The sequence below is a fragment of the Patagioenas fasciata genome, chromosome 3 (genome assembly GCF_037038585.1).
Source record: "Patagioenas fasciata isolate bPatFas1 chromosome 3, bPatFas1.hap1, whole genome shotgun sequence".
NCBI classification, from domain to species: Eukaryota; Metazoa; Chordata; class Aves; order Columbiformes; family Columbidae; genus Patagioenas; species Patagioenas fasciata.
The window spans coordinates 80,069,620-80,132,493 of NC_092522.1; the positions used below are offsets into that span (position 1 = coordinate 80,069,620).

General features: G+C 40.8%; 2 protein-coding genes across 4 annotated transcripts; both read left to right on the forward strand.

Annotated features, from left to right (window-relative positions):
- The first annotated feature begins 5,118 nt into the window (after window positions 1-5,118).
- On the forward strand, window positions 5,119-19,904 carry POPDC3 (popeye domain cAMP effector 3). 2 transcript variants are annotated; one of them, XM_065835088.2, is made up of 4 exons: window positions 5,119-5,252; window positions 14,991-15,719; window positions 17,552-17,660; window positions 18,632-19,904. In XM_065835088.2, the coding sequence occupies exons 2-4, from the start codon at window positions 15,229-15,231 to the stop codon at window positions 18,950-18,952; spliced, it is 921 nt and encodes a 306-aa protein (XP_065691160.1). In that variant the 5' UTR covers window positions 5,119-5,252; window positions 14,991-15,228; the 3' UTR covers window positions 18,953-19,904. The 2 variants fall into 2 exon arrangements, with proteins under 2 accessions (XP_065691160.1, XP_065691161.1); XM_065835089.2 differs by lacking the exon at window positions 5,119-5,252 and adding an exon at window positions 5,853-5,989.
- Window positions 19,905-31,366: 11,462 nt separating this feature from the next.
- On the forward strand, window positions 31,367-59,625 carry POPDC1 (popeye domain cAMP effector 1). 2 transcript variants are annotated; one of them, XM_065835086.2, is made up of 9 exons: window positions 31,367-31,573; window positions 36,964-37,197; window positions 39,465-39,589; window positions 44,641-44,828; window positions 45,777-45,885; window positions 47,805-47,972; window positions 51,714-51,855; window positions 56,892-56,995; window positions 59,279-59,625. In XM_065835086.2, exons 2-8 carry the CDS (start codon window positions 36,975-36,977, stop codon window positions 56,957-56,959), a joined length of 1,023 nt encoding a protein of 340 aa, XP_065691158.1. In that variant the 5' UTR covers window positions 31,367-31,573; window positions 36,964-36,974; the 3' UTR covers window positions 56,960-56,995; window positions 59,279-59,625. The 2 variants fall into 2 exon arrangements, with proteins under 2 accessions (XP_065691158.1, XP_065691157.1); XM_065835085.2 differs by lacking the exon at window positions 56,892-56,995 and having other exon boundaries at window positions 31,371-31,573.
- The last annotated feature ends 3,249 nt before the right edge of the window (window positions 59,626-62,874 follow it).

Below are 62,874 nucleotides of genomic sequence, written 5' to 3' on the forward strand. Positions count from 1 at the left end.
CAGTGAAGCATCTCATCTCACAGAGCCACGTTTCAGCCGCATCCCTCCCCTGTGCAGGCAACCCATCTTTTACCTAACAGTCTTGTGGTTAAAGCACCCATCTGAGAAGCTGGAATTCTAGAACAATTCAAATCTACATCTCTTTTTTAGTTCCATACAAGCTTTTACCATGCTATATTTGCCAGCTTCTGAACACCTAGAGATACTCAGCATCAGCAGGGTATATCTGAATGAGGCAGAGATGCTGTGGGGCAGTGGTTTTGGTACAAAGTCCAGCTTTAGTGCTAGTTTCCAGATTTGTTTTAGCACTTAGCCTTAAACTGTATTTCACCACAAAGTGCAAACAGTCTTGAGAAAAATCACAGAATGGTTGGGGTTGGAAGGGACCTCTGGAAATCATCTACCAACCCACCTGCTAAAGCAGGTTCACCTAGAGCAGATCACACAGGAATGCATCCAGGCAGGTTTTGTATGTTTCCAGAGAAGGAGACTCCACAACCTCTCCGGGCAGCCTGTTCCAGTGCTCTGGCACCCTCCAAGTAAAGAAGTTTCTCCTCATATTCAGAGGGAACCTTCTATGCTTTATCCTGTGCCCGCTGCCCTCCATTCTATTGCTGAGCACCACTGGAAGGAGTCTGGTCCCATCCCCTTGACACTCACCCTTGAGATATTTATAGGCATTGATAAGATCCCCTTTCAGCTTTCTCTTCTCCAGGTTGAACAGACCCAGCTCTCTCAGTCTTCCACCATAAGAAAGATGTTCTAGACTCCTAATCATCTTCATAGCCCTAATTCAGGTCTTCCCCCTCCCACGCTGAGTTCCCCAAGCACTGGGCTTTCAACTCATGTAGTTTTTCTAGACCTCTTCTTAGCCCACAGAAATCTTGGACTTTCCTCCGGTTCCTACATCAGACAACAGCTGAACTTTCTGCAGGACTCACACCTTTGAGGATGAGAGAAGCAGGCTCTGAGCCCGTCCTTGGCTCTGCCCTGATCAGGCAGGAACTGAGCTGAGCAATGGCTGTGGCAAGTGCCCTGAGCAGAGCGACTCCGGCCTCGTACAGAAAGCACAGAGGGAGGCCCTCTACAAACCTGAAGCTGGGAAAGCGCTCACTGAGTGAATTTAAACACCTCCATCAGCAGCCGCCACAGACTGGGATTCACGTGCTTCTGTTGCAGCTAAACCCCACATTGGGGATTTCTTCTACCTCTTCTAGATGCTTCTGCCTGAAATGAGCTGAGGTTCAGAAGAGATGGTTTCAAGAAGGAAAAATCCCCTTCCCTGTGCTCAGGCTACTTCAGGATGTGAAGTCACTTGGTTGGGCAACTATATCCCCCACACACTTGCTATGGAAATCCAGGTGGAGAAGCAGCTAGGGCTCTCCAACTTAACTGCAGCTGAGGATACTCAATCCCAAGTCTATTATCTGAAAGTCTTTAAAAGTGAAAAGATAAAAATTTGAATGCATTAGTTAGCATTTTACTTGACTGATGCACAAAAAAAGTGCCTTTTGCCTAAATTAAAACTATTTTATCTGTACCTGACAGGGAATGCTGTTAATTGAATGACATTTTTTAAAAGGTTTCCAATTTGAATTTTGCTCAGTTCTGCAGGCTGCATATGCGCTGAACTATAGGATTATATTGTTATGACACAACTTGGTTGATGTTTTTCTTGTAAAAGATAGCAATAAAAACTAGTTTGCTACCTGAAAGCAACCCTGATTCTTCTTACTTCGATTGTACCCAGAAATAAAGAGAGAAGGGGTTTCTGTAGGAGAACCCAGCTACACAAAAGTCTGCTAAAACCTTTTCCAAAGTACGTAAGGAGTTTAATTCTCATTCCAAAATGACTAAGAGCTCCTACACAAGAGCCCTCTTGTGACTACCTGGGAAGTACAATATTATGCCCACAGAGGAAAAGCACATCATTCCTTAAAGAGATAATTCATCATGTCACCTGCTACCATATCCCCCTGCTTCATAACTTATTTTTATTGACCAAGGACAATGCAGGGAAAGAAAAAATTCAGTAGAGATTTATTAGACATTTTAAAAGTCTAAGAAAATATAAAAAATCTCCCCCTTAAACACAGTTATTGATAACTTCTTCTTCTAGGGTACAGCATGATGTAAGAAACACCATTACTTCAGAGGTAATGGAGAAGGCAACCAGTTGATGTTGTAAGTAAATCCCCCCCTTAGGCAGTTGCTGAGGAAATAGATGGGACTGTTTTCTGGACAGTGAAATCACACACTGAGCTTATTTCTTCCTCTGTCTGGGGGAAATTGCTGGCATACCCAAGGGGAGGTCTGGTGCCAGCACTCTGGGGGGACTTTTGGGTAACTCAGGTAACCCTCAGGTAGCTCAGGTAACTCTGCCTTGACTGCAGCAGCACTAAGAGCTGCATCTGGAGGCAGGGCTGTTGAGAAGCCAACAGCAACACAATCTGCACATTTTATGGCACTGTCAGACTTCTCATAGGATGGATTGTGGCCAGAGACAAGTGCATCTAAGATACTCCCATGAATCTAATAGAAGGTATGAGAAGAGAGCTGTTTACAACCAGACAGAAACTCACGCCATCCTGTTCCGTGGCTGAACAGTGGGACTGACCCAACGACACCAGTTCAGGTGTTCAAGTTCCTGTCCACCTCAACTGGAACAAATCTGGCACCTTCTGCCACCCCTTTCTAGCTGGGCCTTGCTAGCTCCTTGTCCAGGTGCCCTCCCACCCTGGGAACACAAAGCACAGAGCATTTGCCCCTCAACCCAGTGCTGCAAAGTCTTCTACAGCTTTTCAGGTTGGAGTTTTGAGACTCACTGCAGGCTCTCTTGTAAGCCTACCTTGAGGTATGACCTTTATATCTTGCCATATTGCTGCAAAGAATAATACTGGTTATAATTTGGTTCTACATTTGTTATATTATTTGACGTTTTAAAAATAGGCATTTTATATAAATACCACAAGCAGTTTTAAATATATCAAAGAGCAGCCTGATGGCTCGAGCAGCTGATTCAAAGCACGCTGGGCAGTGCTAGTCTCTCCTCAGAGCATGGTGGCTTGGACATTGTATTATTGTCTCTCTTGGATCTCTCATCCAGGCCTCATTTTCAAGGCTAGATCAAGAAAGTAATTTGCAGCCTCAGTCTTATTGTGCTAGAGAACATTTGATCTGAAGTTGATTGAATGAAAATAAAAATTATTACAGTAGAACTGTTCCTTGGTAACTTGTATGTCTGTGGAGAATTTCAATGACTTGACTGTTGCTTCCAACTAAGTACAACTTAAAAAGTGACTTACAGCTATGTCATCAAATTATACTGATTTTCTTGCTTCTTTTATGATGATTAGGAGGAACACGTTTTAACTGCTCTAATACTGGTTTATTAGAACAACGTAATCTCAGCAGACAAGTCGATCAAATCAAAAACTTCAGCAATCATTCCTTCATTTTGTATTACCCCATCCCTTTGCAATCATCCCAGTGAAGAGTAAGTATAATGGGTGAATTTATGCGCAATGCAACTGTGAATGACCCTGGGTAAGTGGTTGGGTGCCTTCAACCTCACCTCCGTACAAAGAACAACAACAAAAAAGACAATAAATCAGTACTTCCTCAAGTTTGTTAGTACAGAAATCTCTCAGAGGATACTGCTAAAATTAAACAAGTTGTAAAATATCATATGCAAAGGATGTCTGAAATATATTTGGAGCAACACTGCAAAAACCTTCAAATGTTTAATTAACTACAGCTACCTTAATACATACTTATTAGATTTATAAAAAAACTTCTCTCAAAAATATTAAATATAAAAATAAATATTCCACAATCAGATAATGAAGTTTTGAATATATGTAACTCAGGATAGCTTTGAGTTAAACTGCTCTGGCTCTTTGTTTTCTCAGGTTTTAGGAGAATTGATTATTCTAAAAGTTCAAATATCTTTCCTGGCAAATATGGAGCTAAAAATGTTAAAAAAAAAAAATCAAGAACTCCCTTGGGAAAGCAAGTTCACAAAGGTCTTATGAAAAGCCCTAATTCCTCTACTTAGAGCATGACAGGTTGCTCTGTCCTCTTATTTCTGGAGAAGTTCACGTGCGCATTGCCTTGCTGTACAATGGACGTGTCAGCCTAGTGCGGGACCTTGGAGCTGGCCACTGGCAAGCACACAAGGTTATCCACATTTACTATTTAAAATATATTATTGCTCATGCTTCAGTTCTTGAGAAATAGTCTCTGTAGTAGGAGTCGCATGTTTAATACTCCGTGAATCTTTTATGTATCAAAAACTTTTAAATCTGTCTCCTTCCATCAACAAATTCTCTCTCTCCAGGACACAAAGTGATCACCAGAACAAATGCATGGCTTGTACACTGAATGGGTTATGTATTGACACTGTATCAACACTTCTAACTATGTTTTGGTGAGGCATATTCTTGTTTTGAAATTAATTAACTAAAGACTGTGCATAAATAGGTGCACCAGTCATGTAATGAAGGAAACCCTGAAGGCATCCATCTCCCTTCCGAAGAAACATGCTACTGGGGTGAGTAGGTGAAAGAGAAGTAAAATGCATTTTTATTTATTCCAAACTAATGGTTCCAGACAATTTAACCCGAGACAACAGTACGAAAGGAGACGCCTTTCCCTGTGTGTCTCCAAAGCCGCGGGGTTTGCGTGCAAGTCCCAGCCGAGCACCCGCGCTGCAGCCGCGGCGGGTTTTAAGGTGCGCAAGTTTAGCGAGCGGCACCGCCGCGGGCTCTGCCGTCCCTGAAGGGTCTCCGCAGCCACCGGCGCCGCCTCCGCCTTCCCCCGCCCGCCCCTTCGACGCCTTCAGCACCCACCGGCAGCCCGGAGCGGCGGGATCGGCTGCCGGGCAGGGGGGAGTGCGGCCGCCACCGCAGGAGGGGCACGGCAGGACGGGCGGCAGCTCCCGCCTCCTCGACTCTCCCGGTCTCGGCCGGTGCGGCTCGCCTCCGCTCGCCTGGGGTACCCCCGCCACCCGCAGCCCCCCGGGGCCGGCGGGAGGCGCCTGCGCGCTGCGGCCGCTCGGTGCCGGCCCCGGAGCTGGCGCCGCCCGCAGCCTCCCGCCGGCTTCTGCCTATTTTAGTCACAACGGCCGTTCGGTGGCCGCGGTGGGATGTCGTGCCGGCAGTGCCGGGAGCGGCGAGGAGCGGCACCTTGAGCCCGTCCCGTACGGGCGGCCGGGAAACTTTTCCGAGGGCGCGGGCAGAGGCACGGGGCAGGTAAGGGCCGCGGGCAGGGCGGGAGCCGAGCCGGGGCGGGCTGATCCCGGCGCTTCCTCCGCCCGCCCCCCGCCGGCGCTGTCCAGTCAGACAGCGCGCGGAGCGTCGCCCCGTTCTGCCCGGGGCCGGGGACGGAGGGGAAGCCGGGGACCGAAGGGGAGCCGGGGACCGAGGGGGAGCCCGGGCCGCGTCCCGCGCCGCTGCGCTCCGGGGACACCCGCCTGGGGCCCGGGGCGGCTGCGAGGACTGGCCGTCGGGGGAGGGCTGCTGTCCCGAGCGCTCGGCGGTGTCCTGGCGGTGTGTGCCGCGGGGTAGCCGCGGGCTGGCCGGGGCCCTCCCTGCCCCGGGAGGAGTGCGCTCCGCCCCAGCACGCCCCGCCGGTGCGATCCGGCAGCGGTAACCGGAGCCCCCGAGTTCAGCCTCGGCTGGAAGTTAGAGAGCTGTAGCATGTCCCCTTTATAAAGGAGCGGGGCAGGCTGCCATGACCCTCCCCGCCCGAGGGCTCTGTCAGGAGTGAGAGTCTTCGTCATGTCTCTCGGGTTTAGGGTTTATTTCTAAGCAAAGCGTGGTTTGTGGTTTCTGGTTTCTCCTCGGGTGCAGCTGCAGCCCACTCACAAGAGCTGATTCGAGAGGTATCCAGCTTTCATAAAACCAGCCCTGGGGGCCGGGGATTTCTTCCACTGACTAGGGATTTGCTCGGTGGGCTGCCGTTACTTGACTCTTCTCATCAACAAATGGTAAGAGCAGATGAACCCTGAAATTAAGATCTGGTTTTGCATTTGCAGTTGTTTCTTTCCAAAGAGGAAATGAATGACACAAAATGCTTCTTTTCCCCAAACTATAATATTTTTTTCCAAACATGTTTTTCCAAGCTATAATATTTCACCACATTTTCTTCAGCTGTTCTGTAAAGCTCTGTGTGTGTTTAGGTTGTCAATCACTTTATGGGCAAACATTTTATATAGCTGATCTCTTGTAATATTGAATCATGGACCACCTGGTAGTGTTATAAAGATGTCACTGATGAAATCTGGCTTCCAGAACTTGGTCTTATTGCCACCCTGTTGATTAATGGGAATATGATCGTATATATGCAAGTAAAAATGTCTTCACTGACCACAGCAAAACAAGAAATAATTTCCACATCTGTAGAACTTGCTGTTCAGGCTTTCCACAAAGTTCTGTGTGGTGCCAAATAATAAAGTAGCTTAAAATGTCAAGTTTTTAAGAAATGCTTTGCTTGCTGAATAGTAACTACACTGCAAGTCCTGTAGGGAGGAGAATAGGTGTTGAAACATAAGGAAATGTGATACAGGTAATTGTGAAGGCAAAGTTTGTGGCAGGAAAACTTTTTATAGTGGAAATTCAGAACAGAAAGTTTATTAAGGATTCAATAACAGCATTGTTGGCTGAAGCAACTTTTCATCATTTTATTAGGTGCACAGGCTCTTCAGAGATGAGATTTCATTTGTATCATTTTAGTGTGTTTCACTGCCTTCTGAAAATGAAGTTCGATCAGTGTCTCCAGGTGCTGATACAGTACCTGTAACCAGGCATGCCGCTGCTGCCCAAACACAAATCAGGTATTGTGCAGTGAACAAAGCCTCAGTTTGTGATTGTATTATGTGATGAAACTAAAAGTATTCCAGCTCTCGTAGAAAACTAATGAAAGTGGTGCTAAACCAGTGCTATGTGTATGGTTCTGCCTGGCTCTGCTTTGTACGTAAAGCTGTGTGACGCTCCTTCTAGCAAAGCAGAGAGTGGACCTGTACTTCTAACCTCAAACATTCCACTGAAGATAAATAATTTCAGCAGCTCCATTAGGGCATCCTCTCTGCCTTTCATTGTGTTTCACTCTGGTTTGGAGCTCACAGGGTACATAAATGTGGCATTTCGTGACTCAGCGTGCTGTTTGGTTGAACACATGGCTCATGAGACTACTTCTCCATAATCCAGTTGTACATGCCAGGGTAGTGTGATGAACCAAGCCTCTGTGTTTGTTTCTTTTTTTGGAAAATAAAGTTCACATCAGGTGGTTGGTTTCACAGGAATACTTTCCTGTCCAAAGGAAATACTACACAGTACCAATGCATTTAAGCTGAATTTTGCAGGGTTCAGCTTTAGTTCATTAACACAGTTTTAAAGCACTTGTGAAATATGCATTGTAGCTGCTTTCTCTGTTATTAATTTGAAAGTTAAACTGTAGAAAAGTTTGAACTTGCACTTCACTTTGCAATTTTTATTATAAAACACAATAAAACTTAACCCAGCATTATTTCGCCAATGCTGTTCAATATACAAGAACCTTGCTCAAATTTACCCAAGTACTAGCAATGCATAGTTAGTTTTAAAAATGTCTGACTGTCCTTCCATATTAATGTTTCCTAGGAGAAAAAGACCTTAAAAAAATGAGGGAGAGGATTATTTGTCTTAGTTTGACAGGAATGCCACATGTACTTATGGTTCATCAGTTCTGATTGAAATTGGAAGAAAATCTGTATCCTATCAGATACTGTCTAGATGATAAAATGGATAGCATCTTCCATATTGGCTTTGCAACCACAGAGGATTGCATTGTATATTTTACAGTGATAAATGAGCAATCGTTCAAGTACTGTAAGCTGTGTATAGTAAGCTGGTCTTTAAATATTTAAAGACTAAATACAGCTTTAAAGACTAAATACAGCTTCACTGTATGCAGTGCTTCTAATGAACCTTAAACTATTCTGTATTGCTGTTGGTTTTCTTTCGCTCTTGATGACCCCTGCTCTCCCCTCACCCAGTTTTTTTCCACTTCTTAAAAATACATAAATAGAATCAGACCTTCCCAGCTGCAGCCAAACAAACTCAATGACTGGAAAGCCCCATGAAAAGACTCCCATTAAAGTGTTCTGCTTTGGAGAAAACATTTCTGCATAGGCTGCAGCAGGGAGGCAGGAGTCAGGCCCAGCCTGGTGAGGAGGACAACCAGTCATCAGCCTCGTGGCATTGGTGGGTTTGTCTGGACCATTGGCTTCAACATAGAGACGGCATTGGGGTGTCTCCAGGGTTAGGCAGCCTGGAGGGGGTTCTTGGTTAAACAACCTTGCACATGGGAGCCTAAATTCTGCCTGACCAGAGCTGGATTTTGTGTCCAAAAAAGTCTAGCTTCACAGCTGGTTATTTTTCAAGGCTTGCCTGAAGGCAGTGAAGCACCACAGATGGTTGGATGTGCCCCAGCTGCTTGTGTTGTAGCTCTGAGCATTCCCAGAAGGATTGCTCTTCAAGAAGGTGTCGCTTCACTCAGGTGCTCTGGGGGCAGGGGTCCAGTTCAGGAGCTGCAGCCTGTGTGGCCCAGAGGCACCAGAAGCGGGCTACTGGAAGGACTAGGACCCCAAGGGGGTACTGGAAGGACTGGGAAAGGTGTACTTTGATGGCTTTTCTGAGGGTCTGAGATGCTTTACCTTCCAAGTGACAGCCTGCGCTCAGAGCACTGATCCAGGGGGTGAGGCGTAGCAATGAGACATCAGTGAGACACCAGATGCCTTCCTCAGCCCACAAGAGTGCAAATCCCTTTTCCTGCTCCCATGAGGGTGCCCAGAGTGACTCATTTTGGCTCATGTGGGCAGGTCACTTGCTGCCCTTCTTGTTGAAGCTGTGATGTTGCGCAGAAGGGAGACTGAGGGAGGACGAACTGTGCTGCAGTCACTCTTCATTCTGTGATGGGGATGCTTGCCCAGGCAGCAGGATCCTGAGACTTGGCTGGCAGGGTGGCATATATGTTTAATGTTAAAGCATTCATTGGTAAAACATCCCTTTCGTTTAAAAATATGGACAGGAAAGATGATGACTCCATATGGATGAAGGTTTCTGCTGGAAGGTCTATATGAGGAATAAGTTGAGAGACATACCTATATTCAGGGTTTTCTGTTTTCTAAAGTAGCTAAGTCTAGGTATCTAAGATAGGCTTCTGGATTTCACTGGAAAAAACAGGTATGTAACTTTCTAGGTATATAAAACTTGTTTTTATTAAGTAACTTCAGACAAAAGTCCAGAAGACATTGTTGTGATCATCTAATCTAACTTCCTAGAGAATTAAAAAAAAAAATCATATTAAATCAATTCATTTTTTAATAATAGCTTATCCAGATTTATTTTAGGTACCAGGCAGCATCCTAACTTCCTTAATTTCCAGCAAAGGAAATCTTTAAAGCTGTCCCATTAGTTAATTACCTTTGCTATATATGCTTTTGTGTCTTTGTATATATGTAGTTTTACAGTGACTGATTATCTTGGTACTTTTGTCTTTTGGATTGCGTAGTCCTTTTTGGACCCATCCTCCTCACATTTTTACTTCCTGAATAGATGTTATGGGCTGTGATGAAGATACTTTTGCCTTCTCTGTATTGCACAGGCTGTATTTTTGGGGGAAAACAGTGTTATCCAGTATTAGAATTACTGTTGTCTAGGATATAATCCCAAGAAGTTTAAGGTAAGCTAGGATATGAGTTTCTGTTGTTAGTTACTGTCCTAATTGCTGTATGTATGCTTTGAGCCTGGAATAGGTTCAAGGACACTTTGTCACTGAAGATAACTTGTTTATCTGCCTGTACTTGCCTATAGGCACGTGGCCATACCTGTCTGTAGGTGCAGAGCTCCTCCATGCACTGTGTCAGTTAGACACTGCATTGCAATTAAGAGTTTGCTTGTCTCGGTCCCTTTGGGTATCTAACCTCAAGTGAAGAACTGCAGAAGGAAAGTAGCCTGGGGAAAGCGTGCTACAGAAACAACAGCTGAGAGCAGTAGGTGTCAGTAGGGGGGCAGAGAAAGGAGATGTGGGGCAATGGAAGGAAGGGGTACATTAATCAATGTATGCAATTGCACTGCATGTTAAAGGAAACAGTTGCTAAAATGAAGGAGCAGACCAGATGTAACTTGACAGCCTAGAGAAAGTGTTCAGAGTTTGCCCCTCTGGAAGCATGGGGGCACCAAGGGACCCTTGGCTGGAGGGACTGCTTGATTCCTGGCGCAGCTGCTGGAGCAGCTTCGCTGACTGCAGCCGTACGCTACCTCATGTATGAGCATCTGCACTGTAGATGGCTAAAGCCAGTGAGACAAATCTTGCTAAATCCAGCCTAATCTCATATTGTATATGAAAGCGTATATGTTATGAAGGAAAACCTTCCCTTTTGCTTCCAAACCTGTAGCAGGCAATGCAGTTCATCCGGGCTGGTTACATGATCAGCATGTATGGCTCTACAGCTTGTAAACATGTTCAGGGCCGAAGTGCTGAGGGCTTTCTGGCTAAATACTTGACATAAAACAACTACAGAATGGAGTATTCAAACTCGGAATAGCTGTACTTTTGGCTTAATTAAAAAGACCACAGAGAGAACTGCCGGTGGCCTCGGGGCTTTTTAGGGTTTATTTTCTGCAGAAATTATTATGATCCAGACGCAGTAACTAATACTCAAAGCTTCTCAGAGTTGAATTCCCTTCATCAGTGATGAAAATGGGGTAAAGTACCCATCTCTCAAGCAAATTAAAAACCTATGTAGTTGGTAATTCTTTACGGCAATACTACAATATATGGGGGAAAAGCCCATTTGGAAAGGTTGTACTATGTGCATTTAAATTACAACATAAATTAATCCTGTTTTGACTGGTTTAGTATACTGCTTATATGAAGTTTTAAGTTGCTGGAGGGTATTTATTTTGGTGAGTATAACTGAAATACTCCATTTACTGCTTTGAAGCTCCAGTAAACTCATGGATTTTAACACTTTCTGATGACAGCTTAGTCTTTCTGTCAGTGCTGTTGCTTGTTTTAAAGAAGTCCATGCCACTATACATTGCTCACATCTCCAGTCTGGATTGATTTTTTCCCAGCACTTGATCTGCTCCTGCTGGAGAGTGTGGGACGTGTGGTGGAGCAAAACACACAGAAGTGCTGCAGTGATTCAACCTGTGTCGACAGGGCATGTCTCCTTCCCGAGCTGGGAGGAGACCTCTTCCATTCTTCACTTGGGATCAAGGTTTAGTGGAGGACTTGGCAGTGTAAGATTTGTGGTTTGACTCGATGATCCTGAAATTCTTTTCCAGTCTAAATGATTCAATGATTCTGTGCGCCGTTGTGTTATTCTGAATATGATAGTCACATAGGAGAGGCTGTGCTTTTGTGTAGTGCTCCATCTTCTCTTTCAGCAGGGGACAGAGTAGAAAGTATTCAACATTTACTTGGTGAAGATACAGTTCTTCAGGCTTATGATCCAAGATATCTGCTTTAAATGTAGTTTCCCACTGAAGCTTGCCTGATTACCACCATCAAATGAAACTGTAGCAGTAAGTGTTCACCACAGACAGGGCAACTGAAGCGCAACATCAAACGAGGCGATGTCAGTTGCGTGCTCCCTGAACTGGTAGTTAGAACACTGATGCATCTCAGTGAAAGGATGGTATCCCCTCTGGGTGTGTACAAACTTGGCAATGCTGTGCTACTGTGGATGCTTTGTAGACAGGTCCTCTGTGGAGGATGACTCAGAGTTGGTACCACAGCTGTTTGGCTTTTTGGTTTGGGGGATTTTTCACGCCCCACTCGTGCTTGCAGTAGGTGAATGGTTTAATTAGAGTGACTGTTCTGAAGCCCTCAAGTTTAAATTTTGTACTTGTAGGAACTATGAAGAAAAATGTGAAAAGTGTTATCTAGTGCTAAATACCAACTAAATTATAATAAATTTTACTATACTTAAGCACATACATCCTACTTGTCTGTGTTCTCATAGAATCATAAAATGTCCTGAGTTGGAAGGGACCCGCAAGGATCATCGAGTCCAACTCGTCTTCCTGCATATGACAACCCCAGAGTTCACACCACCTGTCTGAGGGTGTTGTCCAGTCGCTTCTTGAACACTGTCACACTTGGGGCCTTGACACCTCCCTGCGGAACCCGTTCCAGTGCTCCACCACCATTCTATTTAATACTTCATTAAACAAAATAAACTACCAACAAAATTAATCTCCCAAATCATAGAATAATTTCTTAATTCAAAAGAGGTGAATTCTTTCTTTTTGCCTGCAGTTCACTGGCAGCAAGCATGCCCTGGGAAAACAGCTTCATTTAGCAGTAGGCTTCGTCAGCATTTCCAGAGGGTTATTTTTTTTCTGCATTCTTTATGTAGCTCAGGAGCATGTCATGTTGGTGAGGCTGTATCTTGTGCCAGTGCTGGCCTCCCTCCTTCATCCTTCCTCTTGCCTGGATGGAGGCAGGCCCTCTCCAGCCTGACGATGCTGTACCACAGTGCTGTACCATTAAAGTTCTCATTGTACAGAACTACTGAAATAAGTGGGAATTTTGCATGCAGTCTGTTTTGCATACTGTCTTTTTGGAAAACAGATCCCATTCCAAAAAGAAACAGTTACAAATACAGGATAGTTTTTCCAGGGCTTTGGTTTTGTGTAAGATGACCCTCTATCTGTGTCCTAGTGGTGTACTGTTCTTTCAAAATTATTTTGACCCATTTGGTCATGAATAGGTGTTTTAAAGCAATGCTATGAGTTGTAGTGTGGGCTGACTGTGAATGCTACAAGCAAATTGGAAATTGAACATAAATTTTGTGGAATTATTGCAACATTATGTCAAATTACTGCAATGTGTGGCTTTACATGACAAAAAGACATTGATAATGGAAAGTAGATTACAGTATGGATCCACAGTGTTTTGTTTGTGGCATGCGTATAGCTTCCCATGTAACTTCTCAGTCATGGTTCAATTCAAACCACTGAATTGTTTTGTAGAAATTAGGTTCTTATGAGAACGGCTCAGAGCAAAATGTTGGCAGTAGAGTAAAAGTATTAACAGTAAACCATAGTCACTGTTAGCAGTTAATCTATTTCAAAAAAACAAACAATCAAACAAAAAACTTCTGGTGCTGATTTTTGACTGCAGTGGAAATGCTGACTGGATTCAGAACACAAGGTCTGGAAACTGCACGTTCCAGTTTTATTTTCTTTCCGTTCAGAAATCTTACCCCTTGGTCACAGAAGTACCTCTTGAAATTCCTCATGCTCTTGCCATGTGCAGGCAACTTCCTGATAGCTGGTGCAGTTCTCATCTCCCATTCTCCAAGGGTTAAATTCTGAATCCTGGGGGGAATCCTGTATCAGAGAAGAGTATTTGGGTAAAGTGGCAAGAAGCAAAGCTCATAGCTACAAAGTATTTTGTTCTTATAATGTTAGTTCTACCACTGTAGGAGGATATTAAGCACTTTCAGATTTGAAAGGGTCCTTGCTCTTTAGCTGTGATATTTTTATGGGTCATTGACTTCCCTACTACCATTCCCAGAGAGGGAGAGCTCTCCTCCTAACCTTTTCTTCTGAACAATGCCACTTGGTTGTACAGGATTTTATGTCTTCATTTAGCATTAGTATTTTTGAATCATGGAATTAGTGTTGGGGTTTGAATAAACTTAAAAGTAGTAAAGCTGTAGCAGCTAGGAAATATGACACGACTTTGCTTTATTAATTTTTTAGGCCTGTCACTGTTAAAAAAAATAATTAAAAAAACCCCAACAAAACACAGCAGCAAAACCCCCCACTACAAGCCCTGCTGAATGGTGTTGGATGTTTCACTGCACCAGCAGTACTTCTAAAGTATTGACTTCTGTGGCTCTTGGGTGGGGGGGGAAAGAAACTACCTTTGATGTTCTAGAGAATCTAATGATTTAGATGGTAGATGTTTCTTAGCTTCCTTGCTGTTTTACTGGGAATAGAAACAGTTAAAGATTTTGATGAGTTTCAGTCCTGATTACACTACTGATAGACTCTGGCTTTCCGATTTCTACTACGTCTAATCTTATATTAAAACATGTATTTTTACTTCAAAAGACAGACATAGAAAGCTGTTCTTTCATGCTTTGCAGTTGTCTATTTTGCTTCTTATTTAATTCTTAGGAATAGATTATAATTTGGAAACAAATAGCGTGTTTAACATTTTACAGTGTTGAACAATAAAATTATGAGGGTTGTGGCATGAAATTATACAAGGTGGAACTTCAAATGTTATAAAATTGATTTGTAAATGCCCTTTGAAAAGTATTTTGCAGAACTACTTAGTCTTCTAATAACGTAATCTGTATAAGTCTGCCTTGAAGCTTTGTAGTCTTCTTTATACATGACAGCTTATTGCCTGTCATCCTTGGAGTAGGAAAGTCCATCTCTCATGATACTTGGGTTTCCCTTATTGTGGAGTTTGAGGATGTAGTTTGTAGTCTCTGGGGACACAGCAGCCTTGCTCAACTCCTTAATGGTAACAGAAACACAAAGCGGAGAAAATAAAGTGACTTGACAGAAATCCAGAGTGACATGGGGGAGTTGAACAAGGGACAAGAGTTCACTGTCTCTACTTGTTCAAGAGGTAGGTAGAGCGTTAAGTGAGACTTGCAGATGGCAGGTTCATGACCAACAAATGCAGCTACTTTCTCAAAAGTTAGGCTGTGGAAAGACTTGTCACAGGATGCTGTGGACGCGATGTCCAGGTTTACAGGGATTCAGCAACAATTCAACAGTCACTACAGGGTTCATAGATACAGGAACATGATATTCAATTGAATGAATATTAAGGTTTGATCCTGGAATCACAGAGCTACAACGGGAATTGGGTGAGTGTAATGCAGTCTGTGGTTTTAGACAATAAAAGCTTTCATAGAGTTTAATTGATGAAAATAATTTTATAAGTATTTCATCTTTTCTCCAACTGTCCAGGCCAGGTGAAACTGCAGATGACATGGCCAAAGTCAAGACAATACATGAACTGATGAGAGACAGCATGAGCCTCCTACTTGCTGGAAATCCAAAGTGCAAAGTTGCTACCAAAAGAGACCCTGATATTATGTGATCATTGAGCAGAGTTTGCAAGAATGGAAAAGCAAAGGACCCCACTAGCTGTGTCACATAAATAAAAATTTCCAAGATTCAGTTGGATTGAAAAGTTGTTCCAACCATGGGAGAAAATGCAAGTTTTTGGGAAAGTTTGATATATGCACATCCTACCTGTGCCACCTGGAAGCAAGAGGCAGAGGGATCTATCTACCACCTAGCCAGTATTCTTTTTGTTGTTGGCTTCATGGGTGGAAGTGGATTCTTTGGTCTACTCTATGTCTTCAGCTTGCTTGGATTGGGTTTTCTCTGCTCTTCTGTTTGGGCTTGGCTGGATGTCTGTGCCGCTGATATATTCTCCTGGAATTTTATACTGTTTGCTATATGCTTCGTCCAGTTCATTTATGTTACCTACCAAGTTCGGAGTGTTTCCTTTGACAGAGAATTCCAGGAACTCTACAGTGCACTCTTCCAGCCTCTGGGAATCTCATTGACTGTCTACAGGAAGATTGTCTTGTGCTGCGATGCAGAAGTAGTTACCCTGGAGAAGGAACACTGTTACGCCATGCAGGGCAAAACGCCTATTGATAAACTGGCCTTGCTTGTGTCAGGCAGGTTTGTATTGGTTTGCTCAGACTTTCTGCAAATATCTTTATTTTTTGCTCCTTCTTGAAGATGAAAGCAAAATGAAAAAGCCTGATTTGTGTATTGTTTGTTCGTTTTCCAGTACAATAGATTAAATATTAATGCAAGTAATATAAATATTAATAGGCTAAATACACTTGTCTAGGACAGCACTAGCATAAAAGCACTAAGCACAAAATCTCTAATAGCAGAAAGAAAAGGATTTTAAGTCATTCTTTTCCAGACCATTGTATCATAGCACTTAACAGGTTAGGAACAAATGTGTGCTTCAGTCTCCAGGCTATGGCTTGCTATCTATCTACTGCCTAGCTGATGAGTGCAGCATCTTTCTTATTTTTCTTTGCTAGTATCATCTGAAATGGGACTTAAAGGTAGTTATGAAATAGAATTAATATACTGAGATAAACTCTGATAGACATCTTGATTTTGATACAGATTGTATTTGGTTTCTTTTGGGGAGTTGTGAGAAGGAAGGGAGTAAGGGAGAGCAGAAGGCCTAAGAGTGACCTTCCATTACAAGGGAACATAGTTGAGCTCTATCAAGATTTGCAGAACTGAGTCGATAGTTACTGCATACTGTGGCACTTAGTCAGACCTTGAGGCAATAAATCTACCTGCTTATACTCCCTGCTGACTGGAGATCCTTATGGCATCTTTGCTGATGCTTTCCTGAGGAGAAATAGTGGCTTTCGTGCTGTAGACAAAGTGGTATGCAGTACTGGACCACCACAAGAGTAGATGGGATACCCAGAGGTAGTGGCCATGGTCTGTCTTTGATGGGACACTTTGTAGGTGCATTTTGACAGCCTGCTGCATGGACAGATGGAATTTGTAGGGTGCCTGAAACACAGCTAATTTAAGACTACTTGCAATGAACATTATGGATTTTGGGTAGTTGGCCTTAGTGACCCCCTGGTTCAGAGCATTTTTGGGAGCTGTCTAGAAAGTACCATGTGGAGGTTGCTTCTAGTCGTAGTCATAATAATAAGCAGTTAATAATAATGGAGAGAGTTCCTGCTACCCTCCTTCCTGCAGCATAGGGCTGCTGCTTCTGATTTCCTAAGAAGCATTAATCTCGATGCAGAGCAGATGTAAAAAGCGGATTCCTACAGCTTGCTTTTTTTTCTTTTAGCTCAGGAGGTTCAAGCATGTATTTGCTTCTTGTGTGTCTTCAAACTTAAATATTATTTGAAAAGTAGAAAGAAAATCTTTCTTTGGCATCTGCAAATTTTGGCCAGAGCATTCACAGAGAGATCCTGTACCTCTGTGCTGTTCTCCTGGCTCCAGAGATAGTCCTCTGGCCATGTAATTCCGGTTAAACATTGAGAGAGCCTTACCTAATACATGCCATGGGGAAATCCTGCTTTCCACTCCCTGCTTTTGCTGCCTTCTTACCTCTAAAATGTGTATTTGCCAAACCAGAAGTATATCCTGTGGCTTTCAAGTGAAGGAGGCACACGATGTCGTGTGCATTGGTCTTTCACCCCTTCAGTGCACACTGGCCTTCACATGAGAGAACTTCCACGTTGCTGCACAGACCTTCCCCAGAGAGAATAATATGACATGAGTCAGCCCTGGAAAGGTTTCCGTTTCAGTTACACGATTGTCTTGTCTTCTCTTTAAAACAGCCTGATCAAGTTGTGTCCAAAAATATAATTAGGATACTGTCGGCCAGTGATTGCTTTTTCATCCTCTCAAAGCTATATTTAAACTCCTCACATAGTAGAAATAACACATTCTTGTTGGCAGTTATTGCTGCTGTACAGGTAGTACTAACAAATTAACACATCTTATCTTGGTAGGATCAGAGTGACAGTCGATGGGGAGTTTCTGCATTATATATTTCCTCTTCAGTTTCTGGATTCTCCTGAATGGGATTCTCTGAGGCCCACAGAAGAGGGAATTTTCCAGGTAAAATTGGAACTTGTTTGTTTGTTGTTGTGTTGTTTTTGTTGTGGTTTTGGGTTTTTTTTCCAATACTACAGAAAACTGTTGAAGTACTAATTGGCTGAGAAATAAGTTCATTTAGTTGTGGGGTTTTTTTGTGAAATTATACAAACAAGAGGCATCCCATTAATTTGTGAGGGGGGAATTCCTTTTTACCTGCTGGACTGGTTATGCTGTTCATATCTTCTTTCTGTTCACACCTTGTCATTAAAATGAACGGGGTTTTTCTTAAAGCTAATCCAGGAGGTGCACTCGATTTACATTCTTTGGCTGAGAAACCAGGTTTGCAGGAGGTGGGTGGAAGTTCGTGCTGAAGGGGCTTCCCTGCAGGTGAATGGGAGAGCAGGGAAGAGGCTGGGAGTGCTGTGGAGAGGCATGCCCATGGTCCAGCTTGGCACAGGGGGGACAGCATGGGACATGGTGTCCATTGGAGCTGCCCCCTGTGACCCATGAGCTTGTTAGGGAACAGACTGCATTCGCTTCCTTAACACACCTCAGTCACTTGACTGACACGCTAGCTCCTGCCTGTTGGGATCTGATGTCTTGTGTCACAAGGGCAAATGGCATTTGTTGAGAGCTTTCTTTAGACCTGCCATTCCAGCTGGGGCTGCTGAAGGTGAAGCAGGGAGCGCGGGGCTGACTGAGGCCCTCCATCCACCTGCGTCCTGGCTGAGGCTGCTGTTCAGCGTCAGTGTTGGCATATTATCACTGAGGCTGACAAGATACAACCTTGCAGTCGATTCCCAGCCACTCTTCTCACTTGTCTTTGGCATACCTCGCAGAGCTCTGACTGTATTAAATGGATTTAATTGCAGTAGGTGCAAAGATGCATTGTGGACACAGCCAGCCTGTCTGCCTGCTGAGAGAGCGGGAGTGCTTTCTGAGCAAGGGGAACAGCAGCAATATCACTGCTAATTTTAATTTTTGTCCTATAGGTAACGCTTACAGCAGAGACAGATTGTCGGTACGTGGCCTGGAGGAGAAAGAAGCTGTATCTGCTGTTCGCTAAACACCGTTTCATCTCCCGCCTGTTCTCAATTTTAATTGGGAGCGACATTGCTGAAAAACTGTATGCCTTGAATGACAGAGTGCAGGCAGGGAAAGGCTTTAGATATGATATCCGGTTACCGAACTTCTACCACGTCTCACTGCCAGAGACCCCTCCAGTGCAGCCCTCCCACCACCTCCAGAGAGGGTCCCCCCGCCGCAAGCCCCCTGGGGTCACAAACTGTGGCTCCTTCAGTGCACAGACCTAGGGGCAGAACTCTGCTGCAGCCTTTCCCCAAAGTGATGGAGAGAAGTGCAAAGCAGTGAAGCTGAAGAGCAGAAAAGTAAAGCAGAATGAGACCTAGTCAAGCCAAATTTGACTGACAAGTGCCATTTACTTTTGTTGAAGTAGCTTGAATTCTTCCTCTCCCTGTAGAGCCAGCAGGTTGGCTTCTGCATTTTGACTGTTTGTGCAATATGTTTAGTTTCTGTTGATTCTTTTGTTGATCTTCAATCCACCTTACTTTTGGAGGAAAACAAATCATAGCAGGCTGAAGTTTTATTGTAATTGCGGTGGCCTCTGTGTTGTGTTTTTTAAAAAAACAAACCCACTGTATTTGTGATTATACTTTCTTGAAATTATTTGCCATAATGAAGTATAGTCAGTATTGTCAATGAAAACAAGTAAGTTGTCTTCAAAATATAGCAACTTGCTTTTAACATTCGTATTTATGCCACATGAAAATTGTCTTAGGTAACATGAAGAATATTGCAGAAAAAGGCTAAGGGACCGATTGTATTAGTTTTGTTTTTTAAAGAAATGAAAGATTTTGAAAAGCACAGCAAGATTCTTTAAAAAAAAAAAAACCAAACAAAACAATAAATTTCCATCCGTAAGTGATTGGTTTCTCTCCAGCTGTCCTAAAGAGGTATTATGTGAAAACAAACATAAATGTAATTGCTGGCATTAGAAAAGTAAAGCAGTTGTAACTGCTGCAAATATAGCTTAGGGAAATGATTGTGTAGTGTTTCTGATAGAATGTGATGCTATAGGACCTAGGCTTCCACAATGTCAGTGCCATTCATGACATGTATAATAAATACTGTTATTCAACTGCCAAACCATTGGAGTTTGTTTTACAATATTCTTTTTAGCCAGGTTTGTTGGGAAGTAACTACTTAAGAAACAGCTGCAGCAATAAATACATTTTTTATCTGAAACATCATTGTTTAGCTTCCAGAGTTACTTCTCTGTGCCTACGAAATTCTTGATTTAAAAGGTGTTCTCTCCCTAATTCTGTGGTTCTTTAATGGTGTAAGGGAGCACCAGCTCATGCTTTGGTAGGAGAGAGTTGGTTTTGACCCTTGAGGTCACTGCCTTTGAGAAGTGTCTGAATGTCTTTGCTAACTCACCTTCCTACTGCTATGCCTGATGCCTGCCAGGAATCAAAAAATAAGAAGCATTACTATTTTATGAGACTGGATTGGTGCTTGATAGATCTGGAGGTAGATCACATTTTTAATATTTTAAAATTGCTGGACTGTTTGGTAGGACAACCGTTGTGTGTTTGTGTATGTGCGGGCATACGTATGAGTTTTGATCTTGGGAGTTGTTGCTGGAGCAATTAAAATAATTATACAACCTCGTGCTTGAAAGATAACCGTACAGGATGGATAACAAAGGTATTAGAAATAATATGAAACAACACCTGTTTGAAGGACCTGCAGTGTAGAACAGATAACATTGCACAAGTTTTGCTTTTAGCTTTATATCCCTTTCTTGGAGAGGAAGATCTGCCAAACTTAAGTAGCATAGAATGTGATGTGATAATCCCTAAATCCTGCTAATAACCCTTCCACACAATATATTCTGTGTGTATTATGTGTTGTGTCAAGTCCCTGAGTCACAAAACTATTTTGTCTTGGTTGAAAGAGAATTGAAAAAATGTGAATGGGGATTTCATTGGCGACTATTAAATACCAGGCCAGGAAATCATTAAGGCACAAAGTGCCAGAGGCAGACAGCATGTAGTAAGGACATACAGCTGTGTGTGCCCTCTTCCTATACTTTTCACGGCTAAGGGACAGGGCGGCAGGCTACCTCACCCCATGGGATGACTCAGCACAGGTATTCTCATGTAACTTCAGCGCTGTCATTAGTATCATGTCTTACTTGTCGGCGATGCCTGGATACCTGAGGCAGGTAAGAAGTGTGTCGTCTCTTGTGGATGTGGTCACTTGGGCTGTGCCTTGCGTCCCCTGCTCTGTTTCACCCAGCCAAGCTGTTCCTGCCAACCATGCCACGTCCTGAAAACCTTACACTGTTTTTTAACAGGTGAATCAAAAATAGCCCCCCCAGTCTCTCATTCTGGTAAAATTTATCACTCAATAAAATGTGTTTATATTTAACGTTTTATGTGTTAACAGTCTACAAATTTTAAAAGATTATATCCTAGAAACATAAAAAGATAGTACTCCAGACTTAGATGTAATATAAAGCATCAATTAATGCTCTCCTCAGTTTTCTTGAATATATGGGCTTGTCCCATATATATCTATAAGAAAGCTTGCCTTATGGTCAATATTTAATAAACTAGAATAATCATCTTCACGTTCAAAGTAAGACCAAGGAGTTTTGCCCACCCAATTTCTGTATCAAGCTTATATATTTTATTTAAACTATAGCTTGCTGCTTAGAAAGGTACTTGCTCTGAAGTGATGGGTGCTTCATGATATACTTAGGTAATTTTTTCTTCTTCATGACTGATGTGTGCCTTAGTTTCAGTCTGGTTTCCAATCATAATCGTCTTTGATGCTTTTCTCTGCTGGAATCAGTTACTATCTGAGATATCTGCTACGCCGTGTCTGAGTCAATATCTGAACATACTCTTAGCTAATCTTGTTTAGCTTTTGCTACTGTGTTTTTGGGGCTTTGAGTCACTTTTAAAAATTTATTTCCAGTTTTCCAGCATCTGTTTGAGTCATGACTAGCAGAACATTTCATCCATAGAATTCAGGGTGTATATATCTACAATAATATAAATCCACACAAAAGAACTGGAAGTGAGACAGCAAGCCTCAGCCACCCCTTTTTTAAATCATGACAGCACTTCTAAAATGTATGGTAAAATATGCTCTGGTATGTGACTCATAAATGAATGTTTTGGGAGAGCTGTGTAATCTACCTAACATGTACTCAGACTGATGTCAGTGAAGTAATACAATCTTTTATATCATATACACCCAGTCATTACAGAGTTTGGCTTGCTTAGCTTGGAGAAGAGCAAGCTCTGGGGAGACCTTACTGTGGCCTTTCAGTATCTAAAGGGGGCTGTAGGAAAGATGGGGACAGACTTTTTAGCAGGACCTGTTGGGATAGGACAAGGGGTAATGGTTTCAAACTAAAGAAGGGGAGATTTGGAATAGATATAAGAGAGAAATTTTTTACAATGAGGGTGGTAAAAACTGGCAGATTGCCCAGAGAGGCCCCATCCCTGGAGACATTGAAGGCCAGGCTGGATGCGGCTCTGAGCAACCCGATCTAGTTGAACATGTCCCTGCTCATTGCAGCGGGGTTGGATTAGATGACCTTTGAAGGCCCCTTCCAGCCCAAACTGTTCTGTGATTCTATGATTATTTATAGGTTAGTAAACATTTAGAGCTAGATGCTTCGACTTGAGCATCATACAATTTATGCCTATGTTATTACTTGGGCTCCATAATTGGTTTAAGTGAGTAGATACTTGAGTCTGTGCTGCTTTGTGAATTGAGGACACTATCAGTAGATCCTTTGCTTGATCTGCAGTGATTCCCCTTTATAGAATTGTTAAAAATGTAAAATGTGAGTAATTTTCTATGGGGTTATGTCTGCATTTGTATATTGTTAAAGGTAAGAGTGACAGAATCTGGTGCACATGATGATTTCCTCAGTCATCGGCATCAGTTGATCTTCCAGAGTTTTTATAATTATGAACATTGTGCTGGAATCGCCTTTAGAGCCTGCAGAAGGGTCCAGATTTACTGCACAAGTTAAAAAAAATACATGGTCTAGGACAGTACAAAGAAAAAAAGAAAAAATAGCACCAGTCAAATTCTTATAGGTTTTATCCAGGAGGGGTTTATTTTAAATTTGGCTTGTAGCAAATTAATTTATTGGATGCAGCAATGTATTGTGAGATCTTCAAAGCAAGTCTTACTTACTTAGGGGTCCCGGTGGCAAGCTGCCTGCAGTCCTTTGGCAGAGCAATGCCTGTCTGATAAATGCCTGAAATAAACATGGGACTCACCCTGCAGTTCTTTCATTAGGTAGCACTTGGTTGACTAATAGCAGTATAAGTACAGGTAACAGATTATGAACGATGTTTTAACTCCATCATACAACCCTACTCAAAACTACAGAATATTCAGAGAGAATGTATCAAAATGCACTATTACAACACTATGCAAGGCAAATTGTAAGTGTTTAACAAAAAAGATTATTTTATGCTGTTGCCTGTGATAGTAGAGGCAGAACTTAGTGACTGAGGAGGGCCAACCCAGTCCTAAATTTTCAATAATGAATTGCCCTGCAACAAACCAGCAAATGTGATAGTGATCAAAGTAATCTCAGTAACAGAAAGAATGGTGGAAAACTATACATATAGATATATGACCTTTGCTAGGATAAAGCTGGGAAAGCTGAATACATGCTTGGATGAAATTGTGTAGGTTTTGCCACACCACAAGAAAGGTATATGCTTGCAGTAATTAAATAATATGTTGGTGCTATGTTTCCAGAAAAAAAAAAGTACTCTACAGATTTTGCTTATTGGAAATTATAAATATGAGACATGTTTAGACTCAATATGCATGAAAAATTAAAATATAATGTTGTAATGCTCATATATACAGGTCTTGCAAACCATGTGTTAAAAATGAAACAAATCTGTAGCTATTTACATAGAAGAAAACTATTTAAATAGAAAAGGAAAAAGTTAATATCTGTTTGCTGAATTCAGACATTAACAGATTAAATATTGCTCTTTCTATTACTCTAATAATTGAACGCATATTCTTCTGCCCCAAAGCGTTAGCATAACAGATATTTTTTACAGTACAACAAAACAAGTACCTTATTCAGCTGATTTGTTAGTCCCTCCTGAAAATACTTACTTCAATTACATTAATATGCATGAAAATGTAATAGGTTCAGGGGTCCCAAGGGAAAGCACGCATTTTTTTTCTGTTTGACTAATTCATGTTAAGTTTCCTTTCTTGTAGATTTTTGTGCCCCTTCGGTTTCTGCTTACCCTAATCCTACTTGTATGTTAATCAAAAGTGTTAATTGAACTTAGCATGTAAATCAAGCCACCTCCTCCTGATGAACCAAACCATGCAGGTGGAGCTTCACTGATAGGAATGCATAGGATAAAGGCAGCGCAAACACGGTCATGTACGAGCCCCAGGACCATGCCCCAAACCATGGCTTGCAAAGCCCTGCTCTGGGGGAGCTGTGCAGGTGATGCTGCCAGCAAAGGGTTTGTATCCAAATCATCATTCTACAAGCCACAAATATTGTTAAGTTTTGTCATTGACTGAGAAGAAGTTGGGACACTCCTAAAAGCTTGTGGAGGCAAAAGGATTTTATAGCAGTTGTTCTTCTGCTGTGGGTTCCCAGGCAATTTTATTCAGTTGTCAGTTCCACCACCACAACTCCTAATTTAAGGGATCTGTGGTGTGTTGTGGGGACAGGACTATTTCCCTACTTCAGTGGGGTTTTGATGATAAACGATGATGAAAGACAGAGGATTAATAACTTGGATACTCAAGTCATATAAATAAACAACTGCAATAAAATTGTGGTAAATAACCATTTTGGCAGTGAATCTCATGTTTTCCATTGCATCCACTAGCAACTCTGCACCCAAGCTTGTCTTGGGCTGAGAAAGACACTGAAGCAAAAACATCCCATTTCATGGATAAATTGTATAGAAGTGGGCAGCACCATCATCTTCTGTAGCAACTGCACATCATAGGCGAGTGTTAAAGCCTCTCAGATCTGTGACAGGAGATGTGGCAGGTCCCTGTCCCAGGCAGGGATTTTGGCTGGATGACCCTGAGTACCTGGCAGCCTGCGAAGCGGGGACTTGGGAGGGGGGTGAGGCACACATCTCTGTTTAGCATTTCCCACATGTAGGTTTTGGTGGCTCCTAAGAAGTGTACAGGGCAATCTAGATAACCAATGCTGGGTTTGGACTTCCAGACACCAACTGTAGGGCATAGCTCCAAGGCTGAAGTGCTGGCAGGTAGGCTATGGGATGGGTTTAAAATATGTTAGGTATGACTCTAAATGTTCCCATATACATTTTCTTACACCAGAGTAAATGCAAAACAACTTACCGCGTAGCAAATGTGAGACAAGCCAGTTCACATCTGCTAGGATACACAAGGATGAGTGTCAGCAGTTACTGCAAAATAGCTGGAAATCCTTAATATGCTTTCTTCCTTTAACTCATTCATGTTAAAATCCTTAAAACTTTTAGTTAATCCAGTTGTAGCAGGTATTCTATTTTACTAAGAGATTTAGCTTAGATAAAATATTTTGAATACTTATTCTGAATATGAAGCAAAACTGTCCTGTTTTCCTTTAAAGAAAGGTTGGATCCTCTCAGATGACCTTTTTAAGCAGATCTCCCTAGTGAGGTGAATGGGAGTGCTTCTTAAAAACCAGTCATACAGCACCTCACTCTGGTTTTTACTGGATCTCCATTTTCTTGTTCGGTTACGGCTTTTCAAAAACATAGTGTCCTTTCAGTATATATGTTCATACTTTAAAGAACTACAGAGTAATTATTAGTAGGAAAAAATACAATAAATATTGACATTCTGAAATCAGATATGGAACATAAAACATTTTTATACTGTTTTTGATTTTACAAATTATTAGTACTTTTCTCTTTACCAGTCATTGCTATTTTAGTTCTGAAACTGGTTTATACAGTGGTATACGTACTTACACCAATCCTACGTGCAAAAGCAATAATCATAAATATATATATATATATCTCTGTATGTTTATTGTAGTTTGTGTCCCTGTTTTTAACTGTATCTAGTAGGGAGTTCTGTTGCTTTTTTCTTTACCGAACAAAGAAGTAGAATAAACATTCCTCAGAAGACTGGTCTTATTTATTCATTGAAATCAGAGATTTTTTAATTCTGTATTTGTCTTTACTCTCACAGATCACTCAAACAGTAGCAAGAAGCAGTTGAGGTGTAATATAACTGCACACATTTTGATATGCATGGCTGAAGTCCAGCATCTGGATGTACAGAGCAGCATAGTTGGGGTGGACAGTACATGCAGATGAGATGCTCGCTAGTGAGTGTTTCATGCTGACTCTTCTGAAATGGTAGAGGAGGCATTTAATCCAGAAATTGAGTGCTTGATATCTCCTTGAGGTTTATGCTCAAAATAAGGAGTATTTCAAAGACCCTTATTTAGGACTGCTGATCTGCCCAAGTGTATAAACTGCTTCTGCTTGATATTTGGGCTACATCAACTTGTTTCTGTGCATTTGGACTGAACTTGTGCATTCCTGGTTTGCTTTTTGCTCTTGAACTTTTGCTCCTAGCATTTATTTTGGTTTACTTTCTTCCCCAGTATGTTCCTTCATGGGATTATCCATTTCCTCCCCACTCTCGCTCTCTTCTCTTTATGTCTTTTTGCAAGGAAAAAATTAACTTTAAAAAAGCTACCTCATTCATTTTCACAGTTCTTCTGAGCTAATCCGTTTACCTTTTCTTCCCCCCTCAGTGTGTGAAGTATTTTCACTCTCAAATCCTACGTGCTTTCTCTGTCAGTTGTTTAAATAACTCCATAGACTCATCTTCTGCCTCCCCTCAGTTCCTCTTTGTCCTCCTTCCTCAAGTTTTTAAGTTAGATTTTTTTTTTTTCTTTTTTGAGTTCTGTTTGTCCTTCTGGATATGTTGAACACTTGTTATTTAGTTCCCTTTTTATCTTGAAATAAAATTCTAAATTGATGATCGATAATTTTTAAAAAAATCTTAGAAAATGGTACTTTTTAGTGATGCTATTATGCAAAGTTCTGGAGATTCAAGCCTAGCCTTCACTTCTCAAAAACAGCCACTGGTGAATATTAAAACACACAGCTAAAAAGGACTAATATTGCAACAATACATTAACTGCTGTTGTACCAACACTGAAAAGCATGCATACATGTATATGCTGGCAATATTTGCAATTCCTTTTATTTATACAGGCTGTCACATAGGCTCACACAAATTCACAAAGATCTCTGCAGGACAAACATTATGAGCCATGGTTGAGGTAGATTTACCTCAGAGTTAACACAGACATCCTTATGTGATCATTTTGAACTTTCTCTGTGTGTGAAAATTGTCCAAAAAGGGAACAGGGAAATCATATCCAGTTCAACCAGTACTGCCAAACCCGCTGCAGCAAAGACCCCTAAGAAGTGGGCTGTCAGCCAGCAAGGGGATAGATGCAATGAAAAAATCACTGCTTTATGACTTCTCTTCCAATTATGTGTGACATAAGAGCTGCCTTGTGCTACCCAAGCACAACATGTCAATAGCAAGTTGAGTCCTGGACATGCGATGTGGTCAAAACCTGTCTCCAGTGGTCCTCTGTTTCCAGAAACAAGCAGACCCATTGGGGACAGGCTCCCTGTTATTCCTCACCACCCCGGCAGGGCAGTGACAGGTGTGCCATGACACCAGCCTTAGGAAATCCAATCGGTTTTACAGCAGCCCTCTTTTTTTGAGGGGCGGTTGAACCATGCGTTTTAGGTAGAGCTACAGCACACAGAGCAGGCCCTTCCAGCAGCAGTCTCAGGAAATGCACTTGTGAGCAGCTCGCAGGCTTGCATGTATTCACAGAAATAATTCACTGAGCAATTCCAAATAATGAACATATAAATTAAATTGCCAGCAGGAGACCACTCATGTATAATTTGGGAAGAGGGATAATTGCTAAGTGTGATTGAATAAATTGTTTACTGTGCGCAATTTAGATAACTTTAATAGCAAACAATTTTACTCTGCCCTTACACCTCAGGATTGAGTACCCTTTGCATACAACAACCAGTGCATCTGTTAAAATTTGGATACTTTGACAGATCATTTTAGAAGAAAATTGGATCCTGGCTCTAAGTTTGCAACAACCCGTTACTATAGTACCAGACACTCGGAAGCTCCAGGATACAATGTTTTGTATCACTGATTCAAAGGAGGTTCACAAATACATAGCTCTTCTTGTACAAACAGGAGACATCCTCCCTGCAAGTGTGACATGGGAAAAATTGCCAGACTATATTGCAACACATCAGAAAGTGGCCATCAGAGTGTCTCAGGTGAAAATGCACCAGACTGTATACAGTCTTCTTAAATAAACCTCAAGAATATGAAAGAGCTTAGTCAGTATTTATCATTCACAACCTCCAAACTTCCTTCTAATAAAACATAATTCTTGAGGATGCTTTCAGGCAGAACACAAATAACTTTTTTTTTTTTTTCTTGTGGAAATTATGTGTAATTTTTCAGCTATACGGCACATAATTTCAGCATCTGTGATGAGATTTGTCTCACTGAAATGTGGCAATTCTGAAATATGCCAGCATATTTCATCCCACTCCAGACAGTTGTCAAACACATACACGATTAATTGCTTTCTAAAAGAGTCCCCTTGCATTGTCTATGGAGGGAGTTTAAAAGATTAGTTTAGAGTAGGCATCTTTTAGCCTGTAGATGCTGAATACACTTTCTGAAGCTATAAATGGAAACATTTCAGACATCTCACCATTGTCTGAAAATAGCTCTGTCAGCCTGGCACATCTGGAATCTCAGAATACAAAGCATTTGTTCTCTTTAGTGAAAACTTTGCCTAAAAAAGGCTGTGGAATTGGGTTCTCATTTGGATGAGGCAGAGCACTTGCAATTTTATGAAGAGTTACTTTATAATCTGCTTAATGAAGTCTGCCAATGCCCAGCTAGGCTGAACTGGGAAGCAGTAAAGGGAGGCTCTGGTCTCAGCTACCCTTCTGAACTCCTGTCTAACCTCTGCTGAGCAACATCTCCCTGCCCCATCAACAGGCCTTATTTCCCCTGTAATACAGAAAACCAGCCAGGCACAAAGAGGTTAGGACGTGCTGTTGAAGATCACAAAGCAGGTCGCTGGAGATAACGAACAAGACTAAGCAATTTTCAACATCCATCCGACATTTTCTACTATGGATCATTACTGTGGAAGATAACTAAATAATTGGAGAAAGTACTTAAGCTATCAAGACTTCAATAGCAGAAGAGAGAAACACAACAGAGAGAAAGCCTGCACCAATGAACAGCTGTAACACCATTAGGCCTGTCTCTGCTAACAAAATGCATCAATTCAACACCAATCTCTAAAAATTGATCTGGCTATTTGAAGCCAGCTCCTTATCAACGTAGACACAAACAGTTTTTATTTCTTGCCTCTGTCAGATTAATTTGTATTAGCAGACTTCAATGAACTTGTATTTTATTGACATAGGAAGATGAACCAACTCTCTAAGTCTTTACAGTGGTTTAACAGTGGGACACTAAATGGATTTAATTAGACTAGACCCTTCTCCTACCATACAGGACATCTTTGTGTAAGAGAATAAACTACATTCTACTTAGAGAATGTTTAAGCTATCTATATAACTATAGATAACATTGTTTGTGTTATCCAATATTATCTACGTAACTGAAGATTATGTAAAATTTTGGCCATTAATATCCGCATAGAACTATGCACTATTATCTATATAAAATTGATGCTAGTCATTCAATTACAAAAAAGGTTTTTCTTCTACATACAGGGGAACCCCACAGCACAAGACTAGACCACATCAAGCCATGTCTATGCTCTTCATCTGCTTATGGTCCTTTTGGAGGGCCAGGAGATAGGGGCAGCTTTCAGATGCTCTTTCATTTCTCTCTTTCTGCTGGCAGCTGTACTAGATACCACCATCTACATTACCCACACAGCCTTGGTTCTTACTGATCTGCTGCACAGGGGAAATGACATTTAATCATGGATATACTGAAGTACAAAGATCCCAAGTGACTAGTTTCAATCAGGACAAATTCTACACCTTGATATGCCTTGATTATTAGTTCATTGCCAAGCTTTCCTGACTAGGATTTTCTGCATTGTGCTAAGCAGATACTGTTTGTCACCGAGGCTCCCCACAAAAACGGTGAACACCTGGAGGGTAATGAGAGAAGTATGAAGACTATAAAAGACCCAACTAGTACAGTAATCTGTGTTTCTCTAATGCATAGGATTCAGTAACGTGCTAGAGAATGCTTACACCTCAATCGAGATTTGTATAGGAGTCCTTTGACAGGCTGCTCTGTGCTGCTTTTGGAAGCTACTTGGCTTTGCTCCAGCAAGCATAGCTGAATATTATCAGTCTCAAACACATGCTAGATGATATCTCTCATGACCATTCCTGGGTCCATGCTGTCCTGACTCTCTCTTCCTGCTCTTTTTCCAGCTGGCTTACTCTGCATATTGGGAAAGAGCGAATACATCCATAAGAGGAAACACAGTCCCAAATCAAGTCCTTCATAATATAGTTTGGAAAATCAGGTCTTACACCGGGCAGTAATTTTCGTTAAAACCCTATTCACATGGCATACATCACTGGAAAGATCCAGATCTCTTCTCCAAGATATAGAGGTAAGAACAACCATACCAACAGCTGGAGCCTCCTGGAACACAAGTTGATGTGTGTAAACAGTTACTTCAAAAATAATTCAAGATTCTATATTCTTCTTTCTAAAAATACTTAAGTTTAATGCTGACCATATGCTCTCAGCTGCTGAAAAAAAGCCTCCCCACTTTGTAGATAGCTCATCAGAATGTATTGAAAGATATTTTCTGCCTTTGCAATCCTCATTTATCACTGACAGTCAGATTCTGGAATGGGATGAGATGCCCATAGGCTGTATCTGCAATGTCTTTCATCACTGATGATACACATCAACGTTCTGGAGACGGTAGCAAGCTTGGTGGCTACTGTTCCTGTCCTGCAAGAGTGACCGTGCAGGAGAGGGCTAGACAGGACATCAGCAGAGCAATCTGGTGACACGCAGGGACACAAGTGGCCTGCTTTGGAAGCATATCATTTCTGTGAGCTGTCAAACTGCCACACCAGCAAAGCCAGCGACATTTCTTAAACATTATGCTCGTGACAAAGCAGCCACAGCAGGTGCCAAGTTGAGAAGAGCAGTTTCATAAAGGCTATTGTGGCTCCTCGACTCACCATATAGGGGAAATGCCGCTTGCCACGCGTTTAGGGAAGAATTCAGCTCTTCTAATTTTAATCACCCAAAGGTGAGGCGCCTTGCCAAAGATCTGGGTTCACCCTATGGCGAATGCAGGCGTCTCTGTGGGGCGACCTGCCCCACGTGTTTTAGCTGCCTAAGTTGGACACTGCTCAGTATTCGCGGCCTTCAAACCGGGAGGGACCGGGGTTGACGCTGTAAGAGCCAAACGGGGAGAACGGGCCAGGCTCCCAAACCGTTGACACCTCGCGCCCCCCGCCCCGCCCTGCACCGCCCCCTGGCGGCCGCACCTCGCCCCGCAGCCCCCCGGAGTCGGCGGGAGGCGCCTGCGCGCTGCGGTCGCTCGGTGCCGGCCCCGGAGCTGGCGCCGCCCGCAGCCTCCCGCTGGCTTCTGCCTATTTTAGTCACAGCGGCGGCTCGTTAGCTGTAAGGGGGACGTGGTGTTTGAGGTGCTGGTAGTGGTGACGAGCAGCACGCTGAGTCTGTTCCGTTCGGACGCGGCGTCCTCCGGGCGACCGAGAAACTTTTCCGAGGGCGTGGGCAGGGGCACGGGGCAGGTAAGGGGCGCTCCTGCCGCCGTGCGCTGGCGGCACCGGGGGGTGGGGGGACCGCCCTGCGGCGGGGAGACCGGCGGGTGTGAGCGGCCGGAGGGACGGTTCACCTGGGCGGCGGTGTCGGTGAGTGCCCGCGGCTGCGGGTGGGGTCCCTCTGCCCCTGGGGCCGGCGGCGGGAGGGGTGGACGCCGGGCTCCGTGCTGAAGCGGCTTTGTCGGCGGCGGCTGGACGGAGCGTGGGCCCTGCCCTGGTCTTTGTGCTCCCCTTTCGGGCACTCCGGGGTTCGCAGTGTCTCACCGCGGGCGCAGCTGCCGGGTGCGCTCCTGCTCTCCCCGCTCGCGGCCCCGACGGGAACGGGGGCTCCGCCAGTGTCCCTCTCGCGGGCTGGCACTGCCTTGGAAATAGCTCTTTGCAGGGTAAAGTGACGGGTTGTTTGTTTTTATTATTATTATTTTTATTTTTAATAAACTGTGGGTTTGGCGTTTCCACGTTGTGGGCTAAAATACAGCTTCGGAAGCACGGGGGGAAAGCGGGGCTGTGGGGTGACGGCTACGGTCGTGTCCCCAAACTTGGGCTTTCTGCACATCGGCGTGTGACGGGATCGAAATGGAGGGTGAGCTCAAAGGCACTTAACAAATTTCCAGTACTATAGTACAGCTATGCTGCTGTTACGTTGAGCGTATGTAAGAGCATTTCTCATGGCATGGATGTTTTTGTTAACTGTGGTGGATGGAAATGTTAATTTTTCTCTAGAATAAAGTGTAGAGTGAAACTTAGCAAATTTCTGTAGTTAATAACATATATAATGGAAATGACTTTGCCCCAAAGAGCATGTTGAAATACATCTTTTCTTATACCACTTTTCCCATTCGTTTCTATTTCATTATAAAACGGAAATTGGTAACTTAAACTGTAATTGACTTCATTATGCCAGCACTTACAGTTTGTCTTCTGCTCACGAAAGCAAAGAAATTGATTGCCTAATTTCTCGATGCAGCTTTTGTGCTACAAGACCATAGAAAAGTAATTAAAGTTCTGCAGATATGGTTAAAAACAAACACCAAGACCTCTTGATTTTATTTTCTTTTTCACCTTTTTTTTTTTTAGACTCACAAAATCATCTATATAAATGGTGGACTGTAAATGGTGGACTATACAAACATAATCAAGCAAAGCTTTAAGAAGCTCACTTGAGTAATATGAAACAGTAAAGCTGTGGGATACGAATAATCTCAATAAAGTGGATGACAATATGAGTGGGACATTGCACTGTCCCGTATCAGCTTGGCTGACCTGTTCGACTGAAACCAACCACTTGAAGCTTTTATGCGAAGTCCATTTTCTTTAAGTGTTGTGTGGGTGTCCATAAACCGTCAGTTTTATTTTAAAGGCATCTTTGTGCCTGAATATTTAGAGACTAAATACTTCTAGTGTATATACTTTCAGAAGGATAGCCTCTTGTATGAAGATGCCTCGAGTGCAGAAAAATCCTGGAGAAAGCTCACCTCATTTACATTCTGAGAACTTGCATTTTCAGATGTAAAAACTATCTATTACCTTAAATCTCTATCAATTTCATGCAGGAAGAAAAAAATAGGCTTTTTTAGGCTTTGTTGTTAACTATACTAATTTCTGATAGATTTTAAGTATCACTGAGTGGAGTTTTTTCGAGTTCATTTGTTTGTTTTCTTTTTCCTGTTTGGACAACAAATTGCTGGAGTATTAAATCAGCTGAGTATTCGGACTCTTACATCAGTAAGTCTAAATCCATACGAAGTAAAAATTACTGGATATTAAAAATATTATTTCAATTACTTGTCTTATGCTCTATAAAACATACATTTCAATTAACACTATTTCCCTAATTTTTCCAAAACTGTTTGACCGTGTTGGTTGCATTCTTAACTTCTGATATTAAGATGTCTTTATGTGTTTAAGACTTAAGCATAAGACTTTGAAGTCTCATACTGTTTTAATCCTTAGGACAGATAACCCTAAATTAAAGTTTCAAAGGCAAGATTCCGTATTTCCAGAATTAGTTTTTGAGTCTCTGAGATAGCAGAGGGTAGGAAATTACAATTGCATGTTCATCTGTTGAACAGCGGATTTTTTGCTAATTCTTCAATATTATTTGACAACAGTAAACATTAGGACTAAAGAATTGAATCTAAAAATTATGGAGTTATTATTTTGAATATTTGTCTGTTGTTACTTGAAGGTGAACACTTCAGATTGGAGCTTGTAAGTCTGGCTGCCTTTTTTGTTTGTTCTCAAACAGGGTCCCTAGTTGAAATTGATGGGCAGCTCTCCTTCAGAGCCGGTGTCACAATCTGTCCTTGTGTCATTTTGCAGTCAGTATCAATCTACTTCTGCCAGCTTTAAAATACTGCATTGACAGAGCAGTTCTGCAGCTTTCTACTGTTTTCCAGTGTATTAGGGGAGCTGCAATGTTCGTTTGTGAGTAGTAAGTTTGGATGTGTTCATATAAGGACTTCAAGGTATTAAAAACTTATGAAAAATGGAGGTGGCTGGATTTAGGTTCTCATTGAGGCAACTAAGTAGATGGCCAAGACTTTCAAAATCATTGAACATCCTGTTGTTACAACTGTGGGCACTTTATTGTCGAGGCTTTACACAACTTGCTGGAGAAACCTCTTCGTATTATGACAGTTTATTGCTGGTGGCTTGTGGCGTCAATATCTGTGGCTAATGTGGGGAGTGGTGTTTTGGCTCAAATGTGAGGAAAATGAGGTTGTCACATGCTGTATGGTTGATTTGGCTTGTTGGGTTTCCAGTCTTCAAATATTGCGGCCAAGTCTTTAAGAGTAAGGTAGCCTCTGTTCTCCCAACAATACAGTACAAAATTTTGCTATTAAAAAAATCAAGCATCTTGTAAGCTTTGTTGATTTGTATTTGGATGCAGCTGAAGTTACCTCTTGCAACCCCTTTTGATCTTGATATGAGTTGATGGATTTAGGGCTGTTTCTGCATGGGTACTTGAGTTTGGTTGCCTTGTTTTGTTACCACATGATGCCATGTCAAGTGGTGCTTTTGTTGGCAGATGGCTGAGCAGTGAAAGACCGACTGCAGGTAGAAACTCAGCTCATAGCTTTCTGTAGAAGATCTAGAGATCCTGCTGTTCCAGTGTAGGGAGTTCATATTGTTTGAAAACAACAGGAGCACAATGATGAGATGTGTAAGATGAGCACAAACACAGTTATCCAGTTAGCAATAATCTTCTGTTTATGAGCGCATTAAAATGCCAATCCTGCAGCCTGACTTCCTGTGTGAGTGACTTGTTCAGGGCAATGGAGCTGCTCTCCTGGCTCTTGTCACTAAGTTCAAGTGAAAGAGCTGAAGGAAAATAGACACTTGTTTGGATGGTGCCTGTATGATACCTGGACTGTGAATTTATTTGGGCACCGTGATTATTGGCAAACAATTCAGTGTAGAATTTCTTTATATCAACACCCACACACACATTTTAATTAACCTTTGTGAATAACTAATGCAGGAATGGAAGGACAAAAGCGAGCACTTATTTCATAAGTGAATTATGTATTTGCGTGCAAGCTACACTTTTTCCTTTGAAAATAATTTCGATTCAGCTATGGATAACACTATGTTTGTACTAGCAATCGATCTTGCAAAATGCCTCAGCATGTTCTATAGCATGCCTTGGCTGTGACAGGCTCTAGACATCAGAGGGTTGAGGTTTTCTTCCAATTTTCTTTCTTCCCACTAATTTAAAAGACTGATTAATTTCAGAAATTGTCCAGCTTGCTTAGACCTTGTACATTAATTGATTGGGGGGAAGTAATAAAAAGAATGGGTGAAACTGAAGCAACTCAAAATTACTTCACAACCTAAGAAGCGCTTTCAAATAACAGAGACATGCTGAGTGTGTTCCAGTTTTCAGGAAATATTGAGTGTATTAGCTGTGACTCGGAAGTCTGCTGAGCAGATGAATTACATGACAGTTCATAAGCACACACGGCAGGGATGTGCACTGTCTCTACAGAATTTACTTAAGTGCGAATCCCACCGTGTTGTATGTTGTAGAGCCTGTTTGCTCAGTGGTACGTGCATATATTTAATTAGCGAGACTCAAGCTGAGCTTCAGTCAATCTCTACTGCTGCAGCAGTGGGGGACCGTATGTGCCTCACTGGAAACAGGGCTCTCGTGTGTTTCTGACAGCCTGTCTAGAAACAGTCACGTCCCTCCAGCTGGGAACTGCTCTGGGTTGAGACTTTCTGGAGTGCTTGTAGCACTGGCTGCAGTTCCCTAAAGAGACCAGCTTTTAAAATTTTAAAGGTATTGTGTTGAAATCTTCCAGTTTGTCTTTGTAGGTTTTTTTTTTAGCAGGAATTTTTTACTTTGTGTTGGGAAGATATTTACACACATTTTTTTTTTTCCTTCTAATTGGTGTGAAAAGAAAATATGCTAGATTTATTATTATTACAATAACAAATCTCTGTGTATTTTTAGATTAGAAATCAGCTTTTTTTAACTGTCTCGCTTTCTCCAGGAGTTCTACAGACAACTAAGCATCTTGCAAACTTGCTCATACTAGGTAGATCAAGTGATTTCCCTGAAAGTCCTGCAACCTTGTCATAACTTGGCAACCTGAGCATCTTCCTTTCTGATTTGGTGGCACCTGATCGGCTAGGAGGAGAAGTGGTAGGGTTTTTTTTTTTTCTGTTCTCAAAAGTGGTTTGGAGTTTTTTTGCCTACTCTGGTTAATATGTACAAGATGATGGATGGCTTAGGAGACCTCCAAAGGATCCTGCAAATACTGCAAGAAAGCCAGAAGCTGAGACTGTCTTTGGTTTTGATTTTTGTATGGTTTGTTGGCTTTTTTTTTCTTAGTCAACCTAGCAGCACGTGTTCCTCCTTTAAGACCTTCCATTCCTTATTTAGAAGAACAGCTTTCTATGCCGTAAGGGAGACTAGCACTACATAAGCCTTTTTTCCTTCTTTCAGTTTTCATCTGGCTTGTTAATGTCTCTTAAATATTTACTTTGCCTGAGATTGCGGACCCACAATAAATGGTAGCCTGAAATATGATATTTATTTTGTGTAGGACTAGGAAGAATAGATAGGATGTTGTACTGAGCAATTACAGCCATAGCAGCTAGTGTTTATTTGCATATGGTCCAAATTTTGAAATGTGCCCTTCTACAAGTCTAGTGCGTAAGTGAAAGAGATAATAAAGCATTACTGAACTTTAGGTGTAGCTTGCCCTTTTAAGCATTTGTAGATTTATTTTTTCTTCACCCAAGAATTATAGTGGAAAATATATCCTGGGAAGAGAGAAAATAACCCTAAAATCCATGTGTATCTCTAATATATTTCAGTTTAATGTCTGGTGTTTTTTCTTTCCTCACTCCAGGAGTCTCCGCAATGAATACTACAGCAATGAGCCCACTCACTGTTACTCCACTAAGTTTTATTCCAGACTTAAAAAATGCCACCCTTGTGCCTTTCAATGAGACTGCATGTGAAAACTGGAAAGAGATTCATCATCTTGTTTTCCACGTGGCAAACATTTGCTTTGCAATTGGACTGGTTATTCCAACCACTCTGAGCCTTCATATGATTTTTCTGCGAGGCCTGCTCACCATAGGTAGGAGAATTATTCTGGAGAGATCTGTGACTTTCCTGTGGCAGAAATAGCAGTTCATTGCCCTTGTGGAGCTGGTCCCTTCAGCTTATGATGAAATTACAGCTGATATTCATGGTCATTGTACACTGCTGAAGGTGTCTTTGGTGTAAGGGGGGTCTGTTCTGACCCTGACATACCTTTTCTAGGAAGGTTATATGTACCTAGCCTCTTAAAATTTCACAGAAATGTAACTTAAACTCAAATCTATGACGATGCCAGCTTGAAAATAAGTGGACCCCATTTACCTAGTGTGTGACTGGCTGCTTAAAATTCATTATGTTCCGAATCATAATTCAGTCTATAGATCCTTAAGACCTTAATTTTAGGTTTCAAGTAGGTACTGGGACTGTGTATTGGCTGCTGTGCTGGCTTAGTATGTCTGCAGAAGCTGAGGTTTTCTTTGAGAAACCTGATGTCGGCCCACATGTTTTTTAGATGTGGGTTCAAACATGTGACACTTGTGGGTCACTGGCATTATTTTCATTGCTGATATAGAAGCATGGGCTTTCAATATGGAGTGCAGTCTGTTCTCCTGAAGTCAGTCACAGTGGTGGCACTGTAGGCATCTTGCAACACCAAAATTTGACTTCAACAGAAAAACTAAATTTGGCGCACTTGAGGCTGAGCAAATGTGGCTTCATTTGTAACGCTTCTGCAGTCCAACAGCTATTTCAAAGCCCCTGTACTTTGTGTGGGACAATGTCCCTGTGATCAGAGTAGTGGGTCATTGCAGTGTAAGAAAGATAAACCCAAGTGTATCACAACACAGAACATGCTGTGGTATTTTTAAGTGAGAATGCTTATTTGTATAATAGCGCAGGTAGATTTTATTGTATAACTTTTATGGCTGAATTTACAATGATCTTGCCTTTTCTTTTTTTATAGCTGTTATAGGATAACTTATTAAACCAGACTGCACTGACAACCAAGAGTCTGAGTGTTGCAAGACCTTTTGTTTGTCTAGTTCTCATTTTAAAAGCAATTGGAGCTCTGCACTTGCTGAGCTTGCCACTTTGGTCTGTAGATCTTGTTGCAGTTTGAGCAGGTATGGAAACAGAGTTTTGCAAGCTGAGATGGCACCTGGAAGCAAATTTACTCTGTGGGCAGCTTAAGTAAAGAAGCGTGGTTCCTAGGGGTCTGTCCCCTTTGCTTTGACGACCCTGCCCCATCTCTGTGCTGCTCTACAATGTTGCTTCTCTTCAATACTTCCAGACCTCATATCCTCCCATCCCTTGCAGTCTAATTAACCAGCTGATCAAGAGTCACCATGTTTTCATTTTTCTGATCTATATGTAAGTGCTGCCTAGCCAGTCAGCAACCCAGACAGAACATATTAATATAATGCTGAGTTCATGAATTCAACATCGTTTTCAGGGAGAAAGGGCACTAATTTGGCACATTCTCCTTGTTGTCTTTGCATGAAACTTAAGGGAAAATATATTTGTGACCTATACAGCCACCTCTGTCAGGTGGTAGGCTCAGTTCTCTGGGAAGCACTCACTGATGCATAATCGATAATTTGATAAGTATTGTCTTTATAGGCTAAAAATAGAATCCCTAATCATGCATCAGGCCATATCTTTTAAAGCAATTGTCATTTTTCAAGTAAAGCAGCTAAAAAAAAGAGTAAGCATTTGAAATTTTCTCTTTGATGTCATACAGGAGAATTTGGGTTCCTGCTGTAATCTTGTCAAAATGCAGCAATGATACTTCCTTCAAATTTTCAAAAATATCTGTGTATGACTTTAGGAGCTTTTTGTGCAACTGCTGCTCACTAGTTAGATATGATTGTTACCGATATGAGGAACAAACATTCACTTCTAGGCTCTTGTTTGTCTAATAAATGCAAAGTAGTATTAAAGTTTTGTGAGCAGCTTAATTTTTTTTTACTGAAGATAGTTTTCTCCTGTTCCATTCCTACTTCATTTTTCGTAACAGACCATTGTGGGCTGCACCTTTCTGCTTTCCTCAGTCCTGATCTGAATTATTATTGCTCTGTAATTGCAGTCGCATGCAATAGAACAGCAGTCTGCTGCCAGCCTGCTTTCAGTGTGTCGTAGTGATTAGCTAGCCCATGCATTGACCCACAGAGCCCAACTGTAGTAACATTGTAGAATATATTGCTTTTCAGTGTAATTGCACCCAGTGGACACATTCGTGATGGCTTTGTACAAATGTGTTTATTATTCAGTGAAATTTAACTTGCGCTTTTTTTTTAACTTTTACAGGATGTGCTTTGTTCATAATTTGGGCTACGCTCTACCGTTGTGCCTTGGACATAATGATCTGGAATTCTGTGTTTTTGGTTGTCAACCTTTTACATTTCATATACCTAGTGTATAAGAGAAGACCGGTATGTATAACAGCTAAATTGCACAAGCAGTCTAGTAAGGTGTGAGAAGAAGGAATTTTTGCCCATGTTTGTTGGACAAAAATTCCACAGCAGTTCTTTTGGACAAAGTCAGTTTGTTACTTCAGGAAGGATCCAGACCATAAGTGTACGTTATTATTTACCTGAAATCCATATTCTTGACAAATGATTTGACTTTAGAAGTTACTGTTGGGTGGTTTTGGCTGTAGTGTTTGGCTTTAGTTTGGTTTAGGTAGTAAGGAAGGGGTTCTTTGCAGAGACACCAGAAGTGGTAGTTTTGGGGTTGGGGTTGGTGTGTTCTGTTTTGTGTGGCTTGTTTGTTTGTCTTTGAGGCTTTATTGGTTGGTTGTTTTTTTGGTTTTTTTTTTTTTTTTTTTTGGCTTTTTTTGTCATTTTCCCCACTCACAAGTGTACATGCATATAGACCTCCTGAAATAAAATCTTACCGTGATACTTAAAATTGAGGATTCCAGGATGGTATTTAAAAAAAAAAGAAAATTTTGGGAGAGATCAGACTTTCCTTTTACAGAAAAGACTTTTAACTCTTGAACATCCTCTCTGGTGCCCCAATAGACGGTTATTTCAACATAAAAGCAAATGCTGATGTCCATTTATAAATGACCTTCACACTCTTTGCTTTCCTGACAAGTGTTTTAGCCCATGTTTTGTACTGCCACATTCCTTTTAAATACAAACGAAAGGTGAGATGGTACTACCATCTGTGGGACTCAGAGATAAAAAGCAAAAGCTGTGGGAAGAGCAGTATTAACTAACAGGATCCTTCTGTTTATCCCATTTAGAGCATTCATTGAGTTTTGAGGGTCACGTCTGGGAATTTTGCTGCTCTTTTTGTTGCCTTTAGCAGGATGCATTGGTATCGCTTGCTTCAAATACGCTCTAAGAATATAGCTGAAATGTATACCAAAAATGCAGGATTCTTTACCCTGCCTTCAGCTAAATAGAAAATGAATTTATTTTGGTGGTATTATTCATCCAGAAATATATTGTTTCTGCTAAATTAGCAGCAACCCAGCTTTCTGTTGGCATATGCGTGTCAAAACTAGATAATCTTTAATATAGTAGTTGCTACTATGTACCAAACAAATATTAATGAAGTGCTAAGTGTCCAAAATGTTAACATTATGTTCTGTAGTTTCCGAAAATCTAAGGCAGATATATATGTTCCTGTAACCTTCACGTTATAAATCTCTGCTTACATTATAAGCAGAATAACTCTGCCTTTGCCCAAAGTCAGATACGTTCTGGAAGTGTGTAACAGCTGGTATTTAAAACAAACAATCAAAACACCAAAAAAACCCAACACTATATACAACCTAGCTGGAAATAAGCTCTTCACCAAGTCAGCACAGCCTGTGCAAGAAAGCAGCTGGGAAATGAGCAACCTCCTCCTTTCCTGGCAACTCGGCATAAAGCCTGACTTCTGTCTTGCTTAAAACTAGCTAGACAGATCTACTACTAGACATTTATACGTGTTGTAAATATTTCTAGTCATTTAAATTCTCTCAGAGAGTAATCTTCGCAATTAAAGGGTAAATTCCTCTTTGATTTGTATTGCTGATGCAATTCCATCCATCCATTCATGTGTTGTCATCAAGGTACCGCAACATGATGAAACTGCACTGTATTTCTGCCAGTCCGCCATGGCCATGCTACCCAACGCACCACACAAAATAACATTTGTGATGATGTAGAGCCAGTGAAGCTGGACTTGATGTGTTTGCATCTGCAGCTTCATATCCTGTGCAGGTGCTCTGATCTTTAATATGGGATGAGATTCTGTTGCATTCTCTGCCTACGGAATCTCTCAATCTTCTGCAATATTGAACTGCATTCTAAAGGCAGAAATATGTGGGAAATAAAACCAGTGAAATGCAAGAGTAATATCAAATCCTTTTAACTGGGAAGTGCTCTATGCAGGCGTTGACTGTTTTCTTAGGTAGTCTCAGTCACATTCTGATACTCATTGTAAAATACTACATAATTCAGGACATGGATGCTCCCAGAAATTAAAGGCATCTGAGAGGAAGTATGTAATATTTGAGTCTAAAAATTAAGAATGTTTTCAAGGAGTAAAAGTAATTATTTGTGGTCTCTACTTCTGCAACAGTAGCTTTGCCTTATGGAATGGGAATCGTAATCATCTTGTCTCACTTCAGCCATCTCCAAGTTAAACATCTAGTTTAAGCTGGTTGTTCAGTGTGATTCAACCCACCCACCCAGTATCTGTTTAAAATGTGATAATGACATCCCTCTCCACTGGCCAGAGAACAAGTCTACACAACCGTTATAAACTACTAACCTGGCTTTATTTAGTCACAACTAGGTGAGGTGCACTTCATTGCTGCTCTCTAGCAATATGAGGGGAAAATAAAATAAGTTGGAGTTGCTTGATGCTGATCTGAACTGTAACACTGTGGAGAACTGAAGTCTGCCTTTCAGACTTGTATTACTACCATCGCAGCTGTGCTCTGGGAACTGGGAGTACTCTGCTTCTCTGAATACTGTGCTCTAAATACCTGGTAAATTTGTGTGAATTTAAACAATAGGTGAAATTATATGAATCAATGTAATATCCCAAACAATATATGAATCTCTTTGGTTACAGGCTGTGATCAGCGAGCTTACTTGAAATTCTGCCTGATAGTCATGCATGTCTTTTTAGCTGTCTTACACATTCTGTTTATGATCAACTTGAAAGCTGTTTTTAAGTGCTTTTCCTATAGAAAGCTAGAGAATGGGAAAAAAGTTCTCAGGAGATAATTTTGAATGAGATTTTCTGTCTGTGAATATTGTATTGCCAATCTCAAAATCGATTTTATTTAGTCATCTTCACAAATGACATTTTTAAGGAATGGAAGAATAATTACAAGTTAGTCATATTACAAAATGAATAATTTATACGTTAGGTTGTTAAATATTTATTTTATTAAATGGAGCATGCAGAATAGCAGTGAGTTTCTCTTCTGATCAGAAGATTATTTCTGTGGTTTTGACTCCTTGGAGCTTTACGGATTTGGCTTTTTTAGTTTGAACAGCAGCTGAAAGAGCCTAATCGGTGTCTTTACAGAGCTCTGACTGGGAGCTCTGGCAGGATCCCAGAATATTTCAACCACTGCTGAACAAAACATTACACCTACCCATATGGCTCATTTGGAATATGACCCACAGGCATGACTGGAGAAGTAGTGAATTGTCTGTTGCAAGGGAGATCATCTAAAATAGATCTGTGGTGTCCAACCTGATCAGTCTTTAAGAAACTACTTATGCCTGCTTTCCCTTTTATGTATTGTACATCAGAGGAAGGTTATAAAACCTGAATTAGGTGCTAGTTCAGTGGTTTCATTAGCACTCCAAGACCAAATCCTGTCTTCATGTCTGTATATGTGATTTTGAATTTGGGAGTCTTGGGAGCTTCTTGTGTGTTCATCTGAGAAAGGAATTTCTTTCTTTGGGTTGCAGTGGTCCTATATAATATTTCTGTGGGGTTAACCCGCCATCTCTGCCCACGGGATTGTCACTTCCAGAGTGGTTCCCATGGTGTTCTGGTGGCCCATATGTGGGGATGGCTGGCATCCAGTGACTGAGGCTGTGTGTGAAATACTTCAAGCATGGTTCCACACAACTAGAAGGTTTCTGTCATGGCTCAGTTTGCCCCATATTTAAATACACTTGAAGTGTAATGAGGAAACCTTCTCAGTTTTCCGAAAACTTTTTGTTATACTTGACTTGCTGTTTCACGCACACGTGTAATTCTACTGAGAACAGCTCAGGGAGGATTTTTGATGTAGAATACGTGTATCTCTTAGGGGCTGAAGACTAATATTTTTGCCCTAAAATACTTTCCTGGGGAAAGAATAGTGGGTACCTGACAGTCTGAAGCCCTCATTGGCCTCAGACAGCCCTGGGGCATACCATGGTCATTCTGGATTTCCCACCTCCTCCAGCCTCAAGGTCACCAGAAGCTTCTTAATTCCTACTGTTGACTACCATCAGCTGAAAAGTGACTCCTGTGCTGCTGCCTTCTCTCCTCCCCTGTTTTTTTAATATTGAAATACCAAAAAAAAAAAAAAAAAAAATCTAGAAAATAGTGTAAACTTGCGATGTTCTCATTGGTTTACGTGATGACTCCTTTTCCTATTTTTCTGCCTTTTTTTCTTGGTTGATTTACCTTATTTTCTGTTCTATTTATCTTTTATTTTTCCATTATCTGATGCTTATTCTTTTAATTTTTTTCCTCCCAGCAAATATGCAGGCTTTGTTCGGTCTGCCTTTGCTTTTGGGGAGGCCAGGACACTGTCTCATTTCCTGCTGCCTTCATTCAGGGAAGACTTCCAGGCTTGGGCCTTCAGCTGACTTCCTTTCCCTCACTGCTGCTGCCTGAGTTTGGGTGGGCTCCTAGATATGGGATGTTCAGCTGGCAATATTTTATTTCCTCCCTCATAACATGTGGTTTCAATATGATGGGTTTGTTTTTCAGGACTCAGAGTCCTGCTTTTCTGCTGCAAGTAAACTGAGAAGCTCAGGGGTGAAATGGGCTCCCAGGAGAGTGTGAGAGATGGCTGGAATGGGTTGTGCATGTGGTGTGAAAAAAGCAGGCAACCTCTTTTTTTTTGGGGGGGGGGGGGGGGGGGTTTGTGTTGTGGGGTTTTTTTTTGTGTGTGTGTGTGTTTTGTTGTTCTCTGTGTAATTCTGGCCTGAGTCCTATTTGCTGTTACATCAACTGATGTTTCAAAAGACTCCTTATGTCTGATTATAGGTACCACTTGGATGGAACAGCATCCTACAGCTGTTTGCCAGCCTGGCTAATTTTAGATAAGGTTTTGGCCACCATCTCACAGGCAGTGTTTGTGGATAGATGTCACACATTTACCACTTTTTTCCTTGCCTAAATGTAACAAAGACGAAGATGTTTCTTAAATGTAGCAACTAAAGCATACATGCAGTCTTACCTTTCTTTTTTTTTTTAACTAATGCCTTTGTGTTTATTGATGTCTTTTGGTTTTGCATTCTAGATCAAGATAGAGAAGGAGCTTAGCAGCCTCTACAAGAGAACGTTTGAACCTCTCCATGTGCCTCCAGAGCTCTTCCAAAGACTAACTGGACAATTCTGCAACATTCAGACTTTAAAGACAGGTCAAGCCTATGCTGCAGAAGATAAAACATCAGTTGATGATAGGCTAAGCATCCTGCTGAAGGGGAAGTAGGTTCTGTGAAGCTTGGGGAGAATCTTATACTTTGTGTGATGGTTTAATAGATTAGCAAGTTGTTGAGGTTTTTGTTAACTTTTTAAATGTTACTGTTTGTTGCATGTTATGATCTATAGCCGTAGATAATTTTATGACACAGTTTTCAAATCACAATTATGTTTCTTAATGTGAACATATTCTGCCTCCACTTGTGTGTGCAGCTGCAAGGATTTTTCATGGAAATTAGATTTGCATAGGACCAAAGGTAGTGTCCTCCAGAAAAAAAAGCAAGAGATTTGTTTGAGTCTTAGATATTTAAGTCGTCTTCTCAGTGCATTTCAGGTTTTAAGGTTAAAAAATATTGTGCATGAGGGAAGTGAAAAATAACCCTCTAGTAGACTTTAAATCAACAGGCCTATTGGAATTGATTCATTGCACACATACGTGCAAGCAGAGAGGAGCAGGTGCACTTCCCAGAGCCTGACAGGACCCAGGTGAGAAAGGGTGAAATAAATGCCCATGGCCAGGCTGTCATCTTGAGGCTCTTGCTAAGTTCTGGCCAGTACTTTAATATTTTTCTGTTGATGGCAAAGGTGATGTCAGGTGTCATAGTTTTTCTCTGAAGTCATTTGCTGCTCATTGCTGCAAAGCCAGTTATCTAAAGGAAGCCCGATTCTGCTCTGACTGTGTAGCATAACCCTTCAGATCTTTTTCATTTCAAATAGCAACATCCGTGAGATTACACACCACAGCTGGCAACTTGAATTGGCTGGCAGCCTGTCCTGCTAGGAATCAGTGGGGGTTTAGGCAGAAGATGGCATAGTTCTGGGGCTGAAATACCAAAAGAGGAACATGGTTTCACCTGTTACCTTCTGCATTACCACTGTCAATAATGATATCCAAATTTAGATTAATCAACTACCATGACTTTAAAATGTTGATTCCTACATTTTTGTTTCCAGAATGAAGGTGTCTTATCGAGGGCATTTTCTGCATAATATTTACCCCTGTGCCTTTATAGATTCTCCTGAATTTCGATCAACACAGATGAACCGGGGTGAGAAATTCCAGGTACACCTTAGTTTAAAAGTCACTGCATGTGAACAAATGAGATAATTAAAGAACAGAGTATAAGTTTGATCAACGACAAGCTATTTGGCTTGCATAATTTTGAGAGCTTTCTAGTACTGGTGTTTTGTGATGGACCATACCAAAAATAACTTTTAAAGAGAATTGCTGCAAGACAATATTATAATGGTGTTCCCTGAACAGCCTGGCTTTTGCTATTCTGTTCTCTTTTACTGTTTGTGAGTTTGTTTTATGTTAAACGATTATTCAGGACAAATAATTTAAGAGACTGCTTTATTGGAAAAAGAGATGATGTGAGCAGTCTCATCACTGGTTCAAAAACAGAAAAGGAAATGAAAGACTGAAAATTCAGGCACTAGTAGTTTGAAATTGGTATTTGTCTAAATGTATGAATACTGTCATTTTTGAAAGTTGTTAAAGCAACAAACTGAAAAAGATAACACTGTTCTGAATAAAAATACTCCTCCAGAGGACAATAAGGGCATATGTCTCTAGCAGTATAATTATACTAGTACATTAAAGCACGTATCATATTATGGCTTGTGGGCAAAAAAAAATTGTTAAAATTTTCTTTCATGTCGTACTACAGAAATGGCTATTTTGGTACCACTTGATATTTTTAACTGCGTGTGTGTAGTAATGACCGAACAGTAGCTGGCTGGGTGCATCCACATAGATACCCTGGCAGGAGGGGAGGGAAATCAACGTAGACTCTAAAATCAGTGATTGATGTCATATGTTCTAGTCAAATACTAGGCTTAATGCCAAGGAGAGAGAACTGTCCAGATGTATTCATTTCACAGCAGTGAGCCGCCCTGCAGCACGGCCGCCCTCTTGGCACAGCTTATTTCTCTTGTAAACGACTGGACACAAATTGGTCACTCTGAAGGGAAAAGCTTTAACTTCTGTCTGCCTTAAAAATTACTGTAGTCTGGTGCGGTGTACATCCTTCACTCCTGAGTTCTGCTTGTTACTGCCATATAAACACTCAGCATTGCCACTGCAAGAGGACACAGATCCAGTCTTAAGGACCCCATCTGCTGGCAGCGTTGGTGAATTCCTGCTCAACCTGTGTGCCTGTATTACTGACTGTAACGCTAAAATCCATGGATATGTGACAGTTTCCTATTATTTCTTAAGCTTTGTATATTTTTAATTTTTCAGGAGGTAACGTTAGCTTGCAATAGCAGAGGCCACCTGATTTCTTCTATAAGTGACAGACTTTTCCTTGCAAAACACACTGTTGGGTATCACCGAGTGGTGTAGGTTTCGATGAGCTGTAGGCCTCTGCCAGCACAGGGGTGTGAACCTGATAGGTCCAGCCTCCTAGGAGAGGGTACAAGCTCCTCCGTAACTATTGTTAGCTGAATTATCAGTAACTGAGCAAATGGAGCCGTAGCTCAACTGCTACAAGGTGGTACTTGTGAAATCAACAGGGCTGACAGTGAAGAAAGATGAAAATAAGTTTTGTTTTGTTTTTGTAATCACTAAATACTCTTTGGAGATCTTGAGAAATAGTGGTTGTTCTTGTGTGGTGGCAGCAACATAAAATAAAACCAAGCAACATGTAGGCCTGCTGAGGTGCAAGTAGTGTCATCGCTGTAGGGCTGAGTTTATATGTTAATTTTCTCTAACATAAACACTTCTACAGTCTGGGAACTTATGAGAGATTTTTCCTCCATTATCTCCCCCAGGTTTTCTGAAAAACCAACTGGCCACATTTATCAATTAAAAATATTACAATAATATCTGAGCTGTTTTAGGTTTGTAAATATCATGTTCTAAGGGATACTGAAAAATTATGTGGTTTTAAGAGTTCTTTAACTGGAGGCATAAAGAAAATGGTATCTCTTATTTTAAAGCAAGAGAGGGGTGCTAATTCTGAGCATGTATTTTCTCAGGTCACGATTGTCGCAGATGACAACTGCAAGTTTCTGTGCTGGTCCAGGGAAAGGCTGACTTATTTTCTGGAATCTGAGCCATTTCTTTATGAGATCTTTAAGTATCTTATTGGCAAAGATATTACAAATAAACTCTATTCATTGAATGACCCAACCTTAAATGACAAGGTAAGCAAATGAAGTCACATTTGAGAATTTTTCTGTATGGTTACTTCAACTTTAAATCCTCTTAAAGCACCTTTTTTTTAACCCGCTGCTCTCATCTGCTGAATTCACAGTCACTGCCTTTTAGTGCCAAAGTATGAGTCAGTGCAGTTCTTTTGTCAGAAGCAATATTGGTTAAAGTTAGCACAGTAATGTGCAAGAAAGATGAATAACTGAGTTTCAGAACTGATTGTCTAGCACATTTCTAGCCAACTGGTAGACATGATGGCCAGCAGCTAAAAAGATGCTTCTCTCTGAATGTCCTTTCTTGTTAATAAATGGGTGCCTTTGTACAAAGAAGCTTCAGGGTTTTTTCTTAGAGCATTTGCTTTTTGGGGTCAAACAACTGGGTAATACTGATTATCAAGGAGAATAATTTCAACGTATTTGGGAGCTGCAAATGCAAAATGAAAAAAAGGTATGTTAGGTTGATACAATGTAGTTTGTGGAATGAGGCACAAAATACACACAAAATACAAATATAAATAAATCTAAAATATTTAGTGGCCTGAATATCACTTCTTTAAATGTAGAGGAGTGTGTTTTTAGGTGTCATCTTTACTTGTCTCCTTACTTAGTTATTGCAGGGTAACTCAGCTGCTGTTTTGGTTTTTTTGTGGTGTGGTGTTTTTTTTTTTTTTTGGTTGGTTTTTTAAAAATTATTTATATAGGGTCCGTAGGCTTCTCATACATAATTTATTTGAATAACTTTCATAATCATTTATGAAAAGCTTTAGAATTTTATAATGCAGTATTTTCATATTCTGTCTGTATTGATTTAATTCACACTAACTTAGAGCAAAAACCGCTCTCATCAGATTGCCTGTAAATATCTCATGTATAGGTTAAATGATTACTTCTGCGAAGTTGTGAATTTACTCGACAATGATCTAAAATGAATGACTGCCACTGCTACTATGCAACAGACTTCAACAGGCATAACTTGTAATGTCTTCATGGAAAATTAGACATTGAGTTAGACATTGTAACTTTCCTCAGTTTTTTACTGGCTATTGAAGGGGTGGGGGAAGAATTGCTGGAGAAACAGTTTAATAGCAATAAAGCACTGCTTATTCTGTGTTCTGATCAATGAAACAGAAAATTACACTGTCTTGCAATCAGATCTTCAAAACTATTTCAGATTGCTGCTTTAATCTTAATGTAGTAAGATAGAAGTGATCTAGCAGGAATGTACCATCTATAAAATGCATCTTATAAAGTGTGTGGTTAAAGCTGCATTTTTTTCTTAATAAAAAAGAATTACAGGGGCCACTCTGAATTAAAACACACAACTACATAAGTAGTAAGGAATTTCTGGACCATGGCATCTGAAAGGAACATATAGGGATGTGCCTCTTGTGTATGCTAAAGAATTGCATTCAGACTCCGTCTCCTGGGAGAACACTGTTCTCCACACTCCTTCTCACCTTGCTCTTTTTTTCCTTCTTTTTTTTTTGTCCTCTTTTTTGCCCTCTTTCCTTCCCTTTTTTTTTTTTTTTTAAATTTTTTGCATATGGATGACAGCAGTAGCTGTCATGCCTGGCATACAGCCATCTGCAACAAACTTGTGTTGCTGACTTCTGACACTGTAGAGCTTCAACACTAGTATAAATATTTCTTGAAATGCGAGTATGATAAGATAATCAATTCCAACCTTACCATGAATATCTTTTACCTGAAAGATCATTATCATACCTTCTAAGTATTAACAAACACACACACACATGCACACACACCCCGCACCCAACCCAACCACCAGGTGTTGCCCCTCCTTTAACTTAACATCCACACATGCTTTTATAAGAATAACAGTATGAGCATTTGTCATCAGTATATTGGTTTTAGGCTTCCTTGCAATAGTGGGCTCCCTGACTTCTGCCTCCTCCTTTCTAATCCTCCTCTTGTGCTGCAGCTGCAGGTATTGCTCATCGAGTGACAGTCCTTGCTGTTTGAAAGGTTTATTTTGATTAGCGCTGTGCTGTATGTGCACAGCGTGGAAAATCAAATGGATGTCCAACCTGTTGGGCTATACAAGGTTGAAGTTGAAAAGGACTTTCTATTCTGTTCTTAAGCTGTCTGTCTTTCCCACTGCATTACTCGGTTATAACTACATAATGCACAGTTGAGTCAGTACAAACAGGAAAGTTCAGTTTAATTTTATTCCAGCTAATAACGGTTTGGATGCTTCTGTTTGCCACTTTAACACACTGAGTATATATTTCACTTGTCATCCTGAAGTCACAAACAAATATGTAAATATGACCCCACAATTTTATGTGTATTTCGTAATTAAATGATATTTTCACTTTAACTTGTACAAAGTCTTTAGTGCAAATAATCACATGAATTTAAGATTATTGTGACTGTTTTATCACAGTAACTTATGAAAATGTTAAAAAAATCAAGAGTGAGCATCTGGGAAATTTAAAGTATCTTTTTATGCTTTCACAAATTAAAATCCTGTTACACAAGATCTTCCTACATGATGTAGGACCAGAACTGTCTGTCAAGTAAATTCTCCTTCATTTCCCTGTTGCCAGCACCCTATGGGCATGTCACTTGTCACAGGCTTCATTGTCAAATACACATATTATTAGTGTCAAATACACCATGTTATTTTTAGCTAGTGACAATTTCAGAAGAAAAATTTATAGTAGACTTCTGTACACAGGGAACATACAGGAGAACAACTGAGCCAAATCCAGTACAGATTATTAAAGATCAAGATCATAGTAAGATATTGTATGTTTGCAAACAGAGAAGTATCTGATTTGTAAGGAAACTTGTGATTTTTCTCCTACTTAGGGAGATTTTTCACTACTGGTGGGAAAATAGTCCTTGATCTCTGTGTGAAATAGGATGCTATTTCCTGAAAAAGTCCAGTAGAGTGGAGTTACCCCTTATGCTTTTGTCATTGATTACTAACTTTCACACACACCTAAATAGGATTTTGACTTGCAGTAACACTTAGCAAGGTACAATATATGGTTTCATATAAACATTACAGTACAAAGACTTCTCAGGAAGACTACTGAAAGCAAATGAAAGCTCTAAGACCATTTGACAGGCAGAGGATGATATTCATATGATGCATTTAATCTGTCTTCAGTAAAATCAAGATCATCTACTAGGAAGGAATGGCATTCACTGTTTTTTGATGTGATGAGATGAAAAGCCAGGAAAGTGAACAAGTTTATTTTAAGACAGAATTGTTTTTAATTGCAGAGCATCATGCCTAAATACTCTAGGTGAACCTGCTTTAGTGGGTGGGTTGGACTGGGTGATCTCCAGAGGTCACTTCCAACCCCAACCATTCTGTGATTCTGTAATAATGAATTGCCACATAATAAAAATTAACCTTTCTATGGGAAAATACATTAAAAGTCCAGTGCAAAACAGAATTAAAATTGAATAACTAATCTGAGATTTCATGCTTATCAGTGTTCTAATTCCAATATACTACAGACATTTTTATTTTAATTTAAATCAATTTACACTGCACAGGATCTTCTGCTGTAACCTATGTCTTGATTCATGAGTAGTCATAGCTGAGACCAGAGCATCTATTACGAGGAAATAGTTATTTTCCATTTTTATTTTAATATGCTTGACCAGAGCATCTATTATGAGGAAACAGTTATTTTCTGTTTTTATTTTAATATGATTGATACCTTTTTAAAAATAATAATTTTATTTTTTTTTTAGGCTTCAAAAAAGATTGATCGACAGCCTAGTCTGTGCTCACAGCTCTCTGTGATGCAGATGAGAAACAGCATGGCCAGCACCAGTGACAGCGAGGATGGCTTGCAGATGTTTCTTCGCGGGACTTCCTCTGCATCCTCTCTTCGTGAGTGCTCAAAATAGTTCATGCCAGTTTTGAATGCAGCTTGGTATGATGGTTGCAGAACTCCTGTTGTTTTCAGTGGGATCAGACTGTAGCTTTTCAGATGCTGCTGAACATCATCAACTAAGGAGAGGGTCCTTACCGTAGGAAATTCATAAGTTGCATGAGGCTTTGTATGCTAACTGAAAATATCTCATATAGATACTGACAAAAAACCAGCATGTATAGTAATTTCTTTTTGGCATAACGTTAATGCGTAGACATAATATGGAATGTTTATAGCAATGGGACAAAACTATGAATATGCAGTGCTTGTCACAGTAGTATCTCCTTTTGTCTGTGACTGGTGCTTGTAGAAATGAAAATCCCAGAGAAAATATTTCCCCTCAGCAACTTTGTGCTTTGCATTTCCTCCCAGGATAGTTTGTATGGGCAGGGTCTGGAGAAATGTGGTGTGCAACCAATATTTTGTTGCCACCTGGAAAATCTCCAAAAATCCTATCAGGCTCTCCTCTCCTGTGCTTTGTAGGACAGGAGTAGCAAAGATCAGATGAAGTGAGGGAAGAAACAATGTCTGACCTTTTTGCTTCTGCTTTTGGAATTCTTCTATAGAAACCTAAACGATTCTAGGCTTTTGCTATTGTTTATTTTTAGTTCCCCTGAATCTAAACTTCAACAGTAACCTGAACTCCAAAAGCAGCTTTTGAACAAAACAAACCAGAAAATGGCCAATTTTCTCATTTGAAGTAAGCTGTTAGTTTAATGGCATTTAAAAGGATCACATAGGATTGTTTATTTTTATTTGGGAAATACTGTTATTTAGTAATTAGAGTTCAAATATATGAGGAAAAAAACAGGGCCAGCTGTTTACTATGGTTAAACTCTTTGATAAGAAGAAAAAGTGATTTCAAGTATATGCATTTCCTGTTTAATTATCTGTTCTCCATTGTGTTCTTCACAGTTCTCATCCAGGAACTCCTTCAGACTTGGAGGGCCTCTCTGTTTTAGGTCCTTAACATTGGTATAATCTACATGCCCAGATAGGTGGAAGCAAAAACCCTACTAGAAAGTAGAGGGTGACAGCTGGGATATAGTTTGAAAATTCCACTGTTGTTTTCTTTATTTCTGGTCTGTTCCCTGAAAGGACATTTAGAGTCACAAAACAGTTGAGGTTGGGAGGAACTTCTGGAGATCACCAAGTCCAACCCCGTGTTCAAAGCAGGGTCAGCTAAAGCAGGTTGCTCAGGGCCATGTCCAGTCCAGCTTTGAATAATTCCAAGGTGGAAGATTTCACGACCTCTCTGGGCAACCTGTTCCAGGGCCTTGCCACCCTCACGGTGAAAAAGATTTCCCTTCCTGTAACTCATGACTGTTGTCCTTTGTTCTTTAGTGCATGCCTCCGAGAAGAGTCTGGCTCTGTCTTCTTCATACCTTTCTGTTAGGTAGCTGAAGATAACACTAAGATCCCCTGAGAACCTTCTGTTCGCATGGCTGAACACACCCAATTCTTGCAGCCTCTCCCATGTACGTCATGTGCTCCAGCCCCTGACCGTCTTGGTTGCTCTCCACTGCACTCGCTCCAGTATGTCCATGCCTTTCATGTATGGGGAAACCCAAAACTGGACACAGCACTCCAGATCCTGTCTCACAAGTGGCAAATAGAGGAATTAATCACTTTCATTGACCTGCTGGCTATGCTCTTGCTAATATGGCTCAATATCTGGATGGCCTTCTTCACTGCAGGGGCACTCTGCTGACTCATATTCCATTTTGTGTCCACCAGGACTGCCAGGTCTTTTTCTGCAAATCTGCTTTCCAACCAGCTGATGTCCAGCCTATACTGCTGTGTAGGTTTTTTGTGTCCCAGGTGCAGGAAATTGCTTTTGTTGAACTTGTCATGGTTTTTGTCAGTTCTTTTCTCCAGCCTCTGAAGGCCCATTCTGACTGGTTGCCCTACCCTCTGGCCTGTCAACAGTTTCCCTCACTACTTGGCTGTTGTCTATGAACTTGGTGGGAGTACAGTCCATCCCTTCATCCAGGTCATTAATATATTGAGCATTATAGGCCTTGGTATTTGCCCTCAAGAGATACTGTTGGTAACCAATGGTCAGCTGGGTTTTTTACTGCTGCTCACTGTGAACTCCACAGTCCAGTGAATTTTTCACCCAAGCTGTAGTCCATGTATCCAGTCCCTTTCTCACCCATTTGATTAGAAGCATTCTAAGGCAGGCTGTGGAGGGCCATGCTACAGTCCAGGTGAACAACATCCACAGTGCTCCCTTCATCCACAGACCTTGTCATCTCACCACAGAAGGTGGTCAGACTGGTCAGGCACAATCTCCCTATGATACATCCATGCTGGTTGTTCTCAGTCACCTTCCTGTCCTTCATGTGCTTGGATATGGCTTCCAGGAAGACATAGTCCATAATCTTCCTGGGGACTGAGGTTAGGTTGATAGACCAGTAGTTACGTGGATCCTTTTCCTTGCCCTTTTTGAAAATCGCTGTGACATTTACATTTTTTTTTTCTCTTATGTGACTGCCATGACCTTTCCAAGATGATAGAGAGAGGTCTTGCAGTTGCATCAACAAACTCTCAGCACACTTGCATGCAGTCCATGTGATTCCACAGTCTTGTGTTTGCCCTGTTAACTTAAGTGGTCTTTAACTCAGTCCACCTTTCCTGTAAGTCAGGTATAACTCTCCCAGTCTCTGCTACTAGACTCAGAGAACTGGGAGGGCTCAGGACAAACCTCTGAAGTAAAACCTGAGGCAAAAAAGGTATGGAGTACCTTTTCTGTGTCCTTTGTCCCTAGGTCTTGTGCCCCACTGAGCCATGGCCTTACAGTTTCCCTCGTCTTCCTTTTGCTGTTGGTGTATTTGTAGAAGCCCTTCGTGTTGGCCTTCCATCCAGGTCCAGCTGAGCTTTGGCTTTCCTAATTCCATCCCTGCATGCTTGGGCCATGTTTCTGTATTTGTCCCAAGCAGCTCATCCATGCTTCCACTTTGTGTGTCTTTGAGCTCTGTCAGGACTTTCCCCTTCATCTATGCCAGCCTTCTACCATGTTTGCTCAACTTTCTGTACACTGGAATGGACTGTCCTTGTGTTTTGAGGAAGATATCCCTGAAGATCAACCACCTCTCCCTTGCAGGCCATATCCCATGTGTTCCTGCTAAGTAGATCCCTTAGCAAGCCACAATCCCCTGTCCTCAGGTCCAGGGTTGTAACTCTACGATTTGTCTTGCACAGTTCTCAGTATCTTAAACTCCACCAACTCCTGGTCACTGCAGCCGAGGTTACTGTAAACTTTCAGCTCCCTGATGAGTTCTTCCTTGTTCATCAGTGACAGGTCCAGCAGAACACCACCCCTAGCTGGCTCATCGATCACTTCTGTGAAGAATTTATCTACTACACTCTTCAGAAATCTCCTGGACTGCTTGTGCCCAGCCCTGTTGCCTTTCCATCAGATACTGGGGTAGTTGAAGTTCCCCACGACCACCAAGGCCTGCGATCATGCGGCTTCATCCAGTTGTGTAAAGAAGGCTTCTATCTACTTGCTCTTCTTGATCAGGCAGCCTGTAGCAGATACCTGCTATGAAGTCTCCCGTATTGGTCTGTTTTCTGTTCTTTATCCATAAGCTCTCAACTGGCTTTTCACCTGTTCCACGGCAAAGCTCCATGAAGCTGAAGCCATTCCTTTGTGTAGAGTGCCCTTGGACAAGTTTGCACACTCAGAAACCTGAAAGAAATTGTAAAACTGTGTTTGTGCTATTAGCTAGAATTAAAATTCTCTTTCAGGCTTAGCAGCAAAACACTTATACCAGTATTTCAGCTTTGGGAGAAAGTAATCTAAATGCATAACATGTTCAGCTGTAATTACATTAATCCTTAAGATACATCTGTACTTAGTATATACTTGGTAAATACACTTTTCTCTGTTGTACTTTTCCTTGGTTTGTGTACCATATTTTCTGGTGTGCTTTTCCCAAAAGAGGGGGTTAAATGTCTTTTATGTTCCGAAATTGCCCAGCACAACAGCAGCTGGCATAGCTGATACTGCCGGGGCCACCATCACACTGGCAACAGCAGGTGTGGCAGCAGTATCCCCAGTCCAATACTTCCCTTACTTTTGGGGAGGCAGAGAGGTCACCCATGCAGAAATGTATCGTATACCTTGGGAAATATCACCATTTATTTCTCCTTTGCCTTTTGGTTAATTTGAAATTTCTGCCTTCTATAAAAGGTTGATAAAAAGTCTCGATGAAAGATTATTTATCTCACTAAACTGTAACGCTTCAATCTTTCTTTTTGCCGAAATAGCTTGTTAATTATTCCTGGGTACTGGCATTGCCAATGAGGGGTTTGCTACCAAGGTGAGCTCTGCTTAAAGATTTGTATTCAATGTGGATTGTGGCCATGTATGCACTTTTTCTCAGGTCACAGGCAAAACTGAACAAAAAACCTGCCAATTACCTTACCACTGTTGTGTTTTAAAAACATTCACCTGATTGCTCTCAGTGCAGTAGTCAGCATTTGTTCATTTAAAAACGAACAAAATCCAAAAAACCCCAGAAGATTTAGTGAGGAACATATGGAAATTACAATCTCTCTCTCTCTTTTTTTTTTTCTAATTAGAAGGAAAAATGAGTAAGATAAAATTTGTACAGGAGCTTTACAGGGATACTGTCTTGTCTTTGGTAGGTGATCGAGTGTTCTGTGGACAAAAGCTTCCCATTACAAATACGATATTTGACTACCACAATACAAATAAGTCTTATACTCCTCATTTCCATATTCTTTAAAAACTGAGCATTTATATTTTTGTATAATCCAAACTTTTTAATTGGTTTTATCTGTGCTATGAGCTGAGCTTTGGCTCATTTTCTAAATAAATGTATATAAAGTTTTTTTCAAAGTGTTTAGTAGTGAAAGAGTGAAAAATACTAATTACTAGGCCCCAAACTATGATTACTAACAACGCTGTGTTTTGAATTTAATTAACCAAGAAACCCAACTAACTGTTTGCTTTTATATTAAGGAAATAACCAACAAGAGTTCTATAATGCTTACGGAGTGAGTCGTTTGCAGCATGATGTTTTCTGTTGATAACATCACATTAACTCAGCAAGCATCCTCAAAAAGGTATTAAAGTGGGATTTGTTTATCACATAATACTTGTGCTTGACATCCATGATCCATCTGTACGTAATTTATTAGTAAATGAAATTGACATATCTCTTTTTCCAAAATTTGAGTTAAGCAGAAATAGTTCAGCCTGATCACAAGGGCAGCTTCACCTGAGTTTCAGTCATTTAAAAAACATTTCGGTATTAGTTTTATTGAATAATTCTATTGCTTGATAGTCATTCATATACTTATTAATGATACATTATTAGACTACTTGGTTTAGATCACTTAGATGAATCTGGATTTGCAAATTCCTAAGCTAGGCAGGAATGTAGGAAGGTTTTGGTTTAGTAATGCTTTTATTGGTATTATCTCATTATGTGTACTCCCTGTGTTATACCCAAATTGTGGTTTAAAGCAGGATCAGATTTCATGGGAAATGCCTTTTTAATAGGCATTGGGGCTACAGTCCTTGAGAGAAGGCAACAGAATAGTGTATGGAAGGTCTGGATTCAAGATCTGACTCAGTCTTCTGAACATCTGTCCATCACTGGATAGGGGCATCAGTAGACAAGGTTTTTGTATTTGGAGAAAATATGGGCATGGCTTTGAATCAAACAAATTGACAATATTAGACCTTATATTGGACCTTGTTGAACAGACTTATGGCTTCTTCTAATGTCTGGAGAGAACTAAGCACTTTTAAGCAGAAGAAAACCATTCTAAAAGTGGCAATAAACGATACTAATAAATCTAAAACAACAACAAACAAAACAAACTGAAACTGTATTAATAATTTAGCATTTTCAGGCATCCTCGCCTTTGGGTGTAATTTGTTGGTGTCTTCCAGCAAAGTCAGTTTTACATCCAAGTGTACTCATAAGCCTTGGATTTGAACAATTAAAGGATCTAGTCATCACTTGCTTAGGCCATAAAAGCCCATTATGTATGTGAGAAGAAGTGTTTAACATTCCCTTATTTAAAAATGCGTTTGAGTATCCCTTTATCATGGCAATTAAAGTAGCTTTTGAATGTCAGAAGAAAATACTAATACATTGTTAATATAAAAAATTCTGAAAAAGCTAATTCCAAACAGTGTTTGTGTGAATGTGACTTAAAAAAGCAGTAATAGAATAACCCACTGGTCTTGTCTGTAGCTGTATTTTGTTCTTTCTGTGTAACACATGCAGTGCAAAGGAGTTCTTCTTCATAAACAGGCTTCCTTAGCAGAGCACCTTACTACATATGATAAACTTATTTTTAAAGTAATAAGAATAGCCAGTCAATAAGAGTATGTTATGACTATCAGTATCTTTTTCAAGAAAATTTGACTTTTTAGCTTGTATACAGACATTCTGTCAAACAGAAATGCTACCTCTTGCTCTTCTAAAATGGTATTTCAAAGATTTTCCTAGTCTTTTTGGTCATCATATGCTACCTGTTTACAACCTTGTACCAGTGTGGTGGCTTAAGTCTAGAAAAGTACCAAGAGGAAATAAATGCCCAAGCACAGAAGCAATTTCAGAGTGAACAATGGCAGATAAACCTGTTTGGCTAATGTCAAAGGAGCTCTCTGGATAAACCCTCATGCTTAAAGTTCACCTACAATAGTGGTAGTTTGCAGCAGTAACTTGCACAGAAACTCCACTCTGGCAAGCTTTATGAGTTGCTGCTTTTTTAAAGATTGTCTTGGAGCAATGAAATCGCTGTCACTCAAAAGTTATGTGGCCTTTGCCTGTTAATCTATCTTGTTTCTTTGCAGCTGTTTATGAGGTATTATGTTTTCCTTAAGTTTTACATTGTCATGCTTTTTAAGGATGTTAGGGTCATGATCATGTACCCACCTGAAGTTTGCCCAGTATACCGAGGAATTCTTTCATAGGTGAGACAAGTGTACAAATATACATATCTTTTGTACTTAGGATATCCATTCGTGTCACCATTTGTGGAGAAGAATTAGTGGGTAAGTGTAACAGTAAGAAAACGTTTGCCAGGGACACAGTGTTGGGGACCTCATGCAGTCAGGATTTGCACTGAATTTGAGGAGAATACTGTGCCTGTGGCCAGCCACAGGGTTTGAACCTCGGAGATGTTGCTGGTTCATAGTGGTGTGGCTGTCCCACATCTTAGGATTTCCTTATGCCTGTAGCCAAGTAACAAGGAAACCTTCCACTAGAAAATCCTTTTATGAGGGAACTAGGACAGGTTCATCAGATTGTGTACGTTTTGTCACAAATATGTGTATGTAGCAGGTATGTGTTGTTAAATTAATTGGTAACTTCTTTGTAACTGTGACAGGCCCGGGTCGGACGTCTCCCTACCTGAGAACTTCGGCAAAAATGAAGCCAATAGAAGAAAGCGTTGAAGATGATGTCTTTGAAGCATCATCTGCTGATAAGCTTGAGCTCCAGCGGCTGCCTTAAACAGATGTGTCCTCAGGTATATCAGACCATGTACCAGGCTCCAGTGCAAGAGGAAGAAGCTGAATTTGGGAGAAATCTGAAAGCTAGAACCACCTCTCTGTGTTTGAATTTACCACAGCATATGTCAGTGGCTTCTAGATGGAAATGTCACATTTTATTTTAGTTCTAAATAAAATAAAGAAAACCCAAAAACTTTAATGGGTTTTATTTTTGATTTCTGGACATGGGTATTTGCTTTATTTCTACTTTGATTCTAACTGTCATAAATTTAGTATTAAGTGTCAGACTAGCCTGAAATTTCTAGAGACTTATTTGGTGCAGAGTATCGCCAGTTTCATTTCCATAAGTTTCTTAGAAGTCTGTATCTCAGTGCTTTTCAGTGGGAGATTTTGAAATTGTGTTTCCAAAGCCATGTTGCTATTACCTACCATCATTATTTTGAGAGTCTCATATGAAATAGTACATGTGCTCTTCTGCACTTTTTGTTAGATATTTGCTTCTAATTCTGACATTTCCCAACCTGACTGCTTGTCTCTGCAATTGTAATAATGACTTCAGTTTTTCTTGGCCAAATATTTAAATTCAGCATTGCCTTTCCAACCTTAACTTGTTCTTCTTCAGGTAACTGTATTACAGTTACCTGAAGTAAAAAAGTCTGTGCTTTTCCTTAGCCTCATCCATGGAGTGATTGAGCTGTTTGGGATTAACCTTTCCACACAGAAATACATGAGATACAAGTGACACTTGGTGCAGGAGGTGCAGCTACCCACTTTTGAGGTCTGAACTGGAATTACAGTAACTCACAGTCTCATAATGGGAGACATTGGGAAACCTTTGTAAGAGGCACTTGTAGCAGTTCTGTCTGTGATGTGTGGAGACAATTTAGATGGTAGCTGTCCTCTGCTTTGACAATTCTTGAAATTTGTTATGCAACAAATAGTATGTATTAACGAAATATAGCAGAAAATATATACTATCCCATTTCTTGAATTTCACAAAACTCCAGTATGTACAATAATAGAAGTTTGGCACAAGCTCTCAAGCAGCCAGAGGTGGCAGAATCTGGTTTTGCTTTGTTTTCTGTCACACTGTTTTAGCTCTAAAATTTATCCTGACAAAGCATGTTCAAATCAGCCTGCATTTGACATAACCCACTTATCGCCTCCTCAAAGCTTCTGCACTATCAGAATATGCAGATAAATGACTGGAAGATTGACCTGCATTTTTCAGCATTCTGCTTCTGTGAATTTAAATCCAGTGTTTAGTATTACATCAATATGTCTTGTGGTTTGGTCAGTTTTACATTATTAAAAATGTCACACTGAGGCAAGACATTTACTAGTTTATGTCTGTAGATGTAAAATGTATTTTTGACACACAAACAAGCTCATTGGCTTCTGTTGAAGTTGATGTAGCTTATCATCTAAATCTGATTTTGTGTTATGAAAGTCTTTATATGTAAAACATAGGAAGTCCTCCTGCACCTGTTATGCACAAGTGTTAGTTGGAATAGCTTTCAAAGCCACTGGTCCTTATGTAATATTCCCAAACTTCTGCTGGTTTTCAAACTCCTTTAGAGAAGAAAGCCAAGCCGGTGGAATAGAGCTCATATAGTTTAGCAAAAACCAGAAAACCCAGAGTGGCTAAAGTAAGAATAGGAGTTTTCTTTCTTCTGCTTTCCTCGTCAGCAGAATAATTTCTCATGTAGTGGTTATAAATTCAAGCAATATTCAATATCCTGAGAGGCTGCATGTCCTGACCAGAATTAGTCTTAAAAATCAGGGAGGCTCTGCAGGAGCAGAGCTCTGCACACCAGTTGTGTATCACAGCTTCAGGACCAGAAACTTTCGTCTGCTGCGAACAAGACCCAAGTCATCTTTATGCCTGCAAAGCATCACACATGCTGAGGGTACAACAGCAACAATACTGCAAATCATGGTAACTAAGTGTGATAGTCTACCGGAAGCAAAGTATTTTATTACCTAAAAGTACATAACTGGAAATCTAAAAATTCCAGATGGATGAGTAAAATTAATAGCAAATAAGTTTACTTGCTAAACACAACTTGAGGAGTCTGTTTACCTATGCTCCTGTTGTTTCAAGTGGAGCTGTTATGGAGACAACAGAAGTTAAAAGACACTACAGCCTGCTTTTCTTTATTGAGGCACCCCTCTCAATGGCTGTTGCAGAAGGCAAGTAAAACCATCCCATAATAATTCAGATCTAAAGGAGAAGTGTTTGTGGGGGGGAGTTGCTGTAAGGCCATTTTTAGCTCATTTTAAGGTGTGACTAGTAAATCAAACATAAACCAACACATACTTTTAAATCATAACATCATGTTCTGTTGGTGATAACTGTTACTATGCAGCAGATGTGAATCATACTAGTGAATAGTTCTTTTTTTACTAGCCAGAATGCCTGTTGGGATCAGGGAGGAAAGGAAGGTACTTCATCAAAATATTGGAGGAGCAGTTGGTTGGTTTTGGGAGGGTTTTGGGTGCTTGTTTGTTTGTATTTTTTAATTTTGTGATTTCAATCCATTTATGTAGATACAGTAAAATACATAGTGAGTACAATTTTGTCAGGGAGACTGAACTTAAAGGTGTTAATCAGCTGTATTGAGAATTGTCTTAGAGAGTAATTTCAGGCTCTGTCCTGCTTTCATTAGCAAAGTGCTGTTTGTCTTGCTCTTAAATCGTGTGGAATGAACCTGATGTGGAGCTGACCCAGCATCTCTTCAGCTGCAACTCATAGGCACAGGAGCTTGTGTACTCCCACCTCAGGAGGTAAATCTGCTTTGAAGAAGTCATACAAATACTGGGGGGGTGGGGGGGGGGGAAGGGCATTTAGAGAGGATTTGGAAAATCAGCTGTAGCACAGTGCTCAGGAAGTCAGGCATACAAAAAAATGTTCCAGCTGTGGAGCCAGTGAACCTCTAGACCTTGATTAACATGAAGAAAGATGCTGGTCACTACCCACAGCATGTTGCTTGAGGCCAAAACCAGCCCTCAGGTTGTAGTCCATGGAACAGGCTGCCCAGGGAGGTTGTGGAGTCTCCTTCTCTGGAGACATTCAAATCCCGCCTGGACACATTCCTGTGTAACCTCATCTAGGTGTTCCTGCTCCAGCAGGGGGATTGGACTGGATGAGCTTTCAAGGTCCCTTCCAATCCCAAACATACTGTGATTCTGTGATATTTGCAGTAAATAGCAAGCTCAGAACAGGTCAAGTCAATGATCAGAACCATTTCAATAATACAAAAGTAGTTTAGATAACCCTGGTTTTAAAATTATCATTTTATAAACAAACCTGATTTATTTAAATCTTAAAAAAAAAGTCGCGAACTCTTATGCAAAAATACTAGACACTTTATTTTTTGCTATATTATTTCCCTTTATGAAATAAGTCCAACTTTCTCCTTATCGAAAATAGACTACTTTATTTGATATAAGCCTCAGAAAGCAAAAAGGT

Excerpts from the sequence above, each read along its gene's own strand:
- POPDC3 (XM_065835088.2), top strand. The coding sequence starts at position 15,229 with ATGGGAGAAAATGCAAGTTTTTGGGAAAGTTTGATATATGCACATCCT. Across the intron at positions 15,720-17,551 it reads GCCTTGCTTGTGTCAGGCAG|GATCAGAGTGACAGTCGATG; the intron begins GTTTGTATTGGT and ends TTATCTTGGTAG. Across the intron at positions 17,661-18,631 it reads CAGAAGAGGGAATTTTCCAG|GTAACGCTTACAGCAGAGAC; the intron begins GTAAAATTGGAA and ends TTTGTCCTATAG.
- POPDC1 (XM_065835085.2), top strand. The coding sequence starts at position 36,975 with ATGAATACTACAGCAATGAGCCCACTCACTGTTACTCCACTAAGTTTT. Across the intron at positions 37,198-39,464 it reads GCGAGGCCTGCTCACCATAG|GATGTGCTTTGTTCATAATT; the intron begins GTAGGAGAATTA and ends TAACTTTTACAG. Across the intron at positions 39,590-44,640 it reads TAGTGTATAAGAGAAGACCG|ATCAAGATAGAGAAGGAGCT; the intron begins GTATGTATAACA and ends TTTGCATTCTAG.